We start from the raw sequence: 62,103 nt of genomic DNA on the forward strand, positions 1-62,103 counted from the left end.
AAAGATGAGCACAAAATTTCTACCATTGGGCAAACTGTAACTTCATACTCTATAACAAGTGAATACAAGACTCAATAACAGTATGTAATACTAACATTTTAAAATGAGAATCGGGCCTATTCCTCTATGCCCTATACTCGGAAGTAGGCGTGTTCTACAACAAATCAGGGAACTGCAACAGTCAAAGAGTTGTCTATTTAGCTACCTGTTCAAGCTGCTCGGCATATTATATAGGCAAGATGGAGAGAAAGTTAAAAACACGTATTTATGAACATACATATAAAATTAGTAAAGGTGATGTAAAAAATGCACTTAGTAAACATGTCATTGGAAAAGGTATAGAACACACCTTTAGTTTTGCCATAATAGATCAAGTAGAAATGACAGCAGGTAGTGGGAATTGGAAAGCGTATTTAGGGTTACTGGAAAGTAAGTGGCAGATTTGTTGTGATGCCACAACGTACCCTGGGCTTAATGAGTATATTAGTTTGAAACCATTCTTAATTTTGGGTTAAGACCCAAATTTATGGAAGGTGTATTTTATTAACATTATTAACATACATCATTACTATTAATTACACATATATATTGAATATTGAACATTTTACAATTTAAATTATACATCATTATGTATATTATTTGTTTTATATATTTTTAAATAAATATTTTAATTAATTGTTTTTTTTTGGCGCCAAATTTGGTTTAAAAGGGGCTATTAACAGTCAGTTAATTGGTTCTGAGGAAGTCTGGTATATACAGATGAAAGTGCTAAACCTGGATGTATTTTGAGATCTCTGTGCCTGTATTGTATTTCAGTTGGGAATAAAGAGAGGACACCTAAAGAAATCCCAATCCCTCCGAGCTACACGCTCTAGGGACCTAAACCTTGTCGCCACAATAAACAGAACATGCTGGAGAGATAGATTCGTGTCCCAGAGACTTCCTATACTCTGGAACAAGCTACCCATCTATGTCAAGCAAAGTTCCTCATTAGCACTATTCAAGCAAAATCTTGATGAGTGGATGGGAAATAGAAAATACACCCCAGGGATCACGTCTGTGGCTCTGCTCGACAGGGGCACAGGAAATTAACTTTCTTGGGTGGCATAAGCCAGGGAACCTTGTTGGCTAGGCTTACTTAGGCCCTTGGTCCAATAGCCTAGTACCTACCTATGAACCTATGAACACAATTAAGACTGTTGTACAAAACACAAGCAGAAAGCTACAATTCAAAGTGGAAAGAGATGATGATAATGAAGCAGGGAAGAAATTCAAGACATAAGTACAAAATGGGATTTTGGATGCAACAGTCATATAGAACATTATATTCATAAAGTAGCAAAAAGTATTCTGAGGACTAAGCCAACACGAGAATGGAGAAAGGAGATTCTGCTGATAGGGATGACTGCAATTAGGGGTACAAACAATAGGCAAGAGGGGGCTGGAATTTACTAGAGGAAGCTGGCAAACTAACCAAGGTATTGGAAACAAATAAATAGACAGGAAAAAGGTAATACAATGGGAAGAAGCCAAGAAGGCATTTGGACTGCAGGCTTGAGACTGACTTCCCTATCAGGGACTGATATCAGACTATAGGCAAAGAAAAAGGGATAGGATAATCCTAAGTGAAAGACCTGCTCTGGTAGAGTTTTTGTTGAATCTAGAACAGAAGTTGCTGTTAAAGAAGGATAATTAGTAGGGCATAAAAAATATTGCACAATAACTATAGGAATCAATAAGAGGAGGTTATAAAACAATGGGAAAAGAGAATGGATAAGCAATTCACAAAAAAACAATGGGAGGACATATGTATGGCTCCCAATTATGCAACAAAGTCTAGAAGATTTTGGATCTTTGCTTGGAAGTATTTGCATAGTTATTTTTATATTCCAAAGAGACTACAAAGAATTTTCCTCACATAGATGTCAAATGTTGTAGGTGTGATGGGGAAGAAAGAGGTAACTAGGAGCACATATTTTGGGGCTGTAGTGAGTTGGCAGACTTTATAAATTACCCACAGAATATTGTGTCAGCAAATAGATGTAACTAAGGAAATGATTTAGCTGCTATGCGGAATCTGAATTGCATAGACATTTTAAGGCCTTGTTAAGCTTAATTCTGGTGGCTGCCTAAAAAACAATTACTAGAAAATGGAAATTAGACTATAAACCAACCATATTTGAAATGGTGAATATTGCAACAGCGATAAAAAGAACTGGAAATGGGATCTTCATGAAAGGGTAGAAGCAAATTACATAGAAAAAATGGAAATTGTGGGAACAATGCACACAGAAAAATGTTTTGGAAAAGGAATGAGTTTTAAGAGAAGGCAGGAACTGACCAATTTATGTAATGTTGGCTTGATTATATAGTCCAGAGGAATACATGTGATGTATAATGTTTGCAACTGTGAACAAGTTAATAAGGTTTGTTTTCATTTATATAAATGTAGGTCTGCCTATGTCACAAGTGATAATTCAATAAAGATGTTTAAAAATACAGGAAAAGAGCGAATATCAAACATTACTCTTCCCCTTTAAACTTCATTTTTGGAGGGGGGGGCTGCTTACCGATCAATGTAGAAGGCAAGCCCAAAGCAGCATGTGACACATACAGGTGATCAGAGATCTGTAGGGCAGCATGTGACACATACAGGTGATCAGAGATCTGTAGAGCAGCAGGCAACACATACAGGTGATCAGAGATCTGTAGAGCAGCAGGAGACACATACAGGTGATCACAGATATGTGGAGCAGCAGGCGACACATACAGGTGATCAGAGATCTGTAGAGCAGCAGGCGACATATACAGGTGATCAGAGATCTGTAGAGCAGCAGGCGACACATACAGATGATCAGAGATCTGTAGAGCAGCAGGAGACACATACCGGTGATCAGAGATCTGTAGAGCAGCAGGCGACATATACAGGTGATCAGAGATCTGTAGAGCAGCATGTGACACATACAGGTGATCAGAGATCTGTAGAGCTGCAAGAGACACATACAGGTGATCAGAGATCTGTAGAGCCGCAGGAGACACATACAGGTGATCAGAGATCTGCAGAGCAGCAGGAGACACATACAGGTGATCAGAGATCTGTAGAGCAGCAGGCGACATATACAGGTGATCAGAGATCTGTAGAGCTGCAGGCAACATATACAGGTGATCAGAGATCTGTAAAGCAGCAAGAGACACATACAGGTGATCAGAGATCTGTAGAGCCGCAGAAGACACATACAGGTGATCAGAGATCTGTAGAGCCGCAGGAGACACATACAGGTGATCAGAGATCTGTAGAGCCGCAGGAGACACATACAGGTGATCAGAGATCTGTAGAGCAGCAGGCAACATATACAGGTGGTCAGAGATCTGTAGAGCAGCAGGAGACACATACAGGTGATCAGAGATCTGTAGAGCTGCACGAGACACATACAGGTTATCAGAGATCTGTAGAGCAGCAGGAGACACATACAGGTGATCAGAGATCTGTAGAGCCACAGGAGACACATACAGGTGATCAGAGATCTGTAGAGCCACAGGAGACACATACAGGTGATCAGAGATCTGTAGAGCAGCAGGCGACACATACAGGTGATCAGTGATCTGGAGAGCAGCAGGCGACACATACATGTGATCAGAGATCTGTAGAGCCGCAGGAGACACAGACAGGTGATCAGAGATCTGTAGAGTAGCAGGCGACACATACAGGTGATCAGAGATCTGTAGAGCCACAGGAGACACATACAGATGATCAGAGATCTGTAGGGCAGCAGAAGACACATACAGGTGATCAGAGATCTGCAGAGCCACAGGAGACACATACAGGTGATCAGAGATCTGTAGAGCAGCAGGCAACATATACAGGTGATCAGAGATCTGTAGAGCAGCAGGCAACATATACAGGTGATCAGAGATCTGTAGAGCAGCAGGCGACACATACAGGTGATCAGAGATCTGTAGAGCAACAGGCAACATATACAGGTAATCAGAGATCTGTAGAGCAGCAGGAGACACATACAGGTGATCAGAGATCTGTAGAGCCGCAGGAGACACATACAGGTGATCAGAGATGTGTAGAGCAGCAGGAAGCACATACAGGTGATCAGAGATCTGTAGAGCAACAGGAGACACATACAGGTGATCAGACATCTGTAGAGCAGCAGGAGACACATACAGGTGATCAAAGATCTGTAGAGCAGCAGGAGACACATACATGTGATCAGAGATCTGTAGAGCAGCAAGCGACACATACAGGTGATCAGAGATCTGTAGAGCCACAGGAGACACATACAGGTGATCAGAGATCTGTAGAGCCGCAGGAGACACATACAGGTAATCAGAGATCTGTAGAGCAGCAGGAGACACATACAGGTGATTATGTGAAATGTCAACAGTTGCTTACATGTATGGTTGTATAACAGCAGCACTTTTTCATACAATAAGGTAATTTACCATGGAGGGTTACAGCTATGAGCTGCTAATCCTCTAGTCTTGATGTTTGGTTCTTTCATTCTCCCCCTGAAAAATGTGTAACTTAGAGCAAGACATTTCATCAAGTGATGGCCCCCAGATTGCCCCTGAAAAGAGGCATTTGTACCTAGCAGGTGACAATCACCTAGAGTCAATGTTCACACCATTGGATGGCTAGCCCTACCACTGTTGTTCTTCCACACCTCATACACACATGCACACTCACAACTATTGCCAAGTTTAGTGTGCCTAATCCACCTACTGCATTGCTTTGGAATGTGAGAGGAAGCTAGAGTACCCAGAAAAAAACATGTAAATACAGGGAGGACATGCAGACTCCACACAGAAGGCAACCCAGCTGGGAATTGAACCAGAAAACCTTTTGCTATGAGGCAACAACACTACCTGCTGTGCCACTGTAGAGCTAACCTGTAGCACAACAAAGCATAAGTAACTAACTAAATAAATACATAATAAATAGTGAATTATTACAGCTAGGATTAGAATGGTGATATGAGACAGAGTACAGAACACTTTGAACTTCATGACCTGCATATGCAAAATTGCATAAGAAAAACTCATCAAAAACTAGAAATGTATTAAAGAGCCAAAACCTTTCTCACCAACAAATAAAACTATACAGTACTTGCCACTACTTATCTCCTCTCCACACTTCTTTATGATACTGCCATCCTTACTAACATTCAGGCATTACAAAAATCTAAATTTGAACAATGCTATAACAAAGTTGCTAAACTTGCAGCAAATATATCTTTCAGAACCCAACACTGTATAGCACTAAAAAGCCTAAACTGGTTAGAACTACCCCATCAACCAACATATACACAGCGTCTTACCACCTATAAAATTATTCTGAATCTATCTGCTTGCCCAGTACTAAATAACATTCTACACAACTATGTTCCTAGTCAGTCATTATGCTGCAATGACTAAAAATTCCTGTCTGGCCACAAACTTATCAAATCTGCTGGGCACTGTCTGTACTCATACCATAAGGCCTGGAACTCCTTGTAAAGGATGAAAGCACTTAACCATTTTTCTTTTTTTGTAAATAAAGTTTGTGTGGTTATTATGTATTTTACCCTGGTGGATTAGTGATTTTTTTGTTAAGCATCCATTAGTTGATTCAATTTTACTGCGTTATTGGTACGAGGTGCACTGCAGCGGTAGCATTGTTGCCTCACAGCAAGAGATTCTCCCGTTTGATTCTCAGCTGGAGTGCAGGGAGTGCCTTCTGTGTGGAGTCTGCATGTCCTCCCCACGGTTGGGTGGGTGTTCAAAAGACATGTGTAAATGGGCGTGCCTTTGTTGAAGGTTGAACGTTGAGCTGGCACCTCGGCGTTCGTGAAAATTTACTGCCAATCATTAGCGGACCAGAGTTCCGCTGTGGCGACCCCTAACCGGGAAAAGACAACAACAACAACATTGGTACAAGGTGTGCTATGTTTGAATTTGAATAATACTGGATACCTCGGGCAGTTTGGCACTACATAAGCCCATTTTCATTTGTTTTGGAGTCTTATTGCAGTGGCTGCATGGTCACATGCTGGTTTGTGGATTCTTATGTGAAGACTTGGCCAGGACACCAGGGAATTTCTATTAGTCTTTTAGAAAAGTATCATAGGATTTTTTACAACCTCCTGAGCTACCACCAACTTACATCCACCTGAACTACCACCAACTGAGGCAGATGGGACCTCAATTTAACGTTTTATCTGGAGAGTAGCACAACCAGGAGTGCAGGACACCGTAATGTTGCATTGTGTATCAGTAATAGAAAAATGAATCCAGTTAGCTGGTGTGGGACAAGAACCCACAGCCTTCTGATCTTCCAGCACAAAAGACATGAGTCTTACTTGCTGAGCCACTGACACTGTATTATGATAAGCATGTTATGATCCTCTGCTGTGATAGAGGTATGTTATCACAGACACACAATATGTAATGATGTAGTTCGATTTAAAGGAATGTATTATTTATTCTGAAAACTGGCTATTACTTTTTCTAAGAAAGGTTTCATCATGTCCACTCTTTCACACTAGAAACTCAGACCCTTCTGCATTTGCTCATTTCTCAGGCCCTGTATTTGTAAGCTTTGTCTGTAATTCTTTGAAATGGCTAAGCTGTTCCCAGACTTTAGTCTTGTGAACAGATTTCCATGGTATCAGACTAAAACATCCTTGATGAAAATGTCTAATTACATTCACACTGCAGGTGACTACCCGGATTCTTCACCTTCCTGTTCTTTTTAGTAACATCTTTAGCTGCCATTTTTCAATGATGGTTGGGATTAAATTCAAGAAAACAAAACACATAAAGCCACTCAGAGGAAGGCAGAGATGTAAAGCTCTCCTGCAGTGATAACTTTATTGGATTTTCACTACAGGAACTTTCCAGACATAGGTTTTAACCAACAATGAGATTCAAATCTGCCTCGTTGAGACATGAGTAGAGAGAAATAATGTCATCCCATTCTGTTTTCTAGGCTTCATACTGAATAGAATGTTTAGTATGTCTATATCTTACAGTTTACACGAAACACATTCACTGCAGTCTTAGCTCCTAAATTTAGATTTTTGGTAATTGGTTGTTTCAAGATTTATAGAATTTCAGTAGCTCAAATTATTAATGTGTTATTTAGACTTCCTTTTTTTCTGTCACCACCATTATTAGTTCAATGCAATAATTAATTTGCTGTTCAGATTTTTCTTTCTGATTACAATTTCATTGTTCCAAACTTAAAAAAAAACATATTTTCTGTGCATAGCCAGGCATAGTTGGAGCAAAATAATAAAAGGTCAAACAAAGAAAAAAGGCAATATGAAATTTAAAATATGAGATAACATGTAACATGCAAAAACGCAAACTAGATACATGGAAGAACAGAAAGCATATAAGGTGATGAAGAACAAACAGGTTTAAAATACAAAAAACTTGATATGTAATGCTAAGGGGCATGAAATCTAAAAGTGAAAATCACATTCATTTACAGAAAAAAGGCAGTACAAATAGCAAAAGCAATTCCAGGATAGAAAATTATATATTCTAGGATAGAAAATTATATACATTGCACAAGCCTCTCTAAGCAAACTCGGATCTATAATATATAACATTAAGTATCCTGTTTTTTTCTTATTTTGTTCTTTATTTCTTTGTTATTTATAGCACTTTGTGTACTGTATATTTTTCTAGATACTTTCACTGTGTGTGAGATATTAACTGGAAATTGTCCACTTTTATTAAGCATCTGTTGGGTTGTTTGTTTCTGATAACTTGTTGCAGTTAAACTCTTTTTCTAGAGGCTCCTTTAGCTGTTTAAAACTTTCATTTAAAGGCTCACTGCTGCTTTTCTGCTGTGAGAAACATTTCTGCAGTTTGTTTCTCACCCTCCCTCGCTGTTGGTATGGTGTTTTTATAGTTGGTGGCTTTGCAGTTGCCCGCCCCTAGTGTAAATTTGATCTGGGACCCTCCTCCCAGTCTAGTGTCATTACCTCATTCTACCCAGTACAGGAAGAACATTTGAAAAGGCCAATCAGCTTAGTTTCTGCTACTCCTTTCTCTCTTTCCACTACAAAAAAAAATGTTCTAAGCTTGTTTCCTGCCTTTCCTGTGGGTAGTCTAGCCTGGATATAGATTTGCTGTGTCCAGGACTATTTGTAGGCTTCTAGGCCTCCAAGCCTTTCTGTGTTGGAGAGAAGCCTTCTAGCTTAATTTTGTTTCTTAGAACTAGCCAGTTTTTTGTTTCAGCACTTGTTCAGAACTTATTGTAAGCACTAAATAAGCTACAAATTACTACAACACTCAACTTTCCTCACTGTCTAGAGGAAAACAGTTTCTAGTACTTAACAAATAAGCACCTATTCAGGCATGTCTAAGGGTCAGCTCCCGGTGTTTTCTCCTGTCTACCTGATGAATCTGGGCATCTTGGGGCAATGCAGTAATTGCCTCATGTACACAGACAACCCTCTCCTCCTACCACCCAACACTACAACCTGTGAGAGATGCACTTATATAGCCAAACTGGAAGCAAAGCTCTCTTCACCCAAGACTGGACTAGACAGTCAAGAGGAAAAGGTAAACCCTTGCACCACACCACACTCAGCACATAGTCCATCAAAACCTACACCACCAAAACATACACATACAAACACAAAACACACACCTACATTCGCGGAGGTTCTCAGTAAAAACCTGCCCAAGCAACAGGGACCTCCAAAGCAGAAACATAAGCAACCTCCACCCCCCAACACAACCCAAATGACACATAGCCCACAAACTCAGTGTGCCACTCAACCAAAGCCCATAAGGCATAACAACGTACCCAACATTCTAGTCATAGGTAACTCTATAGTCAGGCACACTGATGTTCCACTCACCAGGCTAAACAAGGAGAAAGTTACTGTCACCTGCCTGTCGGGTGCCAGGATCCACCACATAACGCAAGCACTCAGGTCACTCCACAACAAGTACAAATATGACTCTGTTATTGTCCATGTTGGTGTGAATGACCTGAGATGTACCTCCTTGGACTACATGAAAAGGGACATGGAGGAGCTGTCCGATCTTGTAGCCCAGGCAGGTATGACCCTAGCCCTGAGAAGCATCCTGCCATCAACCAGAATGATACCACAGTACAAGGACAAAATGATTGACTTCAACAACTGGCTAAGCTTATGGTGTCATTCTAAGGGGATCCAGTATCTGTCTGCCTGGGATGACATGATCGACAAGCCACAATGCTTTGTCAGAGATGGCCTGCACCTGTCGTCCCTGGGATTCCGGATACTGGTTAAGGCTCTAGCCACCCCTATAGTGCCTTTTTTAGGCAAGATTCAAATGACAAATTCACCACCCTAACAAGTAAAGGCAAGAAGAATCTGCGGGTATTGCTATTCAATGCTAGAAGTCTAAACCTCAAAATGCACTCTCTCTCGAGGCACTCCTTAAAATGGAGAACATCGACATCTGTGCAGTGACAGAGACCTGGTTCAAGGCTCCAGAGAGTACCACTGCATTACCAGGCTATAATTCATATCACACCTTTCGGCCACCTAACCTGGACCGAAACACTAAAGGCAGAGGCGTGCCCATATTCATTAAGGATATCCACACCTCCAGGCTAGTTGCTCAGCATAATGCATCCGAAATTATCCAAGTGCAACTAACTCTGAGCAAGACCGCAATCCAAATTGTAGCTTGCTACAGATCCCCCACCATGCCCCAGGATTCCCACTCCTCATTTCTTGATACACTGGAAAGTATTAGAGTACAACCTAACCCCCTAATAATGGGCGATTTCAACTACCCTACCATTAACTGGGAAAACTACTCATGTACCAACACTTGTGCTCAACGTTTTCTGAAACTCATAAATTCCAATGCCATGGATCAACTTATCCACACCCCCACCAGGGGCAGCAATATCCTAGACCTGGTTATTACCAACATGGGCAACCGGTGCTCCACACCAGAGGTCAATTCCTTGTTGGTCAGCTCCGACCACAAGCTAATCACCCTAGACATCCACATCACTCCCCCAACCCCACCCCCATCAGGGAAACCACAGTAAAAAATTTCTCCAAAGCCAACTTCGCGCTTCTTAAGACAGAAGTGGCAAACTTCACGACACCCATGCTGACGGACAATAGAGGTATGACTGCTGAGTCCTACACAAATGCACTTTATAAGCCCTTACACGAGTGCATGGATCGTGCAATCCCTAACAGTACCAAGATGCTATCCTCCAAAAAAAGGAAGCCAATCTGGTGGTCCCCTGCCATAAACAAACTCTACAACAGAAGAAAGAAACTGTTGCAAAAAAAGAGTAAACTCCCATAATTGGAGAAACTCCCTGGTCAGCCTCAGTAAGAAGCTGAGATCCCTCATAAAATCCTCCAAAGCTAGTTACGAAAACAAAATTGCCACTGACTCTAAAGACAACCACAAAGCATTCTATAGCTATGTCAAGAATCTCAATGGCAACACTCAGATCTGCTCTGAGTTACAGCACAATGGCACTAAATATACAGAACCAACTGATATTGCCAACATCCTGGCAGATAGGTTCAGTGCTAACTTTACCCCTCTGTCATCCCCTAAAGGGCCCATCACTATACCAGAAGAATGCAAAGTTCCTGTAATCACGGCTGCACAGGTAAAAAACACACTATCCAATGCCAAGAACACAGCATCCATGGGACTTGACGACATCCCAGGCAGTGTTCTACATGAACTACAGAACGAACTGGCACCCCACCTAAGTACCATGTTCAATCATAGCCTCACCTCAGGCTATGTGCCCACTGAATGGCGCACAGCAACAGTTATCCCACTCCACAAAGGGGGAGCCACTACAGACCCCAGAAACTACCGCCCCATTAGCCTAACGAGCCTGGTCTGTAAGGCTATGGAGCGTATCATCATGGAACTTATAAATAATGACATTGATAATCTCCAAACTCAGGACCCCACCCAGTTCGGGTTTGTAAAAGGCAGATCATGTCTCCTAAACCTGATAGACTTCTTTGAAGCAGTCACCAAAGCCATAGATGAGGGTAAGGTGGTTCACACAGCCTATCTAGATCTCGCCAAGGCTTTCAACACCATCCCCCACTCTGGAATTATAGATAAACTCACTAAACTAGTTATAAATCCCTATGTCACAAGATGGGTTGCCAACTGGCTCACTGACAGAACCCACACTGTGAAAGTAGCAGACTCCAAATCCAACTTCAGACCAGTGACAATTGGAGTACCACAGGGTTCAGTTCTGGGTCCTCTCCTGTTTGCTATCTACTTCTCTGAAGTACAGGCCAACACAGAAGGTCTTTGGCTAATGAAGTTCGCAGATGACTGCAAACTAGGAGCCATAATCAAAACTCCAAAAGATGTGGACATCCTACAAAAGGGCCTCGCTGAGACAGATGCCTGGTGTCAAAGCCATGGCCTCAAGCTCAATGCCAAAAAGTACATTGTCATCCCTTTTGGTAAAAACTCAGTACCCATGAACTACCACATCGGTGGTAGTCTACTTAACACCGAAAGTGTGATAAGAGACCTTGGGACACAGGTGGACAGTAGTCTCTCCTTTGATAATCACATCGCCACAGTAGTCAGGAAACCCTTCTATGTGGCACACCTCATCACAAAAGGTTTCTCATCCAGGAAAAAAAGAGGTCATTGTTCCCCTCTACTCGTCACTCATTAGACCCATTATAGAGTACAATGCCCCTTTTGGTATGTACCTCACAAGACATCTACAACAACTGGAAAGGCCACAGAAATACCTTACAAAGAGGATTACTGGCCTCAAAGAGATGCCCTATGCAGACCATCTCAAAAAACTGCAGCTTTACTCCGTTGCATATCGCCTACTCAAAGGCGATCTCTGCCTAACACACAATGCTATGTCAAACCCAGAGCTTTTAGACATGCTCCACTTAAAGAAATCCCAATCCCTATGAGCTACATGCTCTAGGGACCTAAACTTCATCACCACAATAAACAGAACATGCTGGAGGGATAGATTCTTGTCCCAGAGACTTCCCATACTCTGGAACAAACTACCTATCTATATCAAACAAAGCTCCTCATTAGCACTCTTCAAGAAAAATCTTGATGATTGGATGGGAGATAGAAAATTCACCCCAGGGATCACTTCTGTGGCTCTGCTCGACAGTGGCACAGGAAAATAATTTTCTTGGGTGTCGAAAGCCAGGGTACATTTGGCTAGGCTTATATAGGCCCTAGGGCCAATAGCCTAGTACCTACCTATGAACCTATGAACCTAAGTGAAAAATATAAGTTGCAGAAATGTTGAGATTCAGGACAAAACAGAAAGGAAAGAGAAATTATACCTAAGAAATAAGCTGATATCTGAACTGAAGGAGGGAGCAATGAATGAAGGGTCACTTGAAGGTGGAAAATAGTTATTTTGGTGCTTGGAGTGCACTGGGTACCCCAGAAGACATATTAATCTTGCACTGTTTTGAACTGTTCTTATGTAGAATCTGTTGTAAATGGAAATAGGTCTTTAGCTTTTAAAGAGCAGACTTTTGAATTTGCTTCAATGCTCTTTAAACTTCTGGAAAGTTTCTATACATCTGTGTTGATGACAGTGTAAAAAAAATATTTTCTGATGGTCTCCTCAGCAGAGATGAAAGTGCTTAATACATTATTTTTATTTATTTTTGTATGTCAATAAACTTCATTTGGATGTGGATCAGACCGTTTTTATAATTTTTTTCATCAGTTTTTATATATTTATTTGGTTTTATTATTGATGACAATGTACCCAGATCTGATCCTGTTGATTCATGAGATATTTGATCTCACAGGAGATCCTGAAAACAGACCTGGATTTTAGACATGGCAGAAGTGAAGCTATGGAGTATAGAAGTGAAAACAGATAAAAGAATGCTTGAAGTTTTTTTTGTACTACAACATCTAAGCCTAAAGTAAAATGACGTGACCAGTTTAGTTGTGTGAGAATATCACCAAAGGCCTCATCATCAAATGACTTTGTATATCTGGTGTATGCATACAGTTGCAGTTTTATATATTTGTACTGTGCCCAGCAAACTGAAACTTGAAGACGGTCATTAAATATTTCTACCTAAAGTTAACATTTCTGTTTTGATATGTGACACTATACATGAGAATTTTTTTTCCTTTGTGTCTCTGTAAGAGAGTCAGGATGCATAAAAAATTAAGCCAAAATGTTTAATCTCGCTGATTTCTATAGAAATAATAATAATATAGACCCTCAAGTAGAAAAAGTAGTTCAGTGGGTTATAATGAACAGTACAAGTAATTAACAAAGACCACAGAAACAATAGAAAATGGGTTAAATGGTTATGAAGCAGTCAGGATGAAAGGATGAAATATACAGAAGTTGTAGAGAGAAGGGGCTGTACCAGGAGGTGACAGGTAAGAGGTGAGTGAAGGGCAGTTGGGTAGTTATCAATGGCAACAGTCAAACATGGATTATAATAATATTTTAAATGTACAGTTTTTATGTATAAAATGTAATGAATATATATAGCAAATTATTCTGTATTATATGAGTTTTTTTATATCATACTGGTATAAATTGAGAATATAATGATTTGTTGTAATGAAAGTGAGTCAGATTACATATTTGAAAAATTTGTGATGTGTTTTTCCTTTATCAATAAAAATGATTTAAAACAAAAGATTGCAGAAACAACATAAGCCTGTTAATGAAATCCATTATCTCTAAACATGCAGAAAACTGCTGGGATTATTTCAGAGATTTATACGTGGGAGCAATCTAGATCTATATAGTGCTGGAGACCTATATGAAGGTCATATGTTGATGTTCAAACTCATTACTGATGTTAACGGCATTTAACTGAGCACTTTTGAGACATTTAAAACTATGACAGATTATAGTACCAGAATGAACAAAATAGTAGTTCGTTCTCACTGAATGACCACGACTGGGGTGAATTAATATCCTCACATGTAAGTATAGTCCTGCTTTTGCAAAAATCTTGGAATGCATTCTTAGGGATACAATAGCAACATGATAGGAAATCCTATCACAATGTATGTAAAGTATCATTCATACAGATTGTATTCCAAGAAATTATGGGAATTGAGAGCCATGAGAGAGATAGCTTCATTAGAAATTATGCACTGGAACTTGAAAAGGCAGTCTTAATACATGTGTTAAAGAAGTAAGTTGGTAAAATATGATACGCAGCAAGGACATAGAAGGAAGAGATGAGCAACAGATGGGTTAATAGAGGGAGAGACAGACAAAGCAGTATCACTGTGCTAAAAAATACTGTAAAGAACATAATTAACCTGAATGGCTGGGATAATGGAAGGCATGTTAGTTATAATGGCAACCTAACTTCAAAGCATATTGGTAATAAATGCAACCTAACTTCAAGGCATATTAGTAATAAATGCAACCTAACCTCAAGGCATATAAGTAATAAATGCAACCTAACTTCAAGGCATATTAGTAATAAATGCAACCTAATTTCAAGGCATATTAGTAATAAATGCAACCTAACTTTGGGCAGAAGGCTAGCTGTGGCAATTGGGTGGATTAAAGTAAAAGCGATAAAAGGATTAATGCAGGAATACATGAGAAATTATCTACAGGACTAAAATGTAAGCTATATGGCAACTCAGGTAAATGATAGATGATGAACCTAAAACATGGTATGATGATTTGCCTTTCAATTGTAACTAAGGTAGCATTAGATACCAGAAATACTGCTGCTGACACTCCACAGCAGAGAACTATAGGCCACGTTGGCCCTCTTCTGCTTTTATCTTTTTGTCTCTTCCCCACAATTTTGTCAGTAGCCCTGGGTACTTTATCCCTGATTCATTTTCATAGCTTGTTTACTCCCTCAAATTGCTCCCAGTTTCCTAAGTAATCACTGGCCACTTCCCCCAACATGGCATAATCCACTCTTTTAAATCTACTCATCATTGTCTTTGCCTTTTGTTCCTATCACTCCCACTATCACCTAGTGGTATGGTCACTATTGGCTCATGTTGCCTTAAAATGGACATCCATGACACCCTCTGAATTGATTATCGGCCATGGCTGGAATTCTATCATTTCTGCTATGGGCCTACACCAGATGATTGAACCTGTCATAGTCTAAACCCTCAGTCAGAACTTTCTCTACCCTGGAGATCCAAATCTCAAGTCTGCTTCTGGAAGATTCATCTCCTCCATGAGTATTGCCCTCTTTGCCTACTTCTCATAACTCCTAGTTAGGCTGATGAGTCTATAAATACCTGGATTGGTGGACACTTCACCTTTGTGCAAAGGGATGACAGTGGCTGTCCTTCACTCGGCTTGGATGAAGCCAGTACTCAGGCTTTGGTTGAATAGGGTGCCTAATGGTGCTGCAAGTTCCTGTCTGAGTTCAAGTAGGATGCAGCCTGGGATGTTATCAGGTCCCATGGATGCTGTATTTTTTTGCCTTTGAGAGGGCAGTGATGACTTGCTCCCTAGAGATAAGGGGAGTGGGGGCAGGTGCTGGGGATGTCCTGATTTACTGATGGGGGGACAGAGGGGTGAAGTTATAAATATCTCCATTTCTTAAATTTGCCTGGAAAATGCACTGAGCAAGAAACTGTGTTTCTAAATGTAATAATAAATCATGCGAAAATTCAGTAATTTGCTTCAGGTCCATTAAAGCACATAAAGCAGGAGTCACCATGGTTTCACACCATGTCCTGCATGTCACTGATTAAATGGTACACCATGAAGGTGAAAGAATACAATTAATTATTTACTGTGCTATTGTTATAAGTCACTAATTCTTATTTTGATTCATTCATGCATTAAGAATCAGGACCTGTTTCAATCATAGTTATTCTAGTTCTATCTTTTAGCCTTTGCATAAACCAAAAACAGTTTTATTTTCAAAAAGACAATTTTATTCGAGAGGTATAAAATACAAATTAGCAATAATAATAATAATAATAATCATAATAATAATAATAGTAAACACTGTATGACTCTACCAGTCCATTTTCACACAGCACCAGTACTTGTTAAGCAAACATATAAAAAAATCCTAGTGGCTCTATGTATATAATTTTATCAGAATTACAAGAGTTGAAAAATTCTGCTATGGCAAAATTATAAGTTTTACAAAACTACTCTATACACTAAACACTGTATATAAGAACAGTAAGTAAAGTTAATTCTAGGGGAATTGCAAGACAAGCTGCAGGGAAATTAGCCCAAACAATGTATCTAGCAGTATTATGCAGAAAATGTAAACATATGAGACATTTCAAGGGGTATACTAGTCTGTCCATTTCCAGAAAGATTTTTGAGACAGTCCTAAATGATAAATTAAGAAAAGTCAAATGTGTGGGACAGTTCATTTTTATGTGTTCCTCTTATCCATATTCAGTTATATTAATTATATGAACTACAAAACAATGTTCATTTCAGCAGGACGGATCTATATTGTTGCTTAGGCAGATTTGCTGTGCCTACAATGACCAGTTATTTTTGTGCCTATAATTTAAGCTGCATAAAATGCCTGACATAAATATTAGCTGCTTTCATCTAGTTTATTATGAGTATTCCAGGCTTTGCATCTGCATTAAGTTATTTCAGGACAATCAAATCAAGCAATGCAAAGATTTACAACTTGAGCTCTTATTTACTCAACTTCTCATTATCCGTTTTATCCTGAACAATCCCTCCTCTTGCCCCAATATCTCCTCACTAGTCTCCCTCTATATCCCCAGCTAAATCTCTCAGAAGCTCAGACCAATGTGTCTTACAAATTCACAAACCTAAAACATCTATTGAACAGAATCTCTACAGCTATTTTATGCAACAAGTTTCCCATGACCCTCAGAAATATTACCCATGTCCATGATTTCAATTAAATGTTCAAACATTACCTAAACAGCACCTAGACTTGTCACTGTAACCATCCCACCTAAACCCAGTCCTTACTACTCCACTACTTTCTCCTTTCCTCAAGTTCCTTTCCATGCCCTAATGTCCTCCCTTTCCTAAAATTTATCCTATTCTAACTAACCTCCTATTATGACAAGACAGTCACTTACTACCCTCCTTGCTTCTTCACTTCTTAGTCCTGGAAACATGCTACCTGCAGTCCTATTTTGCAATATGGCTTTTATATTAAATTTCTACACCTCCTGTAGACTACAAAATAAACTCCTTGAAATAGTACAGTTGTCCACTGATAATAGTCCAAATATGTTTTTGCCAGCTTTTTGTTATTACCTGTTTCTTCACTTACTGCATTGTATAAATGCATTGTTTGCTGTTTTTTTCTTATTTATACTGTAATGCATATTTGTTTAATTATTGTATTGTACATGTAGCTCCCACTGTATTTCATGTGGATGTAATAGACTGTAGTTTCCCATTACACCACAAGGTGGAGCTCCTTTTTCAGGAATATAAAAGACAATTTCGAAAGTGAAAGGGGGGACTGGAACACTAGCTGAAGGAGGGAAGACTGAAACACATAGCTGAAGGGAAAAGGGCCTTGCAGCATGACTAGATTTTCTTTACTAGTGCTTTGGGACAGGGAAGTGAAGTAGCAGCTTGTGTCTGTCTCTGACTGAATCCTGGATTATGGTATTTTGTGGAATCAGGAGAGAAGTCTGAAACCAGTAGCTCCACACCTGCTATGATTCAGCAAGAGAAGGAGTTCCCTCGGGCCTAGTACCGAGAAGCCATAGATGATTACCAGAGTTCTGGTAGGTGATTTTCCAATTTTCTCATCAGAGGAACCATGGCGCCTGGTCACTAAGATATTCTCGACGGAGTGGTGAGAGGCTCTGACCGTCATTTTATATCTTTATAAGATTGTGGTCCCCCCCACCTAAATGCTTTGTAGATTAAAAATAACTGGGATCCATATGAGCTCCAACTTGGGCCCCATCATGCTGGCAGCAAGACTGTAAATAGTCACTGTCCAGTGAACAGTGTATAATAGAGTGTTTCATAACTGGTCTGTTTAGAATTGATCAAGGGGGTAGAGGGTGTTAGTACTGCTGAATGACATTACATTCTCTCATATTTGTATTGTGGCACTATAAATCTTTATTGTTCAATGATAATGCATTTTGCCATGTTAGTACTGCTGCCTTAAAGAATCTTTACTGCTCAATGACATTGCATGTTCTCATATTTGTATTGTTCATTATAAATCCTCATTGTTCAATGACATTGCATTTTCTCATGTTAGTACTGCTGCCTTAAAGAATCTTTACTGCTCAATGACATTGCATTTTCTCATATTTGTATTGTTGCATTATAAATCCTCATTGTTCAATGACATTGCATTTTGATCATATTAGTACTGCTGCCTTAAAGAATCTTTACTGCTCAATGACATTGCATTTTCTCATATTTGTATTGTTGCATTATAAATCTTCATTGTTCAATGACATTGCATTTTGCTCGTGTTAGTACTTCTGTCTTCAAGAATTTTGCTGCTCAATGACATTGCATTTTCTCATATCTGTATTGTTGTATTATGACTCTTTTATTGCTTAATGACATTGCATTTTTCCCGTGTTTGTATTGCTGCATTATAAAGCTTTACTGCTCATTTATATTGCCTTCTTTGTGCATGTTTGAATGTCAAGACCTTTTTCTGTTGAGTTCTGGGGAAGAGGGTGAATGTATGTTTTTATTGCATGCATATCTCACCTTGCTTTATTGCTAACTGGTTGTTGTTGTGTCTTTCGGCTTTTCCCGGTTAGGGGTCGCCACAGCGGAACTCAGGTCCGCTAATGATTGGCAGTAGATTTTTACTTGCTGAGTTGCCAGCTCTGATGCACAACCTTCAACGAAGGTACGCCCATTCACGCATGTCTCCACACAGAAGACGCTCTATCTGAGAATCGAACAGGACAACCTCATACTGTGAGGCGACAACGCTACCACAGCACCACCACTGCAGTTTCACTGTTGAAATAATTTGTTTATGGTTGTGCTATTGCCTTTTTAAACTAGATTGCCACCTAGAATAAAATCTGTCAATCTTGCCACCTTGGTGTGTTGGGCCTATAGGGGTGTCACCAGTTAGCTAGGAAGGAACCCATGTCTCTTCAGCTACACCTGCAGGTGCAATACATACATTACTTTATTATGTGACTTTCTTATTTGGTTGTACTGTGGAGCTTTTCTCCCTGGGCCTCCACTGAAAAAGGAAAATTGCCCAGTCAGAGTATCCCGGTCAACAAATATCAAATAAATAAGTAAACAAATAATACATAAAATGTGCATTTTTCAGCAGTGAAGCAGTCTCATTTCCCATTTAGTGTAAGGAGTAGGAGTTGTTTTATTTAGTACATAAGTCAGCCTTGTTAGATATAGCAAAATATTCAATTTATTTACAGTAATAAAAGACCTAATAAAATTTGCAAGCAGAAAAAATATCTTATCAGAGGGAAATCAATATATTTCAGAGGGAAAATTGCTCATTTTTGACATTTAGTTGTCTCTCTTGCCTTCTTCCTTAATGATGAAGTTATAGATAAATACTTCTGCAGTTAACTAAAACTGAATAACTACCATTGTGGACGCATACTGCTTGAAGTTGCTTTTCTTGGCTTCTTCATTATCAGAAAGACCATTTTTTGAAAATTACATTTTTGACAGTTTGGAGAGTAATACAAATATTACCAACAACCACAGCTGATCATGGATGCAATAGGTTTAGAAATAAAAACATACTTTAGGTATAATATCAGGTCTATATCACATTATCGAAAATTGAAAATATTGATCAGGCTGAAATGTTGAATATGCTGTTCAACTAAATGTTTTTTGTGTGATCACAGTACAGTGAGGATCGGAAAATTTGCCCTTTCCTCACTGTAGTGCAATCTCTGCATTGGTATATATAATTAGCAGGGGGGGGGGCACAGTTCAGCTGTTTGATATTTTCACATTTCGATAATGTGATATAGATGCATAATATCCTGGGTACTAAATTTTATAGATAACCTGTGATTATTTCTAAGCTTAAATTAGCTCTGAACCCCCTCCCCATCAGTGCCATAACTGATGTGCATCTAGAACTTTCTTAGTTATTTGTCTATGCACCCTGCTTGGACACTGCTACTATGTTTTCTCATCTGGGTTGCTTACTAAAGTTGTTAAAGCATTTAATATATTCACTTTTCTTCCAGTTTCTAACAATGTTATTTTGGTGATAAGGACTACAAGATTCTTAGCGCTTGTTCAGTCTAAGGAGGAGAAAATCAAAGAACTGAGAACTAAAAGTGATTTAAGTGCATCTGACCTGAATTGATCTGAAAATCCAGTCCAGAGAAAATGTTCAGAAATATGTTTTAAACAAGTGAAAGCATTAAAGGGCAACAGTTCTTTGTATCTGTACAGCTCAAACTTAAAATGTATTGAAATGTATATGGACCCATGAAAAATAAGTGGATGTATGTAACTAGTATCCTTATTAGAAAAAATAATATTTCAACCATTAACATAATTAGATACCAGAGAAACATAGATCTAAGTCTTTCATTAAAATGGTTATTGAATCAATGACTAATTATGTGGCTGAGGTGAGAAGTTTGTTGCAGGAAAGTAGTTATAGAAAGACATTGCAGTGAAGGCTAAAAGGCAGGATTGCAAAGAAAATAGATGATAAATAAATGATGATGAATGCATCCAAAGGTTATTATCAGAAAAATGTTTTAATATTGAGAATACATTTGAAATGGAAGTACAAATGAAGATGTACTATGTTTACAAGCTAAATAGTTGGTAGCAGTAATCTCAAACATAATAAAAAAACTAGAGAGACAAACTTAAGTGTCTTGTAAAAGAACTCTTAATTAATCAGTGACTGAGTATGTGGCTGAGCTGAGAAAGCTAGTCAAAGTGTACAGTTATGGAAAGACATTACAGCAAAGCCTGAAAGATATACAGGAATGTAGGTAAAACAAATGGAAAACACATCCAGAGAAGGATATTATAAAAATAAAAACACAACCTGTCATTTGAATTTCATAAAGACTATACTTTGGCATGAAGCTATGAAGATCTGCTTACTAACCCCACTATAACTTCATGTTACTCTCCTAATTAATTTCTAACTTAACAGCCCACCAAAACTCTATTTTCTGTCTCCATATGAATGACACAACATAAGCGGATATACTTCAATCAGTCATTAACTTTTTCCTTTTTCCTACAGGAAAGCTTGAATCTACCATTTTGTACATATGAGTATACTAAGCATTCAGAAATTGAACACAAAAGTTAGCGTTCTATGTACTAATACTTTACAAACGGCGAAGTCCAGAACGCTAGCACTCGCCAATGACCCACGAAGAAAAGATGTGTTCTACAAAACCACTGGCAACAGAAACAGATTAATAGATCATAAAATCCATTTTATTCCATAAAGTTAATTCCATAAGGTTAAGCACTTTCACTCACTAACCATGAGCTTCCTCAGAACATCAAGGTTAGTGAGTGAAAGCGCTTAACCTTATGGAATTAACGTTATGGAATAAAACGGATTTTATGATCTATTAATCTGTTTCTGTTGCCAGTGGTTTTGTAGAACACATCTTTTCTTCGTGGGTCATTGGCGAGTGCTAGCGTTCTGGACTTCGCCGTTTGTAAAGTATAAGCATTCAGAAATGGAATGGAATTTCTTCCACTTTTATTACATATAGTGGATATAAAAAGTTTACATACCCCTGTTAAAATGCCAGGTTTTTGTGATATAAAAAAATGAGACCACAATAAATCATTTCAAAACTTTTCCCACCTTTAATGTGACCTATAACCTGTACAATTCAATTGAAAAACAAACAAATCTGTTAGGAGAAAAAATATAAAAAATAAAAAATGTACAATACGCTGGTTGCATACGTGTACACACCTTTAAACTAATACTTTGTTGTGTGTGCACACTCTTAAACTAATACTTTGTTGAAGCACCTTTTCATTTAATTACAGCATTCAGTCTTCTTGGGTAGGAGTCTATCAGCATGGCACATCTTGACTTGGCAATATTTGCCCACTCTTCCTTGCAAAAGCACTCCAAATCTGTCAGATTGCGAGGGCATCTCTTGTGCACAGCCCTCTTCAGATCATCCCACAGATTTTCTATTGGATTTAGGCCTGGGCTCTGGCTGGGCCATTCCAAAACTTTAATTTTCTTCTGGTGAAGCCATTCTTTTCTTGATTTGGATGTATGCTTGGAGTTACTGTTGTGTTGAAAAGTGAAATTCCTCTTCATCTTCAGCTTTCTAGCAGATGCCTGGAGGTATTGGGCCAAATGTGACTGGTATTTGGAACTATTCATAATTCCCTCCACCTTGACTAAAGCCCCAATAATTCCAGCTGAAGAAAAGCAACCCCAAAGCATGATACTGCCACCACCATGTTTCACCATGGGGATGGTGTTCTTTTGGTGATGCGAAGTGTTGTTTTTGTGCCAAACGTACCTTTTGGAATTGTGGCCGAGAAGTTCAAACTTGGACTCATCAGACCATAACACATTTTCCCACATGCTTTTGGGAGACTTGATGTATTGTTTTGCAAATTTTAGCTGGGCCTGGATGTTTTTCTGTGTAAGAAAAGGCTTCCGTCTTGCAACTCTACCCCATAGTCCAGACATATAGAGAATACGGGAGATTGTTGTTGCATGTATTACACAACCAGTACTTGCCAGAAATTCCTGCAGCTCCTTCATTGTTGTTGTAGGTCTCTTGGCAGCCTCCCTGACCAGTTTTCATCTTGTCTTTTCATCATTTTTGGAGGGACATCCAGTTCTTTGCAACATCACTGTTGTCCCATATTTTCTCCACTTTTTGATGGCTGTCTTCACTGTGTTCCATGGTATATCCAATGCTGTGGAAATTTTTTTGAACCCTTCTCCTGACTGAAGGGGGTGGGAGGTTGTCATAATGATTAAGGTGTTTACCTTACATACATAAGGTGCAGGGTTTGATTCTCACATGGGGTAATTGGCTAGGCTGAAAATGGCCCACAAGGGCAGTTAACCTAGTACTAATCTATGAACCTATGATACCTTTCAACAATGAGATCCCTTTGATGCTTTGTAAGCTCTCTGTGAATCATGGCATTTGCTGTAGCAGGCAACTGAGTAAATGTCAGGAAAATCCTATTAGGACAGCTGAACTTTATTTGGGGTTAATCAGAGTCTCTAATTGATGGCAGGTGTGTACCCAATAAAACTGAATGTTGTAATTAAATGAAAAGGTGCTTCAGCAAAGCATTAATTTAAGGGTGTACACACATAACAATTTATTAGTTTAAGGGTGTGCACACTTATGCAACCAGCGTATTGTACGTTTTTTATTTTTTATATTTTTCCCCTAACGGATTTGTTTGTTTTTCAATTGAATTGTACAGGTTATAGGTCACATTAAAGGTGGGAAACGTTTTGAAATAATTTATTGTGGTTTCATATTTTATATCACAAACCCTGGCATTTTAACAGCGGTGTGTAAACGTTTTATATCTACTATATATCTGTAATAGCACTTATATAATAAAGCTTTGTAATGTTTACTTTGGGTCTATATTACATGATCGAATGTTTAGTTAGTCAAATACCTAAACGTCGATCACTAAATGTCGAAGACCCAAAACCACAAACGGCAGTTTCCACACAGGGAAACAAGTCATTTGTCCATTACGTGGATTTTGCCCTTTCTACAATGTGGACCGATCTCGGAGTTGGTATATTTAGTTGGGGGGGCACAGCCTCCACTTGACATCTGTTTATTGTTTTTTTTTGTTTTTTAGGTGGGACATTGGCATTGTTTCCCTGTGTGGAAACTGCTGTTTGCGGTTTTGGGTCTTTGACATTTAGCGATCGACGTTCAGTTATTCGACTAAACGTTCGATCATGTAATATAGACCAGTTTACTTTATTACTGCTTGTCATTCTATCATATTGTGCTGCGAAATGACTTTTAATTGCTTTCCTTACTTGTATGTATTCCTAGGCTGTAGCTGAAATGTGTCCCTTGTAAGTTAGTCCATTACCAAGTTAGTATGCGTATTTAGCTAGGTAGATAGAGAGACAGACAGACAGAGATAGACAGATAAATAGATCCTGAGATAAATAAATACATACATAAAATGCATTAAATATTGCTGTAGCACTGGAAGTAACAAATACATTTTACAAGATATACAAGTTAAACAACTGCCAGCAGTATATAACCAAAAATAAATAGAGAAGAGTTTGGAGTGTGGCCCCAGATTATGAACTTCAACAATGTTAAAGTCTGTTAAAGGTGTCTTAGTAAACAGCACACAGAGCAATGAAAGATTATGCTTGTGGTATAATTGGTGACATAGCAAGAGTATATAGGAAAACAGATAATTTTTACAAAAAAAGTGTTAGAAGAGTTGAAATGAAGCGCAGCAGTGATTGTTCACATGTTTTGCTAAGGAGAACTGTAGCGTGGAGTAAGGAAACATTTCCTTTACATGCTTTATAAAATTTAAGCCTGAAAAACGCTAACCCATTTCTGTTCCTATGTTTTTTTTTCACACTTTGAAAAAAATCTCATAGCTCAACTCAAAAAATCAAGGGCTTTTACAACCTCTGCAACCCTGAAAGATTACCTAGACTATATCCTTATACTCAATTGCCTACAAGCTCCTTTGTGGAAATTCAAGTCTGGCTAACTGCACCATGAAGAAACCAGCTCTATTTGACCTGTTGTACCTTAGTAGGAACAGAAATACACCGCAGAGCTATATAAATGACCTGAATCCACACCTACAAAATGATCAAGCTTGCTAAAGAGCCAGCTTCATGTCACGGTGCATTCTCCAATTATGGAACAGGCTTTCCATACATAACAAGCAGAACAGTATTATGTCTACTGCAAAAGTAAACTTAGATGAATGGATAGCTAGTCACACATCCACCCTGGGGATTACCTGTATGACTCACCTTGATAAGCAAGATGAGCATTAGCATTGCTATTGTGTTCTTCTTAAGGCTGTTATTCTTAATGGAGTTTAAATACTAAATATATTTTCTTATGGGTGCTTAAGGGCTAGGCTTCTATTGGTCCCAGTAACCTGCCTATTAACTTCCTATGTCCCCACACTCCTGTAAGTTTTATTCTATAGTTTCAGCCTTGTTATACATGTTGTTTCTTTGCTGAAATTTGCTGAAAAAAACTATGATCATTAAAAGTGTGTGCGACTATCAGCATTTAAAATTATTATGTAGAGTAACGTGTTAGGTATTTCAAATTAATATGTAGCGTAACGGTGCAGTCATTATCAATGTTGCCTCACAGATGTTAGTTACCCACTTCATTTCCTGGCTAGAGTGCCAGCGCACCATCTATCCGAAGTCTGCATGTCCTGTCTATATCTGTCTGGGATTTGACAGGTGCAGTGGTTGCCTTCCACATCCCAAGGTATGCTTCAGGGGGATTGTCAAGCTTCTGAAATTATCAGTAAGTGTACATTTCTGCATGTATGTCTGCCCATCCATCTGTATGTCTGTCTGCCTGGATTTCTGCACATGTGTATGCACCTATATATCCAGTGATGGCCTTAGTTTGTCTGTCTTCTGCTCATTGTGTGGTGGAATAGCCTTTAATAGTAAAGCTTGGATATTAAATACATATGAAAAGAATAGTGTTTTTTTTTTTTTTTTTTTTAAGAAGGGACTTGTACAGAATATCACTTGGAAAAATTATTTAGATGGCCATAATTCAAATATGTGCATTTTTTGCTCTTGAGAAGGCATATGTTTCCCAGTGTGTTGTCTGCAAAAATTAAATAGCAATGGAAAAACATATACAATTATTGTCTAGAGCAATACATTCGAATAACGGAGAGAAAGTAGCAGACATTACAGGGGACTCACTTATTTTGGCTCTCAAAAAACATCTGCACTTAGGGTTACCACCCTTTTTACTCTTTGCACAAGCAGTTCCTATTTGGACAGTTGTGTACTGTTTAAAAACTTGAAAACAGGCAAATGTCCTAATATTTTAGGACAAAACATATTCCATTGGTTTCTTCTAATAGCTGTATAAAATAACTATTCTGTATCTAAAACACTTTATATGGTACAAAGCAACTCCAGTTCTACAACAGTGATTTTTTTTTACTTTGGGAACAAACTGAAGGCCAGTCCTTTGCATTGGCTGTGGTTATGCTCTACCCTGTAAATATTTTTTCTGTCACTGTAGTATACACCTTCAAGTATTGTTTTTGTCATATTGGGCCGGGTTGTGACAGAAAAGTGTGAATAGCCGGTTAGGCCAGCTGATTTACCAGATTAACAAATAAAATAAATATACATGCATAAAAAAATGCATACATTAGAAACGTTATTAGACTTCACTGTAGTATACTTGACACGTCTGTTCTCATATCAGATGACGTCACACATTTTTGCACCTTGCATCACACAATTTGGTGAAGACAGCATGAGAGTTATGAAATCAAGTGCACCCTTGAGGCGTTTTACAGTTTACCTGTTTAATGTATGTGACTGACTGGATTGCAATCACAACTAATAAAGTAACAAGAGGCAGCAGAAATTAATAGAAAGAGTAGTAAACGTAACCATTATTTCTTAAGTAAAAGAAATTTGGACAAAGCCTAAAATAACGGCCTAGGGTTGCCACCTTTCCAAATGCCCAAAGTGGGACATTTATGCTACAAACATCAGATTTTGCAGGGCAAAACATACCCAAGGCCAGTACAAAGGACAGAACTTCAGTTTTTTGTCTGAATAAAAGTTTATTCTTGTAGCATTTTAGATCCTTATTCTGTTTCTTATAACATTTAGGTGTTTCAGATACAGAATAACTGTTTTATTCAACTATTACATAAAATATAGAAAATAATTTTGTCCTAAACTCGCAGGACATTTGCCATTTGTTCACATTTTTTGCAGGACACAACTGCCCAAAGAGGGACTGTCCCTCGCAAAGTGGGACAGGTGGTAACCCTATAACGGCCGGGGGAACAAAGGCTCAAAAATAGGGACAGCTTTTAAATATTGCTCTTATAAATTTAGAAAGTTACAAGAATAACAGGATTTGTGTTAGCATGCATTTTGTAAAGGATATGAAAACGGAAACTTAAATGTCTACCTCTCAACTGCACAGATTTTTTGCTTCATATTTTTGGTGCGTTCCTCCGAAAATTTGTACCTTTCTGGCAAATAGCGGAGAATTTAAGTCATGCTAATGCAAAACCTATTATTCTATCAACTTTCTAGGTTTGTAAGAGCAACATTTAAAAGCTGTCCTTATTTGTCGTCGTCGTCCCCCCCCCCCCCCCCCATCATTTTAGGCTTTGTCCAGATTTTTTTGCTCTAAGAGGTTGAGAGCTATTGTCTGTCTTTATTCCAGGATTTGCCACAAAAAAACACAAATTTTTTGAGGAACAGACCAAATATATGAGGCAAAAATCTGGTCAGCTGAGAACTACAAATACAACTTGCTCAACCCAGTACAGATGGATTTTTTTTCCTATTGCACAGTGGCATGTTGTTCAAAACCCCGCCTCTTTAATTACTTCACTCTACGTATCGCGGCCTTGCCCGAGGCCACGCCTTCTACACCTGTAGCTTCCGAAACTCCCTGTGAAGGCTAGAAATTGTGTCAGGTGGACGTCAGTGAGTTAACAGCTGGTCGTATTTCTGTGTTATTCTACAAGAGAGGGTGAACAAAGTCAGAGCAACAGGCAGTATGAGCGTCTCAGAGTACCGGTTTCCCGTGAAGCAGACCACCACAAATGTGAGTAATGAGTTTTTTTTTAGTGCTACCGTACGTGGTGACATGTTAGTGTTTTGTTTGTGAAAATGGGTGAAGGTGTTGAAACCTTTATCTATGTTGTGGTAAACGTTTGCGGAAGCCGTGGGGTTTGAACACATTCCATCAGTTAGGTCTCCTCTTGTAATAACAGTGCATGTTTGGGGCACAACACGTTAAGGGTGACCCGGCGGTTCAGGTGTAGGCTCGAAGGAATGTTTACCGATCCGAGTTTTGCCCCAATGTGTGGTAGTTGGCTGTATTTAAGGATTTCGACATTGAATAAACAGTTATAGTTCATTATTTTAACCAGGTAAGCGATCATAAGTGCACGTTTTCCCCCGTGTTGTCCGAGAGCAGTGCTTTTGATTAAGTGATCTCTCCGTGTAAGATTACTGGAAGCAAACCCAGGACCAAGATTCCCAGAAAAACTCTTCAGCAGCCTTAAACAGTTCGGTTAAGAAGCTATTGCATACAAATAATATCTGAGGCTCCTGTGTCAGTCTGATACTCCGGGTATTTGTTATCCCTTTATTTCTGGATTTGTGATCTATTCTGTACGAATCAGGGACACACTGTAAAAAAAAAAAAAAAAAAAAAAAAAGAGTACCATTATCTTGAGAAGTTGACAAAATAATAGAATAGGAAATGACTTAAATTTTATGAAATGGTGTGTAACACTAATTAATTATTGTTATGATTTAATAAGTATAATCCACCACTTTTTCTCCCAATTTGAGACAAAATTGGAAGGTCCCTAAAAATGTGGGTCAGTTGACGGGTATCTTGCACCGTGTCTCCTCATTCAGTGATGTAGGTATTACCTGGAAATGTGAATACAAAGTTGAATGAGTTTCTCCCAACATCTCTTTCGGTTACATTATGTCGCTTGAGTATGTCTCTGCAGCAGTGGGCAATTTGGGCATTAGTGGTAAGAATCTGTATGGCATGACAATTTCTACAGGGACACACTTTCACAGTATATACTTACCTTACATACTGGTGTGGGGGGCACGATAAAGATATTCTATGTAACTCAGTAATTTGATAAACACTTTAGTTCAGTGTTGACCCCCCCCCCCCCCCATTGCTAGCCATATGTCTGGTGCTGATTCTGAAAGCCAAAGGCAGAATGTTGGGGAAGTCATTCTACCCAAAATATTTGAATTTGCCATGTTTGTGTGTACATGGCCCTTCAAGTTACTCTGACGGTACCTCTCAAGTGTCCCTAGTTTTGGCTCAGATTTTTTATCTGTACCCTCTAAATTATTATTTTTTTGAGAAACAAAGGAGGCACAGATGTTTTCTCTGTACCCTCTAAATTATTATTTTTTGAGAAACAAAGGAAGTGTACACAGACAGTTCTCCTACTTCAGAAAATACATAAGCTGTGCTCTTTTATATCGTCGGCTTTCTAAGATGATGTTCCCACCATTTAAAAGATGTCCCTTATTTTTTAGTTTTGGCCATGATATTTGGAAGTAAGAGACTGATCTATGCTTGTAGATGTTGCAGTAACAGCTACTTTGTGAGAACAGATTATTATGTATTTAAGCAAATTAAAGTTTGGTATACATGGATTCTGCTTTTCATTCATTCTTTGTTGAAAGTTGTGCAGTCTAGCATACAAAATTTTTGTCACCATGTTCAGCTTTGGGAATGATTGTGTGTGTGTATACTGATAGTTTATATGTGCTTTGTGAACCATTTTCATTGCATTAACTTACCACTTTCTCTACTAGAATATTTGGGGAAGGATTGCTCCCAATTAACAGGGTATACGTTATTGTGGATTAGCTGTCTTTGCCTTAGAGCCAAGAATAACTGCTTTGAGGTTCATTTATTTTTCTTCCCTAATCAACATGAAATATCTACAATTACTTGTAAAAGTTCGTAATTAATATGTAGCACTTCACATTTGCATCAGTGCTCATTCTGTTTTATTTCATAGATGGCAGCTGTTATAACACTTTTTTATTTCTGCCTCATTTTATCAGTTGTACCATGTTATTGTGCAACTTATTATGGTATCACATTGGTTGGTGTACATTCGGTAAAAGTATGCTTTGGTGATCCCTCCCTCGCTGTACCATATCTATCAAAAAAACTTGGCTTGATTTCTGGACAAAGCGGAAAATTAATGGGTGGGGAGGAGAAAGCACCCCAGTCGGGGACAATTTTTAAATATTCTGATCCACTTAAAAGATTAACAGTACAGGTTTTGCATCAATGAACAGTTTCTGAAGAATAAACCTGGAGATGTAATGTTAAGTTGAATGCATGTGAGATGTAGTTTATATTACCCTTCCCTCTGCTGTGCTATGTGAAATGCAGATTTGATTCAATTCAAATCCTACAGTCTTTTCATAGGTGATTAAATCGACCAGGAGGTCATTTTAAGCCTTGCTGTTCCATACAAATCCTACAGTCTTTTCATAGGTGATTAAATTGACCAGGAGGTCGTTAAAGCCTTGCTGTTCCATGCCAATGTAATACCATAGAAATGCTAGTCAGCACTCAAGATTGTATTTAGTGATGACTGCCTGTGTCCAGGAGGGTTTTGGGTACTATCCCCAGTAAGAATTTATGGTGTCCCATCCACTTGCCCAGGTTCCTCTTGAACAGTGTCATATAGATGCTCTGTTTCACATGAATTTGGTAGCTTGTTCCAAAGGCGCAGCAGTTCCTGGGACACAAATCTGTCCGCATGACCTATTTATCCCTGGAACAGGTAGCCCTAGTCCTGTTTGATTTACAGATATGCACCAAGGTCATTAGGTGTGGGCCTTGGATTGCTCTGTAGGCAAGGCATAAGCCTCCCCTAGGAAGTCTGTATGATACGGAGTATAGTGACAGGGACTTTAGTTGGTCTATGTAAGGCACATGCTGGAGACCCTTTATCTTTGTTGGCAACCTCTGAGGTCTCTCCAGTTGCTGCATGTGCTTTGTACAGTACATTCAGAATGGGGTGTTATACTCAAGTTATGGTCTGGATAAGTGCAGAGTACGAGGCGATTCCTTTACTAATAAGTGTGCTACATCGAAGGCCTTCCTTACTACAGTAGACACGTGGTTGTTGAAGTTAAGGTCGCAGTCAACTTGTGATCCTAGGTCCCTTACCACTTCATGGGTACTTGGGGTATTGTTGTTTTGATAGTGTAAAGGGACATTGTTTGTGCTGAAAGGAATGATGATGCATTTCTCTGCATCGGTTAAGACATATGGACATCATTTGGGGATTCAATGATTATACATTTTTTTGCAATCGTTTGCAAACACGGTCAGCCACAACCCATTAGCTTTGACCTGAAATTCTGAGAAGTATATACCAAACAGTAGGGGGACCAGCACTTACCCCCATAAAGAAATGCATTCTAGGCTCAAAAGTTTAATGTGAGAGTTGCACAAGTGAATACATCAAAAGTATAGTTGATGACTGTCCTCAATGCATATATGCTCGCACACACACAACTATCTGCAGTTAGTCTGCAAGTTATTTTGATAGTCTGATATGTTTAATGGAAAACTTTATTTGGGGAAAATCATGGATGACATTCGTATTTTTTTTTTTAAAGCTGGCCTACTGTGCCAAAGGTGGGTGAACTCTGAACTGTCCAACCCTTCTGTTAGCTGGAGGTGGTGTGTTGTAATGAGAATCGTCCTGTCACAGCCACAAACAAGTCTCTGCTTGATGCTGTTCTTCATTTTCTAACCAAAGTGAATCACTGCATTTCAGAGCTATGCTTAAAACGCAAGTGCCCTAGGACATAGAACCACAGAGCCTTTGTCATGCAGTAACCATTGTTAAGGAGCAGACATGTAGACTGACTGCATACTGTAACTTTTCCTTGAGTAGAGTTTTCATTCTGATACAACTACCATTTGTATTTGCATTTTTATATTCATGCAGGAAACCATCTGTGCAAGTAACATTTAAAATAAGGCGGGGACATAAGAAAGTACACCAGTGTACTGGGAGCAATATGGTTACTTGTCTCTGACCTAGGTTCACCTACCATCCTGTGAGAGCTCACTGGAGGAGGGAGGGGTCCACTATTCCTACGGAAAAAGGGATACTTTGTCCTTAGAGCACTGGAGAGTCTTAAGTTTCAGACACATTGGTCTGAGGTGGAATGCATTCAAAGAATGTGGGCTTTTCTGTCATTCATCTTTGATATCAAGGACCATCTCAATGTACATGATTGTAATGCATTTATTACAGAAATGGACTATTCCCGGGTAACCTCTTTTGTTGACATTGCAGTTATTTAGTTTGAACCTGCAAATGGTGTTTCTTGTAAAATTGTTTGTCGGATTGTCATGTGATTGTCCTGCAAATGGTGTTTCTTGTAAAATTGTTTGTCGGATTGTCATGTGATTGTCTGACAATCACCCATCAAGTATCTGACCCCATGCTACAGCTAATTATGGGGAGGTGGGATTAAGCGAATACTATACTAAAAGACTTCCCAATCCAGAGTAAGACCGTACTAAAAGACTTCCCAATCCAGAGTAAGACCGGACTCCTCTATCACCCCCCCCTTACACACACCCACATACCACGAGGGAACTGAAAGGGCCTCGAGTAATGAATAAGGTTCAAGATGAGTTAGACAACACCGGGAGACAAAAGCATTAAAGTACATTAAATGGAATATCATAGTTGTAAATTGTAGTACAAGCTTTATGCTTTGATAAAAGTTGCTGTTATAATAACTTGTATGGAATATGGGGGTCCTGTAGTATTTTATTATCCTACACTGAAAATGTAGGATTCTTGGTCCTAAAATGCATCATTCATTCAGTGGGTGGTAATGTTGTGGCAGCTGTCTAGGACTGTGCTTATTGAAAGGGTTTTTTTAAGGTGATTTATTTAAGTTTATGAGCAGACAGCCTCTAACCAGAGCTGTAGAACTGAAGGTACAGGAGTTTGCATTTGGTTTTGAGCCCTGAATTTGAGTATGGAATCCAAGTAAAATTAATTGTGTTTGAGATGCCACAATTCAGCTTCTGTGTCTGAAAAGCATGATGAATTATTGTACAACTTAAAGCGTCTATTAAACGACATAAACCACTACCATCCAGTTTTGAGTTATGCATAATCACTGGTGCCTATTGACATTTTCTGCCATAGTAAGTGTCTTGAGGTAACCTAACATCAGAGGCATGTGGTACGCACCTTTCCTGTTGTAGTTACTTTCCCTTCATTTAGTTACCCTGCCTGTGCAAGTACTACTGTCGGAGAACCTTCATAAGAATCTTGGCCAGCAAACTCTCAAAACACTTCTGATGTGTGTATTTCTATAAAGTATTTTGTATTTGACCTTTTACTTGAATCGGCTGCAGATGTCTGAGTTCATGTGGAGGCTTCTGTAGTGGTCTCAAACTTTTGTAGTATGTTGAGCTTTGCAAATTTGCAGTTTATATGCTGCTACCCAGTGTACATCCTAATTTGCTTAGATGTCTGTATTGTGATCCTTGTAACAAGGGAGAAAACTGCAATCAGTATTTTATGTTGTATCTATTTGTGGTTGTTTACTTATTTTTGTAAAATGTTTCCGCTTTGTAACTTTGCTACTCCTGCGCGCTAACTTGTGCTTTTAATAAACTGTGCAAACAGGCTGATGTCAGGGGTTAAGTAACTTCCATGTGCACTTCACCTTTCTTGTATACTAACACTGACTGCACAAATTTGAATAGTTATCTGCTCCTGTTATACTAATAACTGCAGTGGTTACCTGTTACTGTTTTTATGCTATGGCTGTTATTCAAATTGTTCCTTGTGTATGTTCGGCTGTAAACTTTAATTTACATCAAACAGTGGTTGCACTTAATCCTTAAATGTGAATGTAATATGTCAGTTTATTTCCTTTCCCTTAATGTCTTGTCAAGTTTATACCAGTTGTGTGTACTTCAGAAATGTTCTTCCCTTGTCTTTTTTACCCAATAAGATCTACTCCACCTGACAAAATGTAGATGAATACTTACAAGTAGAGACTCTTTGCTTTTCACCTGCCTGAATGGTCAGGTGAATAAAATCCTACATTTTTCTAGTATATCCCCGACACTCCATTCTGATTGGTATGCGACCTGGCCAATGTTTTGCTACAACACGTATGCCTAGTGATTTTTTTATTTGTGATATTAAATACTTTGTCTAGTTTTGCTGTGGAAGTCCTTTTTGAACTCTAAACCCTAGTAAACGATCTTGCTTTTGATTGGTTTGATATTTGATTGCTGGGAAAGTCCGACTGGGTAGCATACTATTTTCAGAGGAGGCACAGAAGTATCAAAAATGAGTAATATGAAAAGCAAATACAGTTTAAGTAATTGTACCAAATTAGACATAAGAAAATAAATTGAAGGTAAGTCAGTATAATGCAAACAGGAATTGCAATACAAAGTGAAAAAAACAGGCTTCTGGTATATTTGGAGATCCATGGGAGAGACTGATAAAAGTAAGGAAGTGAGTGAAGAAGGGAGAGTAAGGAGATCTTGGATATGAACATTTGTTCACATTAGAAACTTCACATTTACTTTAAGAATCGCTCTACAGGAACAAACCAACATAGATGGTTGCCTTATTTCTGCCTGAAGTCTATTTCTGTACATACATTGCAACATGTTTGCACAAGGAATATGGGCAAAGCCAGAAGTATTTGGGGGGAGGGGGGGCAAGGGCCCAGAAACCCAAGGGCCCAGAAACCTGGGACAGATTTTCGTTGCATGTATACATTTAGAAAGTTGCTAAAATAACAATTTTCCCTTGCTTGCATTTTTCTTGGGGATGTGTAGTCTAAAACTCTTATTTAGTGACTTTAATTCTCAGTAAACCTCACCGATTTGTCAGTAAACCACAAGTGTTGTTTTTTCAAACATCTTTAAGTTTACGCATATGACACAGACAAGCTTACATTTTATATTTAGTTGCAAACAGTTTACATCGGACACCATTAAAACAACTGTAGTTGCAAACATTATACATCACTTATAAACAGTTTTATCTGCATCACTATATTTACTAGAGTAAACCACAAGTTTTGAGGGCAGACCAAAAGGACGAGGCAAAGATCTGGACAGCTGAGAGGCATTTCTCCATATCATCTCCAAGTTGCCTTATTTCTGCCTGAAGTAATGGAGACTTTTTTTGATACTCTGAAGTGCTTTCTTTTCATCTTGGCTGTCTTGTTGCATGAGTGAGTTGTATAGAAAATGCAGGAAAGTAGACATTGAGGGTATCTGGATGGGAGTAATGGGCCAGGGTGCAATCAAATGGTAGTGAAATGTGGAAAACACTGCTTACAAAGGAAATGTATGCCGTACCTTAGTCACGTTTGTGATGTATTCTGAAGGTAATATGGGTGGAATATTAACAAGAGCTGTTAACATCTGAAACAGGAGAGGTAACATAAAGGCATGTGAATTAGCAAAACGAAAAACCTAAAACATGACCAAACAATAATCCAACAACCAGGAGATGCAGGAACAACCAAAACAAACTGGATTTGCTTGCCAAAGGTAAATAATTTATTGAAACGCACATTGACCTAGGTTTAGTCTCCAAAATAAGACTTCATCAGAGCACTTGCACAAATAACCCATTCCCTTTTATTACAACCCACACTCTATTAAACAATTGACGTTAAACAATTAATAAATAACTTTAAAAACACAAGCTTTAAAACAATCATTAAAATTTTCATTAAAAATAAACTAAATAACAGTGACCATTTAAGCATCTAAATAAACCAAAAATTGGTAAATAAACCCTTAACATTCACATATTATTGCCCTACAATATGTTTGAACTTCAACAATGGTGCTATAGTAATATTTTCATTAATCCCTGGGAAGTTGGTGGCATCTAACCTTGACTGCCATTTCATTTCACAAAGATCCAGGTGCACATCCAAAATGCTACCTTGAAAATCCTTGTGAATTTGTTGCAGTACACAAAATTTAAATGTGCCCACTAAATTCCTTAATATGCCTAAAAAGGGCATTAGTGGTTCTGTTGTGTTTTGATATTTAGAATGTGCTCACTCACCCTTTTCCTTAAAAGTTCTACAAGTTTTCCCAGTATAAAAATCTGGACATAGCTGGCATTTAGCCATATAAACCACATTCTTACGAAGGCAATTATAATGCCCTCTAATCACAATATGGATTCCAGCAATATAAATTCCTGGCCCTGTGCTTAATATATATTTACATATCCCACACCTAACACATTTAAAATTACCTAACTGTCTAATTGTACTAATACTACTTCCACAACTTCCTTTTTCCAATATATCTTTAAAAGACCTATCTTTCCTAAATATAAATTTGGGGACATCACCCATTTTTGCCTCCACATTATGGTCCAATTTTTCTGAATAATTTTAATATCATCCACATCATAATTAAATGTGGTTATAAAATATATTTGACAACACCCTTCATTGGATTTCTCTTGCTCACCGAAAACCAATCCATCTTCAGATGTGACAGTGGGGCCCCATCTTAAAATGGCTTCAATAACACCACCATTTCGCTTTACTATAATTTCCTCTCTAATCGGAGTACATAAGGCGGCTGGGTAACCCCTTCATATAAACCTATTCATTATAAACTCTAATTCGTTAAACTCCTGATAATCATTAACTATTCTGGCAGCCCTAACCATTTGACCCTTAACAATAGATTTCTTCTGATGGTAGGGATGCCAGCTCTGATAATTGAGATACAAATTGGAGAGGATAGCTTTCCTATAAATACCTGTTTTTAAACAACCCACATTTTGGTCTATTTTCATTTTAACATCTAAATAGGAAAGTTCTATTTTACTATACTGATGTGTACATTTTTAAAAATTCAACTGTGTGATTAATCAAAGGCATTCATCCTATCCATACTACCTTCCCAAATGAATGTCGTCCAAAAAAACGTGTGTAATGCTTAATATGGAGTTGATATATTCCTGCTCACAGAATGACCTCACATAATTGGCATAAGGGGGACTGCCCCCATAGTCACTGCTGTCACCTGTTTGTTTATTTTGACCTGTTTGTAGAATTGTCCCTCAAAATAAACAAAGTTGTTACAAAGAACCACCTCCATTAAGGTGATATAAACATTAATATCTTGTTCATACAGGCCAGTTTTCAACAGATGTTCTAACCATTCCAAGCCAGTTTTATTGGGGATAACCGAAAACAATTTACATACATCTATAGCCAACAAAGTAATATCTGTGGTAATACTAATCCCATTCGTTTTTGATATAATTATAATCAATCTCATTAATTTGCCCAGATATAATAAATTATCAATAATTAAATCTATTTTGGCGTATGCAATATGTATTTCATTTAAACTACTTTCTTCATATCCATCCCCTGCTAACATGTTCAACGTGTGACTAATGTAATCAAGTCCATGACTACAACGCCATTGCCCTTATCGAGTTTCATCAGGTGTATCTCTTTATCATGTACTAATTCATTTAGTGTACCAATCTCATTTGTCATATTACTACACTTATTTCTATTTTTCATTAGTGCTCTAATTTCACACACTCTTTCAAAAACAGACACCATACTGTTAGCAGGTGGGTTAAATCTACTGGGCTTGGTCAAGCCACTAGTCACTCGCGGAGAGCTATTATCAGTAAACCACATTCGAAGTTTCATTTTTCAGGCCAGCAGTTTCAAATCTGTTAGTTTCAGTCAACAAACCCCCACCTCCCAGGTTTAAAAATAAACCCTTTTGACAATAGATCAGCATGTTCCACACTTAAAACTTTTTTGGAATAATTATATACTTTATAGTCACCATGTCTGTTCAGTATCACAACCGGGTCATTACATTTCTCAAAACATTTTATTACATTAGTTAAATGTAATAAACTATCAATTGTGTCAATGTTAAAATCATGAGTGAGCCGTAAACTCATTGCCACAGCGGAAATTGTTTGTCTCTAAAATTTAATTATACAAACTAACATTGCTCATACAAAAATATTTTCAGTCTAAGAACTACATTGAAAAGTTTGTGTCCAAACATTCACCTTGCCTCTCGCTTCCTTGAGTTGCACAGTTTATTTGCACACAAGATTTAAACGCTGACAACAAAACCGCTTCAGTTTCATAAACACTCACAGTAATAGGTCAGCCAATTCTACCTCCATTTACTCTGCTGGTTGTAAAATGTTTTCAGCTGTCGACCCCACTTTTTTTGGGCAAGCTCCTTGCTCCACATACTGGTCATTCTCTTCGTGTCTTCCCTGTTGGCCATTCGGCCCTCTGTTCCGCAATCTTTCCCAGCGCCTGGGTTCGACCTCCAAAAGGGGCTCCACTTGCTTCTGATTTTGGTTGTAATCCAGTGATGATGTCACTTCCTGCTGATGTCAATCTTCTTGGTTGTCATAGTAACCATTCGATAACTAGTAACTTTGCTGCAACTATATTAATCAGTGTCTGTCTTGATTTTAAACAGTTTCCTCTGGAAAATAGTTTGGCAAATTTTATCAATACTGTCCAACAAATTGTAATTGGATTGATAATGATCAAAGTTCAAATCGCTTTAGAATAATTTCATTTTCATGTTCTAATTCACTCATTCGCTGGGCAATGACTTGATCATTGTATTTGGTCATAATTTTCATTAATTCATGTCCCGTATGGTCAAATAATCGATGTACTTACCCTAATGGGATTGAAGGTAACAGTGAAATGCTTAGTGATCTCCACAGGCGTAACCCTCGTGGCACCAACCCTAATGCTATATTTCTATGAAGGTATCCATTCTCTAACTGTAATTTTTTTCATGCTGAGCAACTTGTTTTCGAAGTGCTTTATATGCTCCAATAAGGACATATTAATTCTAGAGTTTTGAGTGCCCACACCCGTCATTTCAGAATGGAAGTTAGTTACTATTCTTCCATTGCGTTTTATTAAAAACAACTTCCTTATTGCCCAAACATTTGTTACCAGGCTGAACATGAGCCATTTCCACACTATTAGGCTCACCCAAATTCAAACCTGAAGCTTGAGAACAGGGAGTGGGTTGAGTTAAAGGAAACCCCAAGCTTCCAAAGGCACTAGTAACAGTGCCAGTCTGTCAACCAAAGTTTTAATCTGTGCCGTATGTTTGGCCAGTTGCTGATTGATTTTTTTTGTAGCAACTCAACAATGTTTGAATTGGAATCCATATTCTCCATGTCGAAAACAACACAAACCAAAACAAAAAACCAAAAACACGACCAGCCAATAATCCAGTGACCAGGAGATGCAGGAACAACCAAAGCAAACATGAGTTGCTTGCCAAAGGTAATTTATTGAAACGCACGTTGACCTAGGTTTCATCTCCAAAATAAGACTTCATCAGAACACTTGCACAAATAACCCACTCCCTTTTATTACATCCCACACTCTATTAAATGATTGACATTAAACAATTAATCAATAAATAAATTTGACACAAGCTTTAAAACCATCATTATTAAAATTTTCATTAAACAACTTATAAACTAAACACCGCGACAATTTAAGCCTCTGGAGTTCATAAATTCAAATGCCATGGAACAGCTAGTCACTGTTCCCACGAGAGGAGAAAATATACTAGATCTCATTGTCACAAACATGGGGACAAAATGCTCCACACCGGAAGTATATCCCTCATTGGTGAGATCTGATCATAAACTAATCTCACTGGAAATCCACATCCGCCCCACCCCAAACAAAAGACCATAGTGAAGAACTTCTCTAAAGCAAACTTCACACTACTCAAGACTGGTGTGGTATCCTTCAAGGCCCCTGAGCCAGTGGAAACCACAACCCAAGCTGCGGAAGCCCTTACAAATGCCTTCTATGAACACCTCCAGGACTGCATGGATCAGGCAATCCCAAATAAAACCAAGACTCTTTCCACAAAGGGCAAGCGTCCAGTGTGGTGGACCCCAGCCATTAACAAACTTTACAATAAGAGGAGAAAGCTATTACATGATAGAACAAAATCCATAAAAGGAAGTCACCCCTGATCATTATTAGTAAAAAATACGAGCACTCATAAAATCAACTAAGGCCAATTTTGAGAGAAAAATTGCCATGGATTCAAAGAACAATCATAAGGCCTTTTCAGCTATGTTAGGAACCTGGGTGGAAACTCCCAGATATGCTCAGAATTAGTCCAAAATGATACAAAAATCACTGAACCCACAGACATTGCCAACATACTGGCAGACAGGTTCAGTGCAAACTTCACCCCCCTCCCCCAAAGGAGAGATAACTATCCCAGCCGAGTGTAGCCTCCCGGACATCTCAAATGCGCAGGTGAAAGCTGCTCTCTCTAAAGCTAAAAACACAGCATCAATGGGAACGGATGGTGTCCCCGGCTGTGTGCTACACGAGCTAAATGAGGAATTAAACCCGCACATAAGGCAGCTGTTTAATCTCAGCCTTACCACAGGATACGTGCCCAAGGAGTGGCGTACAGCAACTGTTGTCCCACTCCACAAAGGCGGCGCCTCTACGGACCCTGGTAATTACCGCCCCATAAGCTTAACAAGTCTAGTCTGCAAAGCTATGGAGAGGATCATAATGGAGCTCATAAACAAAGATATAGGGGACTTGCAGACATTGGACCCGACCCAGTTTGGCTTTGTCAAGGGAAGATCATGCCTTTTGAACTTGGTCGACTTCTTCGAAACAAGTCACCAAGGCCATTGATGAGGGAAAGGCAGTCCATACAGCCTACCTTGACCTTGCAAAGGCTTTCGACACAATACCCCACTCGGGTATTGTAGAAAAACTTACCAGCTTAAATGTAAACCCATATGTCACAAGATGGGTTGCAAACTGGCTTAAGGACAGAACCCACAGGGTTAGAGTTGCTGGCGCTGTGTCAGACTCCAATCCGGTCACAAGTGGTGTCCCACAGGGCTCGGTCCTTGGCCCCCTATTGTTTGGCATCTACTTCTCAGACGTACAGGCCAACATAGGAGGACTTTGGCTGACAAAGTTTGCAGACGACTGCAAACTGGGCGCCATAGTGGAAAGTGCATCAGACACGGATATCCTTCAGAAGGGACTCACGGAAACAGATAGCTGGTGCCAGAGCCATGGCCTGAAGTTAAACGCCAAAAACTGTATAGTCATACCCTTCGGGAAAAACAAGGTAACCCCAAGCTACCATATAGGTGGCAATCCTCAGGGACCTGGGGACCCAGGTTGACAGTGGCCTTTCTTTTGACACTCACATTGCTAAAGTGGTTAGAAAGACCTTCTACATTGCCCACCTGATCATGAAGGGATTCACATCCAGATCTAGTGAGGTTATTGTTCCCCTGTACTCTTCACTTATCAGACCAATGATCGAGTACAATGCCCCATTCGGGATGTATCTCACCCGACATCTGCAGCAATTGGAGAGACCCCAAAAGTTCCTCACCAAAAGGATAAAGGGACTCCAAAATCTGTCATATGCTGCCAGATTGAAGAAACTCCAGCTCTATTCAGTCGCATACCGTCTGCTCAGAGGTGATGTGCCTGACATACAAGGCCATGTCCAACCTGGAATTAATGGACATGCTCCACCTCAAAATCCAAATCCACCAAAACCACTAGAGCAAGCGACTTAAACCTTAGCACGGATATAAATAGGACGTGCTGGAGGGATAGATTTATCACTCAGACTCCCTATGCTGTGGAATAAAATCCCGGTCCATGTGAGGCAGAGCACCTCGCTGACTCTGTTCAAGAGAAATCTAGACCTGTGGATGGGAGATCGTAGGTTTACCCCGGGAATCATCTCTGTGTCACTGCTGGACAGAGGCACAACAAACTAATGGGCACAGTATTTTTTCATATAAGGGGTGGCGTAAGCCACAAAAATTTGGGCTAGGCTTATAAATGCCTTAGGGCAGATAGCCTAGTATAAACCTATGAACCTATAAATGAACCCTTAACATTCAATTATTATTGCCCTACAATATGTTTGAACTTTCAATAATGGTGCTATACTAATATTTTCAATAATCCCTGGGAAGTTGGTGGCATCTAATCTTAACTGCCATTTCATTTCACAAAGATCCAGGTGCATATCCAAAATGCTACCTTGAAAATCCTTGTGAATTCTTTGCAGTACACAATTTAAATGTGTGCTCATTAAATTCATTAATATGCCTAAATAGGGCATTAGTGGTTCTATTGTGTTTGATATCTAGAATGTGCTCACTGTTTTTTATATGACCTTCCATTTCCTACCTATGTATATAGATAATTACCATTTAGTTTTGTATCCATGTAACCATTGCTATCAGTAGTGCACATGGAGTCACCCACTTGGTCCTCCTTGAGTTGAGAGCCATGTCAAAGAAGTTTAATTGTCCCTTTTACGCATCTCTTAGCAGACCAATTTATACTGTGCCCTGTTCTGTAATCTATTCACACACAGCTTGGGGCAATTGCAAATGTATGCAAAGCTCCAATTTATACTGTGCCCTGTTCTGTAATCTATTCACACACAACTTGGGGCAATTGCAAATGTATGCAAAGCTCCAATTTATACTGTGCCCTGTTCTGTAATCTATTCACACACACCTTGGGGCAATTGCAAATGTATGCAAAGCTTCCTTGCAGAGAGAATCAAAGTATTTCGGGATTTCTTGTGGTAAGAGACTCATCTCATTGCCCCCTTAGAAGTGATCTGTGCCTGACATAAAGAGCATTAAAAGACCCTTTGCTATTTGAAATGGAATACCTTGTGGTGACTTGAACAGCAGATGACAGTGAATATTTATTTACCTTGACAAGTTCTGTTACGTGAGCTGTTGACAAGTCTCTCTAGATAGGTATGCACAGAAACTTGCTGTTTTGTCATTTAAGAAGTTAGTTTTCTGAAAATGGAAACCTTTAAACTGTTACAAGTTATGAATTTTGCTCTCTTAAAAATTTCCAGAGTGAACCCATATGGTTACTTTCATTTACAGTAACAGTAAATTGCTTGTGCTATTTCAAGTTACTCATGGCTCTATGTAGGGTTTGCTTTAAGTACTTTCAGCCTGTTTGTTTATATCAGCCTAAGTGGCAGGAATGTGTCACTTGATGTCATGCTCACACATGTGAACATAGCACTCTGGGACAATGAGATTAGAACAACCATGGCATGGGCATCCCATGTGTAGTTAAGCAGAGTTTTCATAATCTCTGCAAACAGTCTATGGATGACCTATAAGCATAACCACAGAAAAGTCCTGTCTGTTGGCATGACGACAAAAGTTTACAAACTTAGGGTGTACATTACCTCTAATCTGCCAGATTGCTGCATGTTCGCTAGCAAAACCAGCTCTTCTGGTTCATATGACTGTCAGAGATATTAATGAAACATAGTACACAGACTGCATACAGATTTCAGCCATCTTCATCATGAGGTGTGTACAGAAGAAACCGGAAGGCTTTAATGGTTAAGGAGAGTGGAGTTGGAAAGGCCTCAGTAACCCTTTTCCACTAAAATCTGTAATCCCAAGTATTTGTGACAGCATCTGTCATATTGTCGTACTTATTCACAGAAACTATCATGATCTGAGTCCTACTGCCACAACTGTTTTATCTGTATATACCCAACACTAAAATGTTAATTGTTCCTCTGATGCATCATATATTTAAGAAAAAAAGGAAACGACTGCTCCAAAAATCAACACTGACACTTGGTTTAAAACCATACAATGTAATTGATGAGCATTTTCATTAAAAATGATCTTCAGACCATCACTTCTCCAGATTTAATTGATTTTGTTTGTTTTTTGCTAATCGGTGCCTTAACCCTTTCCTTTTCAAAAGAATTTTGAAGCTCTCTATCCTTAATACCTGAAACAATTCGTGCATTTAGCCTAACTTGCCAACGATACTCTTTCCAGTCAAGGTCATCCTCAGCATCCCACCTAAAAGTCATCACTTTTAACCTGATCTGTCACTGAAACAGAATAAGAAAACTTTTCATTAATGTGACATGAAAGAACATGCCTGGCAAATGCATTGGTAGTACATGAAAGAACATGCCTGGCTGATGCATTTGTATATCAAACCTATCAATGGCTCTAAGATGCTCATAAATCCTGAAATGAAAACCTCTAATGGTCCTTATGTAGAAGGCAGGACAAAGTCAAATAAACCACGTTTGGATGTACAACTAAATCTTCATACTAAATTCAACTAGTAATTCCTAGCTGTTGTGCAAGTTTTGGATCCCTCTAAAACAAGCTCGGAATAATTGTGGCTGTCTCCTCTAAACATCCCCTTAGTAGTGCTATTATCCAAGTCCTGTGATTATTCTTTGTAAAAATACTCCTTGAGATTTGTACCCCATTTGGTAACAAAACGGGTCCCCTATAACTTCACTCACATCCTGAAAATTCATCAAGAACTTCCAGTTCTTAATTATCCTCTTAATACCCTTTTCTTCAACATAATTGAGCATGCAGGCTAATGAGAAATCCTTATTAACCTCACCATTGCCATGTGCCCCTATCAAATCAGTACTCTGACCTTGCATTCTCTGTCCCCAAAACAACTCTATTGACAGCCTTATCTAATAATTCTTCCAGATACCCTCTTGTCAAAAACGTAGTGCTTCACATTCTGCCTTAAGATGACTAACCTCAGTTAACCCTGTCAAACTGACTGCTTATTTTTAGTGCTATGCATACTGCTGTAATGTAAAAAAAGTATTACTCTGCACTGATTTTTTTTTTCATATCTTTGTACTCTACTTATCTATCTTATGTAAAGTTAAATCCAAGTAATTGACAGATTTTTATCAAAATTAAATGTGAACTTCAAAAGCTCAGACGCTTTAAATACTGCATAAATGCCTGCAGAGCACCTTTGGTCTCTTTCCAAACAAAAATAAATCATTTGTAAACAACAACATCACTAAAAACCCCTGGCTCAAACACCTTCTCCAAACCCATCATAAAAACATTGGCATAACTGGGGACCATTTCTGCTCCCTTTACCACTCCATTGATTTGCTTGTATATTACACTGTCCAATTTGAAAAAATTATATGATAAAATTACATCTAAAATTCTAATCAAGTCAACCTCTGAAACGCCCAGACCTACGGAGCATTCTATCCACCGTTTCCAAGCCCACATCACTGGGAATGATCGTATATATAAAGAAACATCAGCCATAACCAACCACATGTCCTCATAGTAATGTCCTTTACAAGTCGACAATTCAAAAGAATCTCAACATATGAATCACCTCTAATGACCACTTGTAAACTCTTATCAACAAAAACGTCCATGAATTCAGTTTTATTGCACCTACAAGCCACAAACAATGGGCAAATCCAAGTTCTTGTGTATTTTGTGCAAGCCAAAAAATCTGCCTAATTTGAAAATCAGCCAAATCTTGTTCAATCCAACTGTCAACCATTCTTCAGTCAAAGCATCAATGATCCTATAGACTCCAGTAACATCTATCGCACTGACAGCGACCCTATAGGCTCTATTAACATCTGTCGCACTGACAGCAATATAAAATCTATCTTCCTTTAAGATATTGGCCAAACTATGATGATAAAAATTGTAATCCATGACCACCACCACCGCATTTCCCTTGTCTGCCTTCGTGATGTAAATATCTGTTACATCTTAATGCGTGTAAAGGTTTTCTCTCCGCTTCGGTCATGTTATAAAAGGCATCAACACTTAAAAATCACGTACTTCATTCTCACGTGTAACTAAAAAGGCCTGTAACTCCGGCATTAAAGGTGGATTTAAAAGTACTATACATCACTGGCTCGCTTTTTTTTTCTCTTTACCAAACTGTGTTAAAAACATTTTAAATTTGGCTTTCTGACATAGTCCCTTATTGTCTGCCCTGGAAGAGGGCACAAAAGTCAACCCCTTGCTGAAAACCTTAATTTTTCAAAAGTCAACTTGACACTGGACAGATTCACTCTTTCTTTTTAAAATGTCTAATTACAGTAATTAAACACCAAATTCACCTCACACTGGGTGAAAAGATACAGTCCACAGCAACAAAAATAACAAAAATTAGGAAAAACGCATTGTTGTATAGCGAAGAACACATGCTTTATTAATGACCAAGCACTTTCATCTGTCAATCTTAGGCTTTATCAGAGTCGCAAAAAATACACCACTTCCTATTTATATAAAAAAAATTCATGACATCACACTTACAAAATTAAAAACTACTCCATTCATTGAAAATAAATATGCAGTTCAATTTAAAATATCTGCCAATAAATAAGTGAATGAATATTCAACTTCAAAAAAACATACAAAGGTAAACCTATAACGTCATGTTAAATACAGTGCATAATCATTGAAACAACACTTGTGCAAGTTTATATGTCCATTTTTAAGAGGGGCAATTGATATATTATCATTAATGCCTGGGAGAGTTTTGACGTTTAATCTTAATTGCCACTTTGTTTCCCTTAATTCCAAAACAACACTGGTATTCCCACCCCTGTTTTTCTCAACTTTATCAATAATAAAAAACAAAAATCTCTTAAAATTGTAGCACAGTGGAATGATGGTAAAGGGCACTACTAGCCTTGATTTCTTGCATGTTCGGCAATTCTATACCTTAGGTTACGTATGGTTTTTCCAATGTAGAAGTGCGGGCATGTAATACAGGTTGCTATGTACACAACATTCACTGTTGTAGTACAAGTTCCCCGCCCAGAGCACTCCAAGGTGTGGGGATAACCATCCACCGCCACGTAAGGTCTGTCATTCATGAATTTACAGTAGTTGCAAGAACCACACTTGTACATTCTAGAATTATGCTGATTATATTGCCCCATCCCTTTCAGTTATAAGGTTTCCTTAATGTTCCTGCCTCTACTGTAAACCCCAACCTTTGTTTAAGCTCCACGTCAAACGTTTTATCCCAAACTATGTTTAAAATGTTTACAAATTGAGGACACTCATGATTGTACTTTAACACCATCACATTGTTACCAAAACTAGGAATCTTTATGAAAATTGGTCCTACCAATATCGGAGCGTAAAATCTGACAGTAAACCGTGAATCTTTTTTTCCAGATCTATCTTGGCTTTGAGCAACATCTTGAGTGGGTAACCTCTATTCTTAAACATCCCTGCAAGTGTGTACATTTCTTTACTAAAATAGTCATCTTTACTAATCAAACTAGATAGCCTACACATCTGGCCCTTCACAACTCCACATTTTTGGTGTGGAGGATGGCAACTCATAATGTAGCAGGCCATTTGAATTGGTCTTTTTCCTAAAAATAGTAGAAACCAACTCTCCATCTCTTCTTGAGGAGTATGTCATTTAATCTCTTGTCTACTATATCTGTACGTAAAAGACAAAAAGTCTGCTACTGTTCAAAAATGATACAATCTCCTCAATTTCTGTCTGACCCAATCCACAGGACCAGAATATTATCCAAAAATCTTAGGTATTTGTTAACTTTATGCATAAACCTGGATCTAAACACTACTTCCTTCTCCCATTCAAGCAAGACCACATTTGCAAAAACTGGGGCACATTTCGCACCCATCGCAACCCCTGTGGTCTGGCGGTAATATTCCACTTCAAAAAAAAAATAGGAAATTACTATTCAGTACAATTTCCATCAGCCTTGTTAAAAAAATTGGATGCCTGATCCAAAATCAACTTGACACTGAACAGGTTTACGCCTTTAAAATGACTATAGTAATTGGCTGGGGAAACAAGTTCTCCTCAAATATCTGTCGCCCACCTGATCCACCTTCCTTTCATTGTGCAGTAATGGCTTTTGTTTTTTCCATAAAAACACTTGTTGCTTCTCCCCCATCAATTTCCTTCCACTTGCTTTGGCACTTGCATAGTTATCTCTGCCCCCCTTCCTAAGATAAACCTAGACACATCGAAAATCCTTAGCTGCAAGAAAGTTATTGTCTTTGAATGGCTGTTTGCCACCATTCTGGACCAGAGTGTTAAGACTCTGGCATTACCTTAGCCATTTCCTTGCGACCTTCCGACTCCCCTCATTCTTTTAGGAGCCCTCTATCCACATCATTCTGCAAGGTGTGCTCTTCCTCTACTGATGGTAAACCTGTCACGGTGGAGACAAAATTACTTCGTGGTCCTTGTCCGTTTGGAACTTTTTGAGCTTCTTCCTCATTTGAAAATCATCTTCAGATGTCACTTTAACAATTCTATCCATCCTTGTATCGTAATTGTCCCGGGAAGCTGATTCCTTTAATGCACTGTAAGCTACCATCACTGAATCATTCAGTGGTTTCAGCTTCTGGTTGGCTTCATCCAACAACTGAACATAACTAAAGACTGGTAGCTTTATTAAGGGCTCTCCACACTACCAAAAGTTCATCTGAAAACTGGTCTCCCAAAGATGCTCTTAGGACCCGTTTTACCGACGCCTCAGTGTCCCATTTAAGCTTAAGTCCATCCTATACACTCGCCCATTAGCAAGAAACTGATTTGTTGAATTTTTTTTTTTTAACACTCCTAGGAAATCATCTAACTCGATAGTTACTCTGGACATTGACTCCATTGAGGCTATTATTTCTTTTGGGAACTGCTCCTAGAGGAACTCCATTCACTGAAATGTCTCTGTGAGATTGTTTTTGGAGCCGTAGTTTCCTTTTTTATATTTCTTTACTTATACAGCTGGTATCCAAGCTTTTTTTTTTTTTTTTTTTTTTTAGTGTTATGTATCCTATATTCCCATAATCTAACAAAATAAAGCTCTGTACAGCTTTTGGTTGTACCTTGCCACTTGTTTTGTGACCCATAAATATTTGTCTTGCAGCCCTATGTCATATATGTCAACCTATGTGCATTAAAGTCATAGCAGTGGGCTTTAAAGACTCTGGAAGCATTTTTTCATTCATCAAGAGAAGATCTTCAAATACTACACCACACATAATTAGCAATGGTCTTTTTGTATGGACTGGGTTCGGTTATTTAATCATGTTTGTACCCACAAACAGATCTCAGTTTATGAAGAAAAGACAGTAAATTTGTGGGGGGGGGGGGGGAGTAAATCTAAATGCCAAAATCAAAGTATTCTGGCTAAATAGCATTTGAGAAGTATGCCTACAACCCTTCCTTGGTGGGGGAGTCTCTATTGTTACAGCTGCCAGCAGAGATGTTCTCAACACCTGTATTATGTGACATGGGATAAACATTCCTTGACACAGTGCAAGTGAGGTTTTAATTCTAATTTTTTATAAACCGTAAATGCTGCTTATGGTGAATTCAGGCAGAATAACTTGTTTGCCAACCCAGTTGTTAAATTTTAATAAAAATGTACAAAGACCCAATGAAGTTAAAGGGAAGGTGTGTGTGTTGGTGTGTAATACCCTCTGTTTACCAGGTAGACCCACTGGATGCATTCTCTTTTCAGGGGTGACAAGTGTCTTAAGTGACTTGCTTGAGGTCACACAGTAGATAAATGAGGGTTGAGGGGATCAAAACCTGTACCACAAGAGCTACAATTCGCAGATTTGGCCCTTTGAGCCAACTGCCAGACTACACTGCCAGCATCAGAGTGAGCAATTAACTGTCTGTTGTCCCTTATGGGATGGCATGGAAATAGGGTCTGTAACATTAACCCCTGGAATAGGTCAGATGATACTCAGTGCTATCCTTGTCAGCAGATGGACATGGTTTATGCAACTCATTTATTCATACAGTCAGTTTAACAAACTGGCAACAGGGGCAGTTAAACTCCTAACACTTACGGCAGTTAAGCTCCTAACACTTACATGGGACTTATCTCCTTGCACACTGTAATATAGCCAAGTACATAGCCAGAATACCCTGGGACAAGTCCAACTTTTTCTAAATCTATTCTCAATTGGGCAAGTTTATACACAAAGCAGTTGGTCCAAATGAGTACCTTGAATAGCATAATGCATCAGCGGAACTAGGTATGTGTGGTTGTACTCCTATTGTTACATGTAGTAATCATTGTGAATTAAAAAGTCTGCATCCAAGCTGACATTTAGCATGTACCCACTGCCCAGCTTTTCTGCCACCTGCCCAGGGCAGCTGGAGAGTAGTACTTTCATTCCCAAGTACTGCACTTTTGAAAAAAAAAACAGTGATAAAGGTTTATTCATATTCACGGAAGATTGGGGGGAGCATTTCAGATATTTGACTTCACTGTAATTGTCAAATGCCTAGGCGTGTGCAGCATTTAAAGTTCTACACATTTAACTTGTTTCTATATTTCTGAGAATAGACTCGCTGTGTGGTTTTGTAAATGTAATCTTTAACACGACAAGGTTGTGGGAGGAAACAGTGCAATAAAAGTAAAGCAAATAGTTCTGTCTTCAGCTGGAATGTAGCCAGGTTTACTGGTGGTTCATTTAGTAAAGGCATTTATTGCGTTTCAGATTATGATACTACTGTTCAGGAATGTCAAATGGCTATGCAAATGCTTTCTGGAGAGGACTTCATTGTATAGCCTTGTGTTCTGGTACATGTACATTTTGTGTAGCACTAGAATTAACATTTATGCAAAGGAAAGCTAATCGCTTATCAAGGTTCATATTGATGCTTTTGCTTGTTTTGGGTATTCTTTGCTTTTGTTTTCTGGTTGTTTGTGTCTCCTTTTGGCTGTAATATACTAGGGTGGAGCTCTTGGCACATTCTTTGCTGCTAGTTCTGGTTCATCTAGCAGACTTCATTGATTTTTGTGTGTATGTAATGCATACATATATAGATGTGTGTATTTGTATTTTTATTTATTTATATTTAAATATATATATATATATATATATATATATATATATATATTTATTTATTATACACACACATGTATATAATGTGTATATATATTCAGCGGATATAAAAAGTTTACACACCCCTGTTTAAAATGCCAAGTTTCTATGATATAAAAAAATAAGACCACAGTAAACTATTTAAAAACTTTTCCCACCTTTAATGTGACCTGTAACCTGTACAGTTCAATTGAAAAACAAGTCTGTTAGGGGAAAAAATATAAATAAAAAATGTACAATAAGCTGGTTGCATAAGTGCGCACACCCTTAAACCAACACTGTGTGTGCGCACACCCTTAAACCAACACTGTGTGTGCGCACACCCTTAAACCAACACTGTGTGTGCGCACACCCTTAAACCAACACTGTGTGCGCACACCCTTAAACCAACACTGTGTGTGCGCACACCCTTAAACCAACACTGTGTGTGCGCACACCCTTAAACCAACACTGTGTGTGCGCACACCCTTAAACCAACACTTCTTTTGAAGTACCTTTTTAATTACAACATTCGGCCTTCTTTGATAGGGATCTATCAGCATGGCACATCTTGACTTGGCAATATTTGCCCACTCTTGCTTCCAAAAGTGCTCCAAATCTTGTCAGATTGCGAGGGCAGCTCTTGTGCACAGCCCTCTTCAAGTCACTCCCACAAATTTTCAATTGGGTTTAGGTCTGGGCTCTGGCTGGACCATTCCAAAACTTTAATTTTCTTCTGGTGAAGCCATTCTTTTGTTGATATGGAGATGTATGGTTGGAGTCATTGTCATGTTGAAAGGTGAGATTCATCTTCATTTTCAGCTTAATAGCAGACATCTGAAGGTTTGGGCCAAAAGTGACTGGTATTTGGAACTGTTCATAATTCCCCTTACCTTGACTAAAGCCCCTGTTCCAATTGAAGAAAAGCAACCCCAAAGCATGATACTGCCACCACCGTGGGGATAGTGTTCTTTCGGTGATGCAAAGTTTTTGTGCCAAACGTATCCTTGGAATTGTGGCCAAAAAGTTCAACCTTGGTCTCTTCAAACCATAACATTCTCCCACGTGCTTTTGAGACGCTTGATGTATTGTTTTGCAAATTTTTGCCAGGCCTGGATGCTCTTCTGTGTAAGAAAAGGCTTTCGTCTTGCAACCCTACCCTATAGTCCAGACATATGGAGAATACAGGAGATTGTCACATGTAGTACACAACTAGTTGTTGTCTTCCGGCTTTTCCCAGTTAGGGGTCGCCACAGCGAAACTCCGGTCAGCTAATTGACAGTAGATTTTCATGAATGCCGAGGTGCCAGCTCGACGTTCAACCTTCAGCAAAGGCACGCCCATTTACTCATGTCTTTCAAATGCCCACCCAACCGTGGGGAGGACTTGCAGACTCCATACAGAAGGCACTCCCTGCACTCTAGCTGAGAATCGAACAGGAGAACCTCTTGCTGTGAGGCAACAACGGTACCGCTGCACCACCGCGGATGTAGTACACAACTAGTACTTGTCAGAAATCCCTGCAGCTCCTTCAGTGTTGCTGTAGGTCTCTCGGCAGCCTTCCTGACCAGTTTTCATCAGTTTTGGAGGGACGTCCAGTTCTTTGCAATGTTACTGTCCCATATTTTCTCCACTTTTTGATGACTCTTCACTGTATTCCATGTTATATCCAATGCTGTGCAAATTTTTTTTTTTGTACCCTTCTCCTGACTGATACCTTACAACAATGAGATCCCTTTGATGCTTTGTAAGCTGTCGGCAAACCATGGCTTTTGCTGTAGTAGGCAAACGAATAAATATCAGGAAAATCCTATTATGACAGCTGAACTTTATTTGGGATCGATCAGTCTAATTGAGGCAGGTGTGTACCCAAGAAGACTGAATGCTGTAATTAAATCAGAAGCAGCTTCACCAAAGTATTCGTTTAAGGCTGTGCACACTTATGCAACCAGCATATTGTACGTTTTTTATTTTTTATATTTTTTCCCCTAACAGATTTGTTTGTTTTTCAATTGAATTGAATTGTACAGGTTATAGGTCATATTAAAGGTGGGAAAAATTTTGAATGATTCATTGTGGTCTCATTTTTTTATATCACAAACACCTGGCATTTTAAAAGGGGTGTGTACACTTTTTTATATCCAATAAAAACCCTGAAAGAGGGTTGCACTTAATAGATCAGATATTAATACCCATGCAGGAGATACTTGGAAGAAAAGCAGTAGTGGTGAGATGTCAAGGTAGTGAAATGTTAGCCTGACAGAAATGTCTGATTTTTTTATCTATAGGATGCCAACCATTGGGCAGAAATAGTAATATAAACACACAGATTGAGATGGTACAGCTGTAACAGCTTGGTGAAAAATTCATTAGAAATGAAGGTTCAGGAGTGTACAAGAGTCTTGGGTGGATCTTGAAGGCAGAGATAAGGGCCTGATTTGGGTGTGTGGGTGTGTAATACACATATAAATGCTGTTAGATGCACTGTCTCCTTGTATAGAATGATAACTTTTTTTTCTTTTTCATTTGACAGTTTCCTACAGTTATAACTTTAAATGTTGGTGGACAGATATACACAACAACAATCGCTACATTAAAGAAGTGCCCAGAGTCTAAACTGGCCAACATGTTCAATGGTTTACCAAAGCTAAGGACAGATGCAGATGGAAGATATGTGATTGATAGAGATGGGACATACTTTAAGTATGTTCTGGAATATCTCCGTAGTAATCAAATTCCAACTCAGCACATCCAGGAAATATACAAGGAGGCAGTCTACTATGAGATAGAAGCTTTGATAAAACAATTGGAAGATACCCCACAAATATTTGGAGAGCAGGTTGGGAGAAAACAGTTTTTATCACGTGTTCCCAACTATGGTGAAAATATTGAAGTCATGATTCGCATAGCCAGGGCAGAAGCAGTTGCATCGCGTACGTCCAGTGTCGTGGTGTGCATAGTGAAGACTGATGAGGATTATATTCGATGCAGTGATATTATTAATGGGACTGACAATGACAAAGTATCTGTAGTTACATTTGGCCCTTGGAAAGCATCCCCTTCTGCTCCAGATCTTTTGGATTGCATCAAAATGGACATAGAAGCAAAAGGTTACAAGATCACTTGCATACCCTTTTCTACAGAGAAAGGATTCCGCTTTACTAAGACACAAGACTTCCTTTACAAGTTTGTGTTTACCTGGTGGTGAAAAATTTCTTAAACCTGAAGGAATTCTTTTACTTTACGGGTTTTAATTAAGAAGGGCACCATTGGTATCTTTAAAAACTGCCAAGAACATTATTGTACAAGGTATTTTACTAAGGACATCAAACAGTATGACTAAGGTTACCAAACTTTGTTTACCTTGTTGCAAGATTTAGAGCTTTGAGTCTGAAGTATTTTACTGGTATGTTAATATTTATTCTGAATTCCTAAATGTAAGCATAGAGTGCAGTGTTCTCTGTTGCCACGGTATGTTGCATATCATTCGGTATCCAACATGTTTATACTCGCTGAAACTAGTCCAGCTTGATGGAGATCATGTGCAAGATTGTTGGGCTAAATTGTATTCCACATTTACTGTATTTATTTTAGTTAATGTGCAAAGTATTTGAACACTGTACATTTTTATAAAAGTTCTCATAATGGCATTTTAAATGGAGTATCTCCATTTTTTGAGAATATGGACAATTTTTAAAGTTTTTAGCTGAGGACATCTGTTCATGATAGCCCGGGCCAGTGATTTTAGAACTCTGGTGTCAAGGACAAGTGGATCTTAATTTATTCTGCCATCATTTAAGTAATTTAACAGAGATGTAGTTCCAAACCAGACCTTCGATTGTTCAAAGCTATCACTGGAGAAGTCATTTTATTTTTATGTAGGACTACAGGACATTGTATCTGCTTTTCCAAGGGCAGGGCAACACGTGATATGATAAGAAACGTAGTGAGACTAGCAAAGAGTGGTTCTTGAAGACATTGAAAAAGTTCCAGTAACCAATAAAATAAGTTCCAGTAACTCTCTCCTGTCACTTTGCACCCCACCCCCATCCCAGCAGTTTGGGTTATTTTGAGTTTTAGTTTTCGTATTAAATCCCAGCTGTTTTTCTCACCCTCCAAGTCCCTGAAGGGTCTTTATGGCAATTCTCTCCATGTATATCCACTGCTTTTGGTTTTAGAATTCTTAACGCACAAAACTTTGGGCTGTCTTACACAAATATGATAAATTGTACCAGTTCCAAAAGTTAATTCTTGGGCACCTCCTTTGATCATTTTTATTGAAAGTGGCTAAATATGTCTGGTGTGTCTGTACCATTAGATGCAACCTTAACCACACATGCCACATTCAGTGGTTTCCCTTTGTGCATCTGTGTGTGGACCAGTCCTAGAACTGGTGAAGCTGAACTAAGGCATTTGTAGCTCGCCATAAAATACCATTGCCATTCAGGGACTCTAGCCTGCCCTGTAGCAATTTTTGTAGGACTCCTTGTAAAATGAAAATTGATGTTAAACATGGCTGTAGCTTCTTCATTCTGTTCCAGAGCCATTTTTTTCCAGGGGTATCACTGCTGCAATTATCCAGTGCTGTAGCACCATTAGGGCCACCAAGGGGAAGATTGATAGTTTCATCTGTATTGATTCCTCCCTCCTTGATCCACTGCAGTCCCACAGATCTCCCATTGTTGCTTCACCCATCACTATTACCTTTCACCGTATTTAGAATCTGAATTCTATTATCATGCCAAAATTGTTTTTGACACTTCTGTTAGGCAACTAGCTTGACTCCACATTACTTCACATAACGTGAAAGGAAATCAGTGGGATGATGTGTGGTGGGGGTCTCTGTCTGCGAGGAAAGTCTTAGAAGCTCTCATGGGTTACCCCATATACTGAAGTGAGAGGTTAGCTTGCTACAAATTGAAAAGTAGCAACTGCCACATTAGAGGCTTAATTTCTCCTGAGCTATGCATGCCATGACTGCTGTACAAGGAAGGAGACTCCCATGACATTTTGTGAGCTTTGCACTTTTTCCTGCCCCTCTTCTCGGGCAATACCACATAGACCATCCTAACAATGACCTATGTCTGCTAAAATATCAGTGTAGACATTTATGAAGTCCCTGCATATTAATTAAGAATTTTGAAGTTAATGTCCCCAATTTCCTGACTACATGGCTATTCATAAAAATCCTTTACCCTTGTTTGAGTAGGCAAGCGTGAATTTTTCTTCCAATAATCTGATTAAGTATGTCTGATTCAGAGTTCAAGAACTGAAGCTCTGCGATTAAAAAAAAGAGAAGCTGTTTTACAAAAACAAGGTTGCGGTTGCAACTTTAATTGCACAAGTAGCGACACCTATCCTCTTGAATTCCTGCATTAGAGTGAAACATTTGTCATCCTAATTTTAAACTATATCGGGGGAGGGGGGACTTTTTGGCAGATATGTGAACTTGACAAATTATGTAGCGGAGCTGATTGTGATTTACTTGTCTTGTGTGCTGTTGCATGATGCAAAAACTCCTGATGCAAGCAATATTGTGGAAGGGAAAACTGGAATATTGGAGGGAAATTACCAGATATGAAAAGCAAGAGGAGTTCATGCATGTGCAAGATAAATTATGTCCATAAGCCCAAAAGCTGTACAGGAAATGGACAGAAGGGGTCAATATAATTTTGAGATGTTACTATGCTATTTCCATCAAAACCATATTTTAATGAAGCCTTAAGTGCACTAGGGATTTACATTTCAGCGTGTGAATTTTTCCTCTAGTTATCAGCTGGCTCCCGTTTTTAATGTTTAGTCATAATCACGCAATTTGAAAAAAGCTGTTTTAAGTTTGAAGAGAAATGTTTTAAGTTTGTGAAGGAAATTAAAGTGTATTAATGGTAAATTTAAGTGTCTTGACTGCGTTTTTTGTTAGCTATATGAAGCATGCAGACTTTTGCCTGATTCTGACTGTAATTATACAAATGGCCGAAGACTGTCATTTTAGAATGGTTTCATTTTTTTGTTGTAATTCTAGGATTTTCATCTACATTAAAGTCAAAAAAATCTGTACTAGATTTGCTGAGATCTGTTTATGTATAAAACTGTTTGGAATCGCAACATTCTGTTTTGTCCTGATATAAAGTTAGAGTACAATGTTGGGTTTTTTAGAGCAGATATAACTTTTCTGGGTTATTCTGAATGACTGCTCGGCTTAAAAGTGGCTATCATGGGAATAATACAGTCACAGTTATTGGATCTTTCTCCGTTTGCTCTAGCTTCCTTAAGATTGCTGAAGCTATGGTGTGGGTGAACAAAAGCTGTCATTGCCTTCCCCTTAGACACTGTAATAATGTAACTGGATCTTGATTCTAAACTTTGACAGCAGTCCCATTTACCATATAGTGGAGTAGTATTGTACAAGCAAATTACCATTCATGGTTAAACAATGCACATCTGTCTAATAATTCAGAGTTACCAGTGATCCCTATTTTAGTGGGACTGTCTTGAGTTCAGCAGACCAATTCCAAGACCTGCATTCTCTCTCAAAAAATAAATAAATCCCGTTTGAAGTTGGCGAACTCCCTGTTCTACTATTCCGCATTGAATAGAAGTGGTTCTGCTTTGCAGTTTTTGATTGGCTGGTATACCAACCAGTTAAAAAAAAATCACAAAGCAGAGCCACTTCTGTTCAGTGTGAACAGCGGCTCTGTTTTGCTGTTTTTTGATTGGCTGTAAACTATAGTTGCTGTGGTACAGGGTTTGAGTACCTAAGCCTTTATTTACCTGCTACTTGACCGTGAGCAAATCACTTAACCAGACAGTGCTTGGAGGCATGGAGGCAGTTGGGGATTTGGGTTAGGCTTAGGCTAAGGCTATCTTATCATTGCATCTCTTCATGGGTGATAAAGAAATATGCCTATGTTGGGGAAGCTTTTACAAGAGTAGTACTCTTGGAGTAGTATATTCCATCTGTGATGTTTAGCCCTATGAATCTATAAGAAAGTGCCAGTGTCTTTTATGCTAACGTTTAGCACAAACGTCAGCAGCCTACTCAAGCACCCATGTGATCAAGGATGCCAGTACAAGACTATCAGCAATTCTGCCTGTTGCTGTTGAGTTTCTCATGAATTTCCTGAATGCAAGCTTTGCCATAACATTACCCACAACCACCAATTTAATTTTGTGTTAACATACTGTTTACATGTATGACAGTTGGTGCAAAGGATTAACTCTGAGCCATTAATAAGCAACTTCCTGTGTCCAGAAAACAGTTTAATTTCTTTTCACCTTCATTGCCTGCTGTATGATCAAGACTCACAACCCATCAGAACTCCTGGGTCACCCCTGAAAGGGAAGAGCTGTATCCAATAGGATAATGCAGTCAACAAAAGTTAGCAAATAAATAAATACTGAAATATGGATTACAGCTGTGGTTATAGCTTGGTATCCATGTACAGTAGTGTCTGTGTGTCATAACAGTGCCGAAAAATCATGTGACCAAAGGGGAGTTTCTGGGATCTTTCACAGGTACGTACATTGAGCAAAATGAACAGCTTCAGGTGAGACTTCTTTATTTTCACAATCTTTATATTAAATTGTGATTTGTATATTGTAATTAATACAAAATGTAAAAATACATGTAGATCTCCTCTTTAAGAGGTGTATGCTTAATTGGTTTTAGTTTGGTCTCATGATACCTCCTCAGGTCCTTCTTGAGTTCGGGCCCAATATGTCTGCTCAGGACCCTTCCCAAGCAGCTGCCGAGCATGCTCCTTCAGAATTGCTTATGACCTTTGTCATTGTATTTTTGTGCATGAGGAATTCAGTGACTAAAACCTCATTTACCGGACTATTTCACTCCCTGATTATAATATGGAATAACTTTACCTTTTCCTGACTACCATGAAATTCTACCTTGTAAGTCCATTCCTAAATTCCACAACACCAAATTCATCTCCCATCTTAAACTAAATTACTATAAACAACTATATATTATAGTGCAACTATATATTATAATACTTATTATTCCCACAGGCAATCATGTAAAAACCCTGAAAAATATCCTAAACTGATCTCTCATACAGTTTCTGATAAAAAGATAATCTTAGGTAACGTTAATTTCGATTGGATTATCTCCACAAAATATCCATCAACTAGCCTCAACCTATTTGACTTGGTCCATCTCATTTCCTTCCCCACATGTTATAACTATCCCAAACTGTGGCTCAATTCTCAAAGGGATACTGGTGTCTGATTTCACCAAGTATAGCTCCACCGGCACCCTCTCTTGATTCCCTCTGTATCCACCTCCCTGTACATGCAAACAGTCTCCATATCCATAATGTTAAACAGTACTTAGAACTTCCTCTGTATTCCTTTATTTTTCTAAAGCTTTAGATGTAGTCTGTCACCAAAAACTTTCCCTGCTTAACTGTACTCCCTAGGGCTATCACAATCCACACTACTATGGTTTAATAACTACTTAATTGATAGATACCAGTCTGTTAAATGGCTTTCCACCTTGTCTGTCAATACTGGCATGCCAGAGGGCTCCATTCTCAGCCGTCTGCTCTTCAATATTTTCACTAATCTACATAAATTCTATATTTTCACTAATCTACATAAATTCTTTCAGCAAGCTTTTCTCACATAATATGCTTATTCTACCCTAAAATGCACATCAGATTATTTCCTATGTCTTCAGAGAATTATGAAGCGTTTTGGCTGTGAGATAATCACCTGCTACTAACCCCCCAATGTTAAATTACCTGTTTTTCCAAAATCCTATTTCCATTAAAAAAAACTTCTTCCTTAAATATAATAAAGCTACCTCGCATATAAAACATGACCATCTAAAAATTTGATTTACAAATCCACAGTAGCATTGGGAAAATCTAGATACCCTTCATAGAGTAAAGAAATTCCTTACAAACTCTGTCAAGGTAACACTAGCTGCCACTTACCTGTTGCCCTCTCTCCTGTATGGAGCCCCTTTCATGACAAGACCTACAAACACCCCTTGGATCTAAACTTGAACAATATTACAACAAAGGTGACATATGCTTGCAAAAAAAAAAACCTTACCAGACCTACCACTGTTTAGCACTAAAACACTTAACTGGCTTGAACCTTTTTACAAACTTTCTTATATCTAGGTCATCTTAACTCTCAATCTATACCCACATTGCCTGCTCGGCAATTAGCCCCATACTCCAAAACATCTCCTGTGGTCAAATGAAACCACTTAACATCTACAAACCACAGAGCACTGCTGGGGTGAGTCTCTGCTCCAGTAGTGTAGCTAGAACTTTGATACAGGAATTTTATTTCATCAGGTATATCACACCTTCATCTCTTCAAACTATTAAGACTTCCTGTCTGCCTCTTGGCTTTGTCTGTGCTCCTTATCTGGGACATAACTTCTTACATGCTTCATCACCCTTTTATTCGTCTCTCTTTAAAGCACTAAACCACTTAACTTGCATAAAGCCTGCGATGAAAAGGCCATTTGCTCAGTCTAACTTAGTCAGTAAATTGTTAGTCATGCAAAGATAGAATAGTGAGCAAATGACAGCAGTATTATTTTCTTCCACAAGCTGCTCTCATATCCACCATTTATAACTACTTTTCAGTTTGAATGATAAAATCTTTTAAAAACAGAGCCGCAGTAATGCCTTTCAACTCTTATTTGACACTAACATATTTGCTAGCACTGTCCTACAAACACATTCACTGTCTACCTTAATGCCTCCTAGTATTCAATACTTGCCTTCACTTTCAAATTTTCTGTCTTTGTGCTCAGTCCTGCTCACAAGCTTTATAATGAATTGGGTAGATTTTCGGTGACTGAGAATAGAATCCCCTTAAGTGGCAAGGTGAACAGCACCTCCTTGCCCACACCACCCTAGTGTGCTGCAGCTTTTGAGTAAGCTTGGCACAGAACATTTGGTTTAATTTCTTTATATGAAGTGGGGGATGGGGATTCTTTTTCAAACGGTGCCCTAAGCACCCACTTGGTCGCCTAGGTATAAGGCAGCAAAACAAAGTCATGTGCATAAATTCACACTTTTATATACAGGAAACATTTTGATGGAAGCAACATTTTTTTCCATATAGTTTTCAAGTTATCTTAAATGTTTTATTTTTCTGCAAGATATTAACTTCTAGTATGTTTTAAGAATTTCTATCTCAATAGATATCTCAACTATGTTTGAATACAATTCTGTACTGAAAATATTGGTTTGAGTGGCCCCATGGCACAGAGATAAAGCCTTTATTTGTGTCCTAGATGACCCATGTTAGATTAGGAGCCAATGTCTGCTCCCCTATCCTGAGGTGAAGGAGGCAACTTAGATTCACAGCAGTAAACAACATACAAGCCTGATGAGCTCTGTACTGTAAAAGATGTGAGCTTCTTTGTCAGGATGTTGCATGTGTGCCATTAAAGCATTGTCCAGCTACAACGTCTGAACCCCTTTCACCCACACACACAAGGATAAGCTGTGCAACAGACAATATAGATGCCCTTTCATATCCCTGTTGCAGTATTCCTTGCATTAGGGATTCCCCTGCCAGAGGTAGCCCAATATCCGGCCAGTATGCCGAAGCCTTAGGTTGTTAAAAGGACATCCTACTTCACACGTATGCTTCATTCATGTGTAGGAAATAGTGACATGGATGTAGCTTCCTCAGAACTACTTTGCCACCAGTCCAGCCACCACCTTTGATCATTGGTTTGAAAGTTCCTTCTGCTGCTGGTTACCAAGCTGTTGTAACCCATTGGGGTTTTTCTTATCTTGCCTTTTACTTTTTGTTGTAAGTTTACATACCCTCCAGAAAGGGGAAACTAGCAGTATGGGAGACATATTCACCACAAGTACTGTCAGAAGCAGTGTTTTGATCAGGTGCTTCTCACAATTCTAGGCCATACATTTTGTCCCTAAAGCTCTTCCTAGTTATCTAGCCTTATTTTTCTACATGGAAAATCAACCTAAAGTTGTTGGAGCAGGTGCAATGGCAGAATTGTCCCAGCCCAAGCGTCATCAGGCTAAGATGATGAGAAAAAGTTGGATCGGATTCTACTGCTATACAACCTTCCCCAGATGTCTTTCTCAAGGCTGATGAATGGCGGATCAAATTTTTTTTTCCTTCCACAACCACTTTGGAGGCCAGCAGGGATATGGGTTCTCACACATCCCAGGAGGCTTCTGCAGATGTTGTTTTCAGATGTTCAGGGGGAAAGCAGCTGATGTATGAGGGACCGAGGGGTACTCTGCAGACTCTTAGGAGATTCCCACTACATTGGGTGTCAGCAGGGGTCTGAACTTCCTAAGATGTTTAGGGCTAATGTCCTTTTAAAGACCAAGCATGTTTCCCCTGCCTCGAAGGATACTCTGCATGAATGGCAGGATTTTACACTGCGGTTGTTTAATGCTCTCATGGCTTTGAAGCCCCCTCGGGGAGTCTCCTGCCCCTACTCACTCCTTTACTTCTCTTAAGAGGTCCAGGGAGCAGGATTACTCTAAGGACTTGGACTCTGAATCTTT

General features: G+C 38.8%; 1 protein-coding gene across 1 annotated transcript; it reads left to right on the plus strand.

The window, feature by feature from the left end:
- The first annotated feature begins 27,598 nt into the window (after positions 1 to 27,598).
- Positions 27,599 to 56,459, plus strand: KCTD14 (potassium channel tetramerization domain containing 14). Its single transcript, XM_044073338.1, has 2 exons — positions 27,599 to 27,795; positions 53,103 to 56,459. The coding sequence occupies exons 1-2, from the start codon at positions 27,748 to 27,750 to the stop codon at positions 53,775 to 53,777; spliced, it is 723 nt and encodes a 240-aa protein (XP_043929273.1). The 5' UTR covers positions 27,599 to 27,747; the 3' UTR covers positions 53,778 to 56,459.
- The last annotated feature ends 5,644 nt before the right edge of the window (positions 56,460 to 62,103 follow it).

This window comes from Protopterus annectens, chromosome 5.part1 (genome assembly GCF_019279795.1).
Source record: "Protopterus annectens isolate FY-2018-M chromosome 5.part1, PAN1.0, whole genome shotgun sequence".
NCBI lineage: Eukaryota > Metazoa > Chordata > Ceratodontiformes > Protopteridae > Protopterus > Protopterus annectens.

What these genes read in the sequence shown, in the direction of transcription:
- KCTD14 (XM_044073338.1), top strand. Translation starts at nt 27,748, where the DNA reads ATGAGCGTCTCAGAGTACCGGTTTCCCGTGAAGCAGACCACCACAAAT. An exon ending in TGAAGCAGACCACCACAAAT is followed by an intron (nt 27,796 to 53,102) that starts GTGAGTAATGAG and finishes TTCATTTGACAG; the next exon opens with TTTCCTACAGTTATAACTTT.